The following is a 56277-nucleotide window of genomic DNA, read 5'->3' as shown; positions in this document are numbered from 1 at the left end:
AAATCCTGAGCATTGCTGGGTGTGGCCCCAAAAACAAAAAACAAAAATATTTCCTGTGGATTATAGAGAGCACAGTTGGTAGAGCATCTGCCTTGCACGCCACCAACTTGGGTTTGAACCCCGGAATCCCATATGGTCCTCTGAGCCCCGCCAGGAGTGATTTCTGAGTGCAGAGTTAGGAATAAGCCCTGAGCACATCTGGGCATGATCCAAAAACAAAACAAAAAGTCATGAACTAATCCTGAATTATATTCATTAAATGAGCCACAAAGACATACAAGAAAGCCTAGGAGGGTAGATAATAACAATGTGTAATAACATACAAAGGGAATGATCCATTTCGAGTACTTGTTTTAACAATGGCTCTGTTTAATGATCAGCTTGCAAAATTCTTGAACATTGAACAATCTGTTCTCACAGACCCATGTGTATTGGCTGCAGCACACTCACAATATAAATATTTCCCAACATGGGTTGAAGTTTAAAATGAAAAAGAAAGGTGGAAACTTCTCCAGAGGGGGTCTGGGGAGGTTGTACAGTGGGTGGGGCACTTGCCTGGCACACGGCCCACCCAGGTTCAATCCTCAAGTGATCCCAAAGCACAGAGCCAGCAGTAACCCCTCAGCACCACTGGGTGGCGCCCGACAACTGAAACCAAAAACCAAAACAAACTCCAGAGACTTCAAGTATTTTCCACCTGGGTTTCAGCGGGTCTTCAAGACTCTTCAGCATGAAGTTGCGTAGTCTCAGAACAGAACAGACTTATTTCCTCTCTACAGGTATACCAAATCCTGAAATGTTCACGGGGTACATCCCCCCGTTTTTATTCAGGTATTGTGATCTATGATAAAGTCTCATGCATGCGACGTCCCAACACCATCCCCTCCACCAGAGTGTCTATGGGCCCCTCCGCTAATGCCTCAAGGTCACAAGGGTACATTTTTGGAATTTTTTTCTGGGTTTGGTCTAGAGTTTCTGTTCATCTAGCACTCTAGCCCGAGGACGACCCTGGTTCGATTCCTCCATCCCTCTCAGAGAGTCCAGCAAGCTACCGAGAGTATCCTGCCCGCACGGCAGAGCTGGCAAGCTCCCTGTGGCATATTTAATATGCCAAAAATGGTAACAACAAGTCTCACAATGGAGACTTTTACTGGTGCCCGCTCGAGCAAATCGATGAACAATGGGACAACAGTGCTCCAGTGCCCTACTCATAAGCACTGTGTGGTTTGCTACAGAAAGGAACATTAGTTGGGGACTTGGACACCTCGAGGTGGCAGAAATGGTTTCACAAATCTCTCTTCTGTTTCTAGAAGTATCTGTGGTACTCTTTACAAGCTGCCTTTGCAAATAGCAACTCGCTCCATCCCAGTGTTGTTTTTTATTTTCCATCATGAATAACCACGCTGGTCTAAGTGCCATTGAGTTTTTACTTTTATTATTGATTTTGTTGGTTCTTATTTTTTGGTTTTGGGACCATATCCAGAGGTGCTCGGGGATTCTCTGAGCTCTGAACTTAAGTCGGCCCTGGCAGTGCTCAGGGAAGCGGGCGGGGTTAGGACGGAACCTGGGACTCCCTACGCAAGACTTGGGCTCAAGTCTTCGAAATATGTCTCTAGGGCCTCAGGGGCGATTTTTTAATTTTATTTTTATAAAATTGTTCACAATAATTTATTGCATTAAATATCCAACATCAACCCCAGCATCTTTACACCTTCCCCCCACGATTATTTCAAATTTTCCCAACCACCACACAAGCCTGGCCCCACAACAACCCCTAAGTAATTTATTTTGTATTGATTTGTTATAAATAATACACTAAAAATGATCAATTTTATAGAAGAAACTGTGGGGGGTGGTGGCGGAAGGGATACTGGGGACATTGGTGGTGGAGAATGGGCACTGGGGGAGGGATGGTAGTCGATCATTGTATGACTGAAACATAATAACAAAAGTTTGTAAGCCTGTAACTGTATCTCATGGTGGTTGGTAAAGTAAAAAGAAAAAAAGGCATATAAGCCAATTTTGCCACTTAAGAAAAAATTTTATTTTTTATTTTTATTTATTTATTTTTTTGCTTTTTGGGTCACACCCAGAGATGCACAGAGGTCACTCCTGGCTCTGCACTCAGGAATTACCCCTGGCGGTGCTCAGGGGACTATATGGGATGCTGGGAATCAAACCCGGGTCGGCCACGTGCAAGGCAAAGCCCTACCCTCTGTGCTATCACTCCAGCCCCCCAAGAAAAAATTTTAAAAAGTAAAATTTAAGGAAAAGGAGAAACGGTGAAGATTGTTGTGTCTCACCATGAAGCCATGAAGCCCTGGTATAAGAGATTACTGACATGCTGTTACAGGCTGAGTCTTGTGTGCTAATATATATTTTTTAATCGAGATGGGTTGTCTTCTGCCTTACATCCCATCCAATGTGATGTGCCACGCCTGGCCCATTAGTGGTATAGAGTATGAAACGAGCATAGAGCATTTGCCGCGCGCTACAGGAATTCTAAAATTTTAAATAGGGTGATACAGCTGGGGTTAACTTTTTAACTGGATGGTGATTTGGGGGTCCAGAAGGCATCTCTGAAGCTTGTTGGTCTCTTCCACGACTTGTTTGTGAGTCTCTGGATCATGGCTCAGGAACAATTCTAACCTACCCATGCATAACCATGAATCAGGCTAGTTTTCTGCAGAACGTGGTAGCTATTCTTAGCGTATTTATTTTAGGTAGTTAGAGATGACAAATGCATCAACAGAAATATTTTGTTTGGGGGCTGGAGCGATAGCACAGCATCGCCAGGTGTGACCCAAAAAGCAAAAAAGTATATAAATATATATAAATAAATATATAAATATAAATAAATATATAAATATTTTGTAGTAGAATAAATACACATAACACAATCTATTATTTCATTTCTTTTCCTCTTTTGGGCCACACCCGTCATGCCCAGGGGTTATTCCTGGCTCTGTGCTCAGGAATTACTCCTGGTGGGCCCAGGGAACCATACGAAATGCAGGACATCCAACGTGGTCAGCTGTCTGCAAGGCAAACATTCTATTGCTGTACTCCAGCCCCAACCATGGAAAAAATCTTAACTGAGAAGCTATTCAGTAGATTTCAGAGGTTGTCTTTTTGTTTTATTGTTTATTTGGGGGGACCACGCCTTATGGTGTTCACAGCTTACTCCTGACTGCACTGGAGTCACCCCCAGCGGTGCTGGGGGACCCATTGGGATGCTGGGGATCAAACCCGGGGCCAGCCACGTGCAAGACGGGTGCCCTACCCGCTCTAGTATCTCTCCTGCCCCAGATAGGTTTAAAGGAACCAACAAACCCGAGTTCTAAACCAAATCGTGGCACGTGTCGATTTTTAACTAGGTCCTCTAATGCATTTTCTTCCTATTGGTTGGTGGGGAGGGGGCACACTGTGGTGCTACTCCCAACGCAGTGCTCGTGGGGCAGGGGCTTGGACCCAAGGGCTCTCCTCCCAGGCACTCCAGCCGCACCTTCTATCCCCATGTCATAAATGGTAAAACCAAGGCTCTGTCTGTTCTGACCGCGGTCGGGGCCCCAGCTGCGTCCTGCGCTGAGCGACCTGATCCTCCTGGTCCGTCCGCACTTTCTCGGACCCAGAGCGGAGCCAACGACGCGCGGGCTGCAGAGGCCGCCGGTGACCGGGAGGGGGAGCGCGCGAGCGAGGGTGAGGCTCCCAGGGGGCGGGGCCTCGCCGACGCGCATGCGCCCTCGGGGCGGCGTGAAGGGCACGGACGGTGGCCGGGAGGGCACACGGCGCCGCGGACGGTGGCCGGCGCGGTCGGGCATGGATCGCCTGGGACGCTGCGCGTGGCTGGTGCGCGGGACGCTGGCGCGGGCGGCGGCGCGGCGCTACCTGCCCTGGGCCCTGGTGGCGTGCATGCTGGCCGGCTCGCTCGTCAAGGAGCTGTCCCCGCTGCCCGCGAGCTACCTGAGCAACAAGCGCAACGTCCTCAACGTGTGAGTGCGCCCCGCGTGCCCCCCGCCGCCCGGGGCTGGGGGCTGGGGGCGAGGCCCCGGGGGTGGGAGCAGGTGGGGGTCCCCGGGCCGCCCTCCCGGGAGCGACAGCCGCCGGCTGCCACGCGTGTCGCCGGCGCCCGGGGCTCCCGGGACAGCCCGAGTTGGCTGGCGCGTGCGGGGGTCTGGGGGCGCGCGGGGGCGAGCCCGCCCGGGTCGCCGCAGCCCTCGCGCCCCCCCACCCCACCCGGAGCAGGGACCTGGCCCCTGCCTTGGGCGGCCACCGCCGCCGCCGCCGCCTCCCCGCCTGCTGGAGTGGGACCCCGTGATTGCACCGGCCTTGGTGACAGACGCGGGCACCCCTGAGCTCTCTGCAGAGCCTCGCGACCGCGCCCCCCGCGCCCCGCTTCCCTCCGAGTGGGACCCCCTGGCGCGGACCTCTGCCCGCCCCGCCCCGCCCGGGCGCCGGGGCCCTGCTCTGGCCGCCCAAAGTCCGTGGCAGTGACCCTGGACCGTGGTACCTGCCCCTCCCTCCGCCCGCCGCCCCTCGCCCGCCTGCTTTCCCTTCTCCAGGGTTTTCCAAGTTTGCTGCGCAAAAAGCTGTCGCAGGAAGCGCAGGAGAGGGCCCGCTCGGCTGCCCGTGCCCAGGGTGTGGCCCTGGGCTGGTCCCGGGCACTGCCAAGTCCGCGAACAGTCACAGTTGCTTGTGGAGGGAAGTTAGTTGCGCGCGGAGCCTCCTTCCCGCGGGTGTCTGCAGAGCCCGTGGCCGGTCCCTCCCTGTCCCCAGCCAGCCGCGCTCCAGGCATCTGCGTGGGGATCTGAGACCCCGGGTGTTGGGCAGCCCTGGGGGCTAAGAGGATTCCCCACTGAACGTCTGTCTGTCGTCACCCAGGAAGCATCAGTCCCACTTCCTTCCCACCCACCCCCGGAGCAGGGGCGAAGAGCACTAGCAACAGGGCTGGAGAGAATCCAGGGGAGAGGGCGCTGGCCTGGCAGGCTGCCGGCCCAGAGTCAGTCTCCAGCACCGAAAATGGTACCCCAAGGCCGCCCTCCCCACCTCCCCCAGGAATGACCCCTGAGCTGTAGCCAGGAGTAGACCCCGAGCAGTCAGCTGCACCCCTCACCCCCAAATGAAGAACGAGTGCGAGAGCAGAGCGGCCCCAAATCGCTCCGGTGTGCATTTACTGCCGGGGGCCCGGGTCACCCTGTCAGAGGGCGGGCGCTGAGCGGGCAGCTGGGGGCCCGGAGCCAGGCGGCCTGGCAGGCAGGTCCCTGTTTGCTGGCAGCCATCGCATCGTGCATTGGGTTCCAGGCCTCCGTGTGAATTCATGGAAGAGAGCTCGAGAGTCACTCAGCTCTGGGTGACAGCCCAGACGGGGGGAAGGGGGGAGCCTGGTGGGAAGCGAGTTCCACAGAGGCAGGAAGGAGTCAAACCCGGGGATGCCAGCGTGGTGGCGAGTGTCATGTCAGGGTCCTTTCTGCCCCACTGGGAGGATCCTCTCGGGAGCAGGCGCGGACTCCGGGGCCCGTGGCGGGCCGGCCGTGCCAGGGTGACCTTGGGGAAAGTACAGCGCGTGTGTCTGTGAACTTGGGTTTTGCCTCTCTGCGGGCCCGATGAGCTCGTGCTCCCCAGGTGGTCGAGCACACCCCACGGGAAGGTGAGTGTGCGGGGAAGCCCCCTGGGGGGGCGTCAGTGATGACTCGCCAGAGAAAGACGTGGCCCGGCGGAGGGTCACAGACCCTGGATCTGGGGCTGAGTTTCACGGGCTCGGGGTTTTGAACTCCACTTCTGTTGCGAGGGAGGACTTCCACTTTGGGCATGGCCCTTAGTATGCAGGGCTCAGTTTTCTTAGCTGCCAAATGGGGATAATCGAGCCCATGCAAGGAGCACCTGCCTCCCGCGTGGTCAGGTGCTTTCAGGAGCAGTTTAGTCCTGAGGCGTACACGAAGTGATGATGTGGGGTGACGGGGGTTAGCCCAGAGGAGTTAAGATCTTGCCGCCTCATGGTTTTGTGTGTTGGTTTGGGGGCCACACCTAAGTGATGCCCAGGGCTCTGAGCTCATATCGTTCCTGGCAGGGCCCCGGCCGGGGGGAGGGGAGGCCTCTGGGGTGCTGGGGACCGAACCTGGATCAGCGGTGTGCAAGGCCACTCCCCTGCCTGCCCATGCCGTCGCCCCGGCCCTCTTGTTCGCCTTCCACCCCGTGCCCCCTCTTCACGTCCGCTGTCTTCCTCCGCCAGGTATTTCGTCAAGTTGGCCTGGGCCTGGACCCTCTGCCTGCTGCTGCCCTTCATCGCCCTCACCAACTACTCCCTGACGGGCCGGCCCGGCCTGGTCCTGCGGCGCCTGAGCACGCTTCTTGTGGGCACGGCCTACTGGTACGCCTGCACGGCCCTCTTCTCGGGCGTCGAGCACGTCACGGGCAGCTGCTACCAGTCGCCGGCGCTGGAGCAGGTCCGGAAGGAGCACGGGGACAAGCCGCAGTGCCTGCGCGCGGGCGGCCACTGGCACGGCTTCGACATCTCGGGCCACTCCTTCCTGCTGACCTTCTGCACGCTCATGATCGTGGAGGAGATGGCCGTGCTGCAGGAGGCGCGGCCGGACCAGGGCCCCGCCGTGGCGGCGCTGGTGGTGGCCCTGGGCGGGCTGACGGCCATCTGGGTGGGGATGTTCCTGTGCACGGCCGTGTACTTCCACGACCTGTCCCAGAAGGTGTTTGGCACCCTGTTCGGGCTGCTGGGCTGGTACGGGACCTACCGCTGCTGGTACCTGAGCCCGCTGTCCCCCGGACTGCCTCCCCAGGGCTCCGGCCTCGGCGCCAAGCGGGACTCGTACAGGAAGTGAGAGAGCGGCCGGCATAGGTGGCGGGCCACCCCGCGGCCCACAGGGGGGTTGCTCGCGTTCCCTCGTCTCCTGCTTCAGAGAGGAAGATACCGGGCCGTCCCGGGGCAGGAGGCGGCTGAGGGAGGGTCTGGGGAGCACAGGCGGGCGCTCTGCGCGCCCCACCCGGCCCCTGCGTCCCTGGGGGACCCGAGCAGGAAAGCCGCAGCCTGGCGTGCACCAGGCCCCCAGCCTCATCTCGAATCTAGTTTTCTATTTTCACGGCAGTTCATGCTGTTATTGAATAATGTTCCCCTCTGGCGAGTTCCAGTGGGGTTTCTCTCCTTCCCTCTCCTTCCTTCCTTTCGCCCTTCCTCTCCTTTCATCTCCCCTCTTCCTTCTTTTGTCCTCCTTCCTTCCCTCCTTCCTTCTTTTGTCCTCCTTCCTTCCCTCCTTCCTTCTTTTGTCCTCCTTCCTTCCTTCCTCCCTCCTTCCCTCCCTCCCTCCTTCCTTCCCTCCCTCCTTTCCTTCCTTCCTTCCTTCCTTCCTTCCTTCCTTCCTTCCTTCCTTCCTTCCTTCCTTCCTTCCTCCCTCCCTCCCTCCCTCCCTCCCTCCCTCTCTCCCTGCCTTCCTCCCTCCCTCTCTCTCTTCCTTCCCTCCCTCCCCCTCTCTCTCTTCCTTCCTTCCTTCCTCCCTCCCTCTCTCTCTCTTCCTCTCTTCCCTCCCTTCCTCCCTCCCTTTCTCTTCCTTCCTTCCCTCCTTCCCTCCCTCTCTCTCTTTTCCTTCCCTCCCTGTCTTCCTCCCTCCTTCCTTCCTTTTTTTGTGCAGGGGATCAAGGCCTTATTTGCTCTGCCCGTGCCCTTCCCGGCCGGGCGGCTGTCCACCCAGTCCCCGGAAGGAGGCTGGTCATATTCTTCGTCTCATCATGGAATGTAGTTAATGATCGTGGCCGCCTTCACGCGAGCTGCCCGGCAGTCCGGCTGCCGCTGTGTGGGGGGGACTTTCCTGCAGTGACCGTTGGTACTGTCCGTCCCCGGCACTTGCCGTCACGTATCGTCTGAGAAGCAGTGTGGTCCTGTTTCCCCCTCTGTTCTGTGTGACCGTGTCACCGTTTGTAAGCTCGCGGTTGCCCGAGCTCCCGGAAGTGCCCTTCTCACCCGGCGGCGTGGCCAGGGCGCCGGGCGCCTGAGCTGTTTTTAGAACGCTGCTCTTGTACGCCGGGCTCTTGGCCCTGCTGTATTCAGTTTCACCCCACGGGCAGTCCCCCCCGCCCCGCATCAGGATAAACTGGAGAGCAGACGTGGTCAGGGTGACTCGGCGAGCCTCCCGCCGTGGCCTTGGGCAGCCTGTGGCATCTCCCTGAGGCCCCGCCGGGTGTTCGGCAGCTGGCTGAGCGATGCCGTGGGTCGGCCGGGGTCCCAGGCCTTTGCACTGCAAAGGTGCAATAAGGAGCGATTCCCGTTGCCTCCGATGGCCAGAAGCCAATCTGTTTGCAAAATTTGTCCCTGTGCAATGGTGGCGTGACCGGCCACCCCCACTCGACTCGCCCCATCTGCTGCTGCTCGCCTGAGCCCGCCGCTGGCCATGTCTTCCTTTGGTCTGCGGCCCGGCGGGTGCTGGCAGGGCTCCGTCTCCCGCATCCCTCTCCCGGGCTGTCGCCAGCCTCTCAGACCAGCCGCTTGCCTTGCTTGCAAGGTGGATGGTCCTCAAAGCTCCTCCCCCGGCCCCCCCACCTCCGAGTCTGGCCTCGTCACTGCTCCGACTCTTGAACACTACACCGGCGGCCTGAGCTCCAGGCGGGCGGGCTAGGAGCCTCAGCTCAGGAAGCTTCAGGGTGAATTATATTTCCTATAAAGATGTATTTATACTAGATCAATGTGTCCTGATCAGACATAAGCTGAGATCGGTCGAACCCCAAGGTGGCAGACACATCTGCAGTGAGATTTGGGTGCTGGGGGTGTGTCCATGGTGCTCTGGGAACATTGGCCAAATGTGATGGGCCCCAGGAGAGATGACTATTATTATTATCATTATCATTATCATTATTATTCTTAATTATTTGCCCTCTGGAGTTTACAGTATTAAAAGTAAAGTCTCACCTTATTAAACGATTCTTGGCGTGTCTGGAAGCCGCGCCTGGCAGCGCGTAGGGGCTGCTCCCGGCTGGGTACTGGCGGGTGCAGCGGGCGTCACTGGGGAGCCTCAGTGAGCCAAAGACGTGCACTCGTCCCTCACCCCACCCTGACACCGCCCCGGGTGACCCCTGAGCACAGCAGGAGTAAACCCTGAGCACCGCTGGATGTGGCCCGCGTCCCCAGCGCCCCAGAATGGGGTTGGGAGGACGGCGAGGTGGGCCGGCGGGCTGGGGCCGGGCTCTGCAGAGGGCCTCGGGTTCCGTCCCTGGCGCCGTGTGGTTCCTGAGGAACCCCCTGAACCTCGGATGCCAGCAGGTGCCCCTGGACACTCCCGGGTGCGGACTCCGCCGGCTGGCCCGGGCCCTCCGGATGCTCGTTTCTCATACTCGAGTCTCCACGCAGTTCCCCCGTCAGCTCTGGGCTCAGCCCCGAGAGGGTAGCTGACAGGCCAGAGACCCCTGCTGTCCCGCCACTTGGCTCCCTCCGGGGCGTCCACCTTGTCCTGGGGCCTGCTCTGCCCCCCCCCCCCCCCGCGTGGCCCTGCTGAGATGCCGGGTGTGGGGCCCCACTCCTCACCGCTGCGCTGCCCGGCTCCTTCCACAGCCCTGGAACAGGATTGACCATTAGCACCGAGAGGGACGAGGCCTCCGACATCCCCGCGCATCTCCCAGGGGGGTCCCCCCTCCCCCCTGCCTAGACTGTGGGGTGGGGGCTCGAGAGAAGGCGGGGACCCTTGTTTCCACGCCCCTTGGGCTCCGGCTCCGCAGAAGGGTGTGTGGCCCCCATGCATCTGGGGGGGCCCCCTGTGCTCCCGGCACCCCCCCCCTCAGGTGGCATCTGTGTGGTGCAGTGGGGTCCTCGAGTGCCATGTGCCGCCGCCTGATTATATTTTGATCGAGTCTTGCCGCTCTGAGGGGCAAGAGCAAGTGTGCCAGCAGAACAGGGGGGTAATAAAGGCCCCCAGGCCCAAGCTCCTGTGTCCGTGTGTTTCTTCCTCGGACCCCGCGCCAGACCCCGTCCCACTGACGGTCGGCCTGAGTGTCTCTCGAGCCCATCCTGACAGATGAGGCGTTTCTGGGCTGTGGTTCGTGCGGGCTCGAGTTGGGAATCCTGTCGGTCAGGTTCGCGTCGGGACAGCCGCTGGGCCCCACGCCCGCCGGCCCTCGACCACATCTGCGTCTTGGGGACCAGTTTGGGGGCAGTCGTCTGTGGGAGTTGGGGGGGCTGGAAGGAAGAGAAAGAGCAGCTCTGGGGGCATGCAGAGGAGCCCCCCCACCCCCAGGCCTTCTCGCCCCGAGGGTCTCTGCCCACTCACAGCCTGACCTGCTTGGCACCTCCCAGGGGTGTCGAAATCACCAACTTCCCCGACGCCTTCTGCAGCAACCAACCCTGCCAAGTTGCTGCCAAGAGCCAGAAGGGGACTGGGGCGGGGGGTGGGGAGCACGCCAGGGCCCCTCCCAGGCAGGGCCTGGAGTCCGGGGGCTGCAGACCGGGGAGCCAGGGGCTGCAGGGATGAATTTGTCCCGTCTCTGAGTCTCTGAGCTGGAGGGTTTTTCAGGCAAGACCCAGCCTGCATCTGAGTGCCCGGGGGAAGGTCAGGACTGGTCCCTTCTGGCGGATGTTGACAGTTTGTGGGGGGCTCGAAGGCTGAGGCCGAGGTCGGGAACATCACAGGCTCACATGGGCCCCGTCTCGAGACACGCGCTCCCCCTGCACGCCAGGGGCCAGCCCGAGGGGGCACAGTGGGGAGGGCACTTGCCTGGCGTGCGACTGACTCAGGTTCGATCCCCAGCACCACCTGGGACCCCCCCCCAAGCACAGCCAGGAGTGAGCCCTGGGCCCTCTGGGGTGGGCCCACCACTCCCCCTCGGCCCCTCCCCAAAGACCAGGAGCCAGGCTGAGTTTCTTGCCACGTTGCGAAGGGCACGGGGCCACAGTGAAGCACCTGCGGGCAGCCGGGCTTGGCCCCGACCTCCCTGGTCTTATCCGTGACCTTGACTTAGTCTCAGCCCCTCTGAGGGCACTCGAGGGGTCAGCGCTTCTGCTCTGCGTCTCTCTTCTGTCCCGGGAAGAATTCCTCTCAAATGGGTCGGACTTTTATTTTAGGACTCAAGAGGAAACTCCCACTCAGAGCCAGAGTGACAGCTGCCTTGCTGGCCTTCTGGCTGCACTTCACTCCCCTCCCCCATCCCCTACCACCCCTGTTTTCTCTACCAACAGCTGGATGGATGATCGGCAAGCCTGACAGGGTTCACGTGCTCTTGCCACATCAGGTGGAGGGGCCCAGGGAGCAAACCCGGCCGGACGAAGGGCCGGAGACTCGGAATAAATCTGCACGAGGAAATAGTGTTTGATAGCTATGGAGAGAGCTCTCATTCCCCTGACCATGAAAGAGCCTCCAGTCGTTGGGAAAGACAAGTAAGGAGAGGCTGCTAAAATCTCAGGGCTGAGTGTGATAGACACGTTACTGGTGCCCGCTCGAGTAAATCAAGGAACAACGGGATGACCGTGATACCGTGATACAGCTGTGAAGAAGGTAAGTTCTGATAGGAAAACCCAGTGCTGGAGCTGGAGAGGGTACGGGGAGGGGGGCGGGGTAGGGCTCCAGCCTTGCACTCGGCTGGTGCCTGTTTGATCCCTGGCATCACGTAAGCACCCCCTGAACATCATTAGGGATCACTCCTGAGCACTGAGCCTGGAAGAGCCCCGAGCACCACTGGGAGTGGTTCAACACCGCCCCCCAACCCACCCCCCAAAAGAATAATCCTATATTAGATATACCTCCAGAGATTATCCCAGCAGCTAGAGATAGTACAGCTAGAAGGGCGCTTGCCTGACTCATGACTGATGAGGTTCGATCCTGAGCATCCCATATGGTCCCCCAAGCACCATCAGGAGTAATTCCTGAGCATCACTCCCCCCCAGAAAAAAAATAGAGTCTGGGGATCAATCCTTGACTGACCATGTGTAGGGGCCTGGATGGTAGTACAGCAGGTAGGGTGATAGTACAGCAGGTAGGGTGGTAGTACAGCAGGTAGGGTGGTAGTACTGGCCTTGCATGCAGCCAGTTTGGCTTCAGTCTCAGGCACTACATAGGGTCTCTGCCAAGAGGATCTCTGAGCACAGAGCCAGGAGAAAGCCTTGAACATTACTGGGTGTTCCCCTCCTGTCCCCCCCATAAAAATAAAAAAGGCAGAGAAAGGAAAGAAAGAAGAGAAAGAAAAGAAAGGAAAGAGAGAGGAAGGAAGGAAGGAAGGAAGGAAGGAAGGAAGGAAGGAAGGAAGGAAGGAAGGAAGGAAGGAAGGAAGGAAGGAAGGAAGGAAGGAAGAAAAAATAAATAGTCCCAGAAAGTTTCTAGCAAGTTGTAAATTTGAGCAAAAGCAGCAAAGAACACAGTGACTGCTGCCTGCTTGGTAGTGATGCAGTGCCTAAACTGAAGACGTTTAGGTCACGCCAGGACATGTGCAGTGGTGAGGGCACATGCCTGGCCCCACCTGCTCCCCGGACACTGCTGGCGGCTCCAGCACTGCGGGACCCACGCACGTCACACTGCCTCGACCTCCAGCTCCGTTGGCTAAGAGTTTGGCTAAGAGTAGTGTGTGGGCCCAGACTCCTCCCAACCCCAGGGCAAAAATGTCCAAATCCAAGTCTCAGACTAGGATTCTTTTTTTTTTTTTTGTCTTTTGGGGCAACTCCCAGTGGTGCTCAGGGGTTACTGTGAGATCACGCCTGCACCATATGTGTTGCTGGGGATCGAACTTGGGTTAGCCGAGTGCAAGGCAAGCACCCTACTTTGCTGTACTATCGCTCTGGCCTCATCAGACTAGTTTTTTTTTTTTTTTTTTGTCACTCTAGAAGGGGCCAGAGGCCACTCGGCAATAACTGGCCCCTGTGCGGTGCTGGGACTGAACTGAGGGCCTCACATATGCTACACACATGCTAAGCACATGCTCTGCAGCTCAAGCCGTGTACGGCCATCCCCAAGACTAGGGCTTTAACAGCAGTGATAAAAACAAAGCTCATGGGGATGAATGGGAAGATCTGATTGGCTCACTTAACACATGAACCTGGCAGCGTCCCACCTCACAAAGGCTCTGTGAGGCGTTTCACAAGTGGAGGCGCTTTTGTGCTCCTTTGGGGGCCAGGGCATACGTAGGGGGGCAGACATGGGTGTTGGTGCCTAGCCGTTTCATTGGGACGAGTCCTTGGACGCTGCCCTGCAAGCAGGAAGCAGAACCAGGGCCCCACTTTGAATTCAGTGGGCGAGCCAGAGCGTGTGAGTCTGACTGATCTGGAAAGGGTTAACAGGTCTTCCTCCATCCGCCTTGGTCAAACTCGACCTCTGGCAGTTCAAAGAAGCAGTCCCCCGGGGCCGGGCCTGAGCCCTCAAGCAGTCCCCCAGGGCCGGGCCTGAGCCCTCGTATGTATGATGGGTAGGGTGTTTGCCTTGCACGTGGCCGACCCAGGTTTCATCCCCAGTATCCCCTAGGGTCCCCCAAGCGCCGCCCAGAGTAATTGCTGAGTGCAGAGCCAGGCTTGCGAGAGACGGGGTGGTGGCGGGAAAGAGCAGGCTGGCAGGTGGCAGGCTCTCCCCGCTCGGATCAGCCGTGCTCCCTGCCGGGTCTCAGGAAGGGGACCTCACGGAGAGGACGGGAGCCTGCAGGGAAGGCTGAGACGCAGGGCGCCAGCGCAGTGCAGTGGGCAGGACGCTCGCCTTGAACACGCCCCGGTTCTATCTCCCAGCACCAAATAGGGTCCCCCGAGCCGCCAGGACCGATCCCCAAGCACAAAGCCAGGGGTAGCCCTGAGCCCAGACTGAAGCAAGAAAGAGTGGGTTGCAGTCGGGGGCAGGACCATGATGGCGATGACCCTGGCTGGGGGGGGGGTCTGATCATCCCCCGGGCACTGTCTTCCCTGTAAACCAGACAAAGCCGGGGGAGGCTTTGGGGAAGGCCAACAGAGGAAGGCCATCCTTATCTTTGGGGGTGAGGCAGTGAATGAGAACAGATTATCCTTATCTTTACGGGCTGTGGGCAAGGACAACCGCCCTGTCTAGCAGCGGCCCAGTCTCGGGGATCGGACTTCCTGCCCTCTGGCCTTGGACAGACCCAGTGAAGGCTGAGTGGGACAAGAGTGTAGAAGCTTTGACGCAGCAAGTCTCCCCGAGAGCTGCTCTCAGGGGTGAGGTTGGTCTCCCTGACGAGTGCTCCGTTGGAGGGGCTGGAGCGAAAGCACAGCGGGGAGGGCGCTTGCCTTGCACACAGCCAACCCGGGTTCAATCCTCCGCATCCCATAGGGTCCCCCAAGCAACGCCAGGAGTAATTCCTGAGTGCAGAGCCAGGAGTCGCCCCTGAGCACTGCTGGGTATACCCCCCCCCCAACAAAAATGCTCTGTCAGAGCTTGATGCAGTCATGTATACTTGCCCCTGTGCTTTTGGTGTCGACAATGAATTGTTTTATCATTATTTATTGTCATGATTGTTTTAGTGAAGCAAAACTTTTTTTTTTTTTTTTGCTTTTTGGGTCATACCCAGCGATGCACAGGGGTTACTCCTGGCTCTGCACTCAGGAATTAACTCCTGGCGGTGCTCAGGGGACCATATGGGATGCTGGGAATCGAACCCGGGTCGGCCGTGTGCAAGGCAAATGCCCTACTCACTGTGCTATCGCTCCAGCCCCAGCAAAACTTTTTTTTTTAAGTAAATTTAGATGTGAGGGGGACAAGAGAGGGGGTGGGGATTAGGATTTCACATTTCTGGGGACCATGTTCAGTATTTTACTGGATTTGATTATGTTTTGGGGGGAAGACTGGGGGCCCCAAACCTGGCAGTGTTTGGGGACTACTTGCAGCTCTCTGTGGGGGGATTTCAGCTCCAGTTTATTTTACTTTTTTAGAAACATATAGAAAAAGCTCTTCTGGTTTGGGGGCTATGCCTGGCAGTGCTTCGGGTTTACTTCTGTCTCCACACTCAGGGGTCACTCCTAGAGGGGTTCGGGCCCTGTGGGGTGCTGGCCGTGGAGTCTGGGTCCTCCTTGTGCAAGGGACGTTCCTTCCCCGCTGTGTATCTCTCCAGCCCCTCTGCTCCATTTCTGAGGGAGGGCATGGGAGGACTATAAGCCCCATGACCCTTTGGATCATGTTGGAGCGTGTTGGAGCATGATGCAGGGCTTGGCTTCAGTGCTGAGGTTCTGGGGACCCTCAGCACCCTTCATTCTCCCCTGCACAAACCCCCTTACGGAATCAGGGCTCGTTCTGACAGTGTGAACTGGGCGCGCCCGTTGCTACTATCTGCCACTGTGTGTTTTGCCGAGCCCCTACTTCCTCGTCCACCACATCACTGCATGACCTGGCGGCTTCCCTTGAGGGCCAGGCTCTGATGGCCAGAGCACCGGACACAGTCGCGCACTGACTCTTCTCATCCTTGGCCTCAGGATCTCTCCATGACGTCCCCAGACACAGCCCGGCCCAGGAAGGGACCCTGGGCTCCACCTCGCTCCCAGGGATCCCGGCCGGAGCCACCAGTGCTTCCTTGTGGCGTTCGCGGTCCCCAGCTGAGGGACAGGCCGGTGGCGTTTCCTCTCACACTCTCCTCCAGGTCTAGGGCTGTCTCTGCCTCTTCTCAGTCAGCTTCCCCTGGTCTCAGAGGCTGCGAGTCACTGGCACGATCCCGTTTGCTGGACAGGTCAGCTGGAGACGAGGATTCCCAGGCTCCTGCATGCTGGCGTGAAATTCATACCCAGGGAACTCGGGGGGAAGCCATGGAACACTCAGCGGCCTCTCTAACCTTCCCAGCTCACCACACCTGGGCTCTGCACATCTCTGAAGATCGGGACAAGGCACCGAGGGGAGGGGGAGCAGGAGCAAAGCAGGGAACCCCCTGCCCCTCCATTCCCTGTTCTGACTCAGGTGGGCTGTGTTGCTTTCATCCTCCTGTCCGTGATGGGGGGCACACCCCCGTGGCTCACAGTGGAGGGTGGCTTAACCAACTGGGGGTGGGGAGCATTGTCTATTGTCCATTCATTAGCCCCCTTGGGAAGTCCCCCTTCGTCCGTCCTGTGTTTTGGCTTTGTTTGGGGGATGGACGATTTGGCGGGATGATCAGATTCAAGAAAGTCGAAAGTGAAGGATGATTGACCAGGGCAGGTTTGTCACAGACTTCTGACAAAGGGCACGGAGGAGAGGCTGTTTCTGTTTTCTGCAAATGGTCCCCAGAAAGAGACTCCGCATGGCGACTCCGACTCTGAGGACAGACGGCCTGGCCCCTAGGACCCGTCACTTCCTTTTCGCAGCTGCTCCGTCCCTGCTCGCTCGCCCATAGACAGAACGGCATGGGAACCACACTTGAGGTTAGAAGTGACACAACAACCGGGACTCCCAGCTACTGGCTGAGTTAGCTATCTGGGGGACCCAACCCCCCCCCGCCATTCCTGCATGGCACCACTCCCCAGAGGGATTCATCATCATCATCATCATCATCATCATCATCATCATCATCATCATCATCCCATTGATCGTCAAATTTCTGGAGCGGTCTCAGTAACGTCTCCATTCGTCCTAGCCCTGAGATTTTAGAAGCCTCTCTCTACTCATCCTTCCAACGATGCCGATGCCGCATTAGATGCTCTTTCAGGGTCAGGGGAATGAGACCCAGCCTTGTTACTGGTTTTGGCATATGAATACACCATGGGGAGTTTGCAAGGCTCTCCCATGTGGGCAGGAAACTCTCGGTAGTTTGCCAGGTTCTCCCAGAGGGAGAAGTAGGCTATAAAATGTCAGGAGCTTGGTTTTAAGTCTCTAGATGTTGGCCGTTGGTGGGATTACATGGCACTGGGGGGCAGCACCTGGGTGTGACCACCTAGCTACTGGAAAATGGGAAATCTGGGCGGAGGAGGCCCAGTCCCAATCCAAGCAGGCTTGGAGGTCTCAGCCCCAGGTCCCACAAACCTGGGTTCCTCTGCCGGTACCTTCATGCATGAGGCTTGCCTGAACGTGTGGAGAGGGGCCTTGAGCATGGCTGTGGCTAAGGCTCCAGAGGTCTTCAGCCACCAGGAGCTCTGCTCGGAGCGGGGAGGGAAGCTGGAGCCCACCCCTCTGAGGGACCCCAGAGAAGACAGCCAGGCACGCAGGCAAGAGATTCTCTCCCAGAGGGATTAGTGGGTTACATTTTGAAAATAATAGATTCTTGCCACCCCCCTCCCGTGCCCTGCTGAGGGTGTCCACACATGCCTTGGAGGGTGACACTCACTCCCACATTGGGTCCTGGTGCTTCCCTGGAGTTGGACTCCTTTAGAAATCACTTCCGGTGCCAGGGGTCACAGATCGTTGCTGCCAGGAATCCCTGCTTGGTGCACACTTGCAGCCGTGGGGATCAAACTCATGGCCTCACGCCTGCCACTTGGCAGACACTTCAGCCGTGGAGCCATCTCCTGGCCCCAGGTGTGGGTTCCAGACCCCTTTCATCAGGGAGAGAACAGCAGGCCACCCTCTGGCTCCATCTACGGAGTTTCCGCTTTTACCACCACATCCAGAGACTCCCTGGTTCCCGGGACCTGAATTCCAGCCTGTGGAATTCCCTTGCCCATCACAGTATGATGGCAAAGGAAATGCAGTAGTGTGGCTGCACCGTGGAATTTTCTTACCGTGCCCTCTATAATCTAAGAGCAACGGGGGGCTGGAGAGATAGCACAGCGGGGAGGGCATTTGCCTTCATGCAGCTGACCCAGGTTCGATTCCCGGCATCCCATAGGGTCACTCGAGTACCACCAGGAGTAATTCCTGAGTGCATGAGCCAGGAGTAACCCCTGTGCATTGCCGGGTGTGACCCAAAAAAGAAAAATAAATAAATAAAAAATAAATCGACGGAATTCTTAGGCTGGTCTGTCGAGGGGCTGGGTGGGGGGGGGTCATAGCACAGAGAGGGTACTTGCCTTGCGTGTGGCTGACCCGGGTTTGAATCCCTGGCTCTGCATCTGGACCCTGAGCACTGCCAGGAGCGGCCCCTGAGCTCAGAGCCAGGGGTAAGCCCTAAGCACTGCCAGACTAAATAATAACAGTGGGCTAAAATTTCCTGCCGAGGACTCCAGTGTCCAGCACTGTGGGGGGTCAGCAGCGCCGGGTGCTGTTTCCCCACACCCCGAGAGGAGGGAGGCCCCAGTGTCCAGCGCCAAATGGGAGTGGCTCCCTCCGTGGCACCCAAGGGCCCAACACAAACAGGTGACCTTCCACCCTGGCCCTTTGGACTTGAGTCACTTCAAGATTGTGGCTCCGGGGCTGGAGCGATAGCACAGCGGGTTGGGCATTTGCCTTGCATGCAGCCGACCCGGGTTCAATTCCCAGCATCCCATAGGGTCCCCTGAGCACCGCCAGGAGTGATTCCTGAGTGCAGAGCCAGGAGTAACCCCTGTGCATCGCCAGGTGTGACCCAAAAAGAAAAAAAAAGACTGTGGCTCGTATGGGAAGTTGCTTCCCACGGGGGATGGCCGTCGAACCGGAAGCTGACTCTGCCGCTGACTTGCTGACCTGCAGAGAAACTCGGGCAAGCCTGAGCAGCGTCAGTGACGGGCGTCACGGGTTCTGCGTGCCAGGGGGAGACCCCGGCTTACTGCCAAGGGCGCCCCGGGAGACTGTGGGGACGGGAGGATTCTCGGGGGAGCCCCCAAAGGCCTTCTCTGTCCAACCATAAGAGATTTGTGGGGAAAAATTTGCTGGGCTGAGCAAGCACAGGAGCTCGGTCGCTGGCTGGCCTCCCCTCGCCTCTTTGAACACTCAGCACCACGGATGGTCCCCTGAGCCCCCCTCCCCGCCAGTGCTCACTCACTCCCGAGCACCCCCACCTTCCCCCCCACCCAAGTTTCACTTCATCCCTGGCTGCCTGTTTTTGATTTTCATCTTGAAGAAACATAAAATTCTTTTTTTTTTTTTTTTTTTTTTTTTTGCTTTTTGGGTCACACCCAGTCATGCTCAGGGGTTACTCCTGGCTTTGCACTCAGGAATTACTCCTGGCGGTGCTTGGGGGACCATATGGGATGCCGGGGATCGAACCCGGGTCAGCCGAGTGCAAGGCAAACGCCTTACCTGTTGTGCTATCACTCCGGCCCAGAAACATAAAATTCTTAAGCTTTTCTTTGGAGGGGCTCGGGTTGGGGGGTCTGGGGACTGAGGGTGGACAGGCCAGCCTGCGCATGGAGCATGCACTTAGCCCATGAGCATCTCTCCATCCCTCCTGTTTTGTTTTTTTTGGGGGGTAGGTGTCACACCCAGCAATGCTCAGGGGTGACTCCTGGCTCTGCACTCAGGAATTACTCCTGGCAGTGCTCGAAGAACCACATGGGATGCCAGGAATCGGACCTGGGTCGGCCTTATGAGAGGAAAAACGCCCTCCCAGCTGTACTGTCTCTCCAGCCCAGCCCTCCTTTTTGTAAAATCAATGAAGACAGCGTCTTCCTATCCATAAATTAGGCTCCTGGCTCACTGAACCTCGGCCGCGTTAGCCTGGGGAGGTGTGGGGATGTGCCCTGGGTCCCGGGACGGTTGCCTTATAAGCTCCCCCGCGCGTAGACGCTGGCGGCCGCGCTCTGAGCTGTCCACACCCAGAGAGGCCGGGGCTCGGCGGGAGCCCCTGAGGGGCAGCCCTGGGCCAGCCCTGGCTCTGGAGAGAGATGTCGGCTCCACGGACTGCGCGCTGAGAAATGAAAAGCAGTGGCTCCTCCCGGATGCTTTATTGGGGGGCTTCCGGAGGGGCCTAGCAGGAGCTGCAGTGACACCCCGACCCTCTCCCCGCATGCGAAAGGCACAGGGACGTGAGACATAACCGGGGTTGGGGGGGCTGCATGGATGCAGACGCCCCCGGCCCGGCCCCTCGGCATGGCCTGGTGAGGCCCAGGGGGAGCCCCGGGGTGGGGGGAAGGGAAGGGGAGGGGGGTTAAAGGGAGGGGGGCCTCAGCAGAGGTTGGGGGTGGGGCCTGAGGGTTTGCCACCTGCAGCCCCACCCACGCAGGGGTGGAGACTGACTTGTGAGAAAGTGGCTTTCCTGCAAGTCCAGAGAAACGGGGGGGGGGGGGGTGGGTGGGCACGGCCTGGGGAGTGGGGGGCCCTGGGCAGACCAGGAGGGAACGGGTGGGGGGTGGGGGGCGGGGCTTATGGCGTCATCCCAGACATGGCCCGCTGCCACGGCTCGGGCCAGTGCCGAGTCGGCCCCTGTCCGGGAGGAGGAGAAGGTCCCCCCTTTCGGCTCTTCGGGGGCCTCCCGGGGGTGGGGGTGTCTCTGGGTCTCCAGCCCCACGCGGAGAGTCGAGTCTCGATGTTGGCTTTGTCCTGTGGAATAGTTCCCTGGGCGAGAGGGAAGGGGGGGAGGCGTGGGGTCAGGCGCTGGCGGCCCCCAGCACCTCCCGGTCCCTGGGGGGCCCGGGACTCACCTGGGATCCTAACCAGGCCCCGCACCGGAGACTCGTCACCTGGAATCGCAAGCAAAGGCCTCGGGGGGCCCCCCGGGTGTCTGCGCGCAGGCGCCGGCAACGCGGCTGCTAAACTAAGGGGCGTCTCCCACCTACGACAGGGCACTCCGGGCGGGGGGCAGGGCGGGGGGCTCGTGGGGAGGACACACAGCACAGAGACACCGGCAGTCAGGCCCCCAGGGCCGCCTCTAGATGTATTTTTTCTTGAGGTACCAGTAGGCAAAGTAGCCCATTCCGCCCAGGGAGCCCATGAGGAAGGACGCCCCCAGGAAGGAGGGCGGTTTCCGCTTGACCAGCCGGAAGGCGTTGGGGATGACGGCCGACAGCAGGGTGGTGTGGATGTCCCCCAGGACTTTCCGGAAGGCGAAGCGCTTCTGCACGCGCTCGAAGAAGGACTGCAGGTTGGGCCGGCTGCCGTCTTCCCAGTATTTCTTGGACAGTCCCAGGAACTTGAGGCGGTGCAGGGTGGCGCCCAGCAGCACGTCGGCCAGCGTGAAGGCACAGCCGCACAGCCACAGCTCGCACTTCTGCCCTGCGGGGGACAGCAGCGGACAGGGCAGCGGTCAGCCTCGCTCCCCGCCTCCCCGGGCGACTCGCTCCCGGGAGCCGCCAGTGCTCTCTCGACTGAGAGGTAGAGGAGCGGAGGCACGCCAGGACGGGGCTCAGAAAGAAGCCGGAAGAAGCGAGGCCTAAGTTTTGGTTGTTCCAGAATTCCCGGAACTGAGCACAGATTCCTGGAATGGAGTCCTGATTCCTCGAAGTGAGATGGCCACGGTGAGGCCAACTAAAGTTACCAATCAGGTGCAGGTAGAGAAAGCCCCCCCCCACGTGACCCTTATGTAACTCCAACTTATACCAATCAGCCAAGGACAAGTAGTGGAAAGTCCCTCAGACTGCAGCCAAGAAGATGGTCTTCGGAAATTCCCTGATATGTAATGTTATGGTATTAAAGCCCCTCACTCTTGAGACTTGGGGCCACTCCTTCCGAGAAGGCTGCCACTGTGTCCGTGAGCTGGACCAGGGCCCTAGCTCGAGCTAGCCAATAAAGACCCTTTGCTTATTGCATCGCAACCTGTCTTCGTGTGATTCCTCTGGGGAGATCTCGGCCCCGTTTAACAATACTGACTCTATGACTACTGATATTTTTTGGGGGAGAGTGGCTTTTTGGGTCACACCCAACTGCTCAGGGGCTACTCCTGGCTCTGCACTAAGGAATTACTTCTGGCAGTGCTCAGGAGACCATATGGGATGCCAGGGGTCGAGCCCAGGGCAGCTGCATGCAAGGCAAGTGCCCTCCCCGCTGGACTATTCCTCGGGTCCCAACTACAGATTTTTTTTTTGTCTTTTATTTCTTTGGAGGCCACAGTGGGCCATGTTTGGGGGCTGCTTCTGGCTCAGTGCTTGGGAGTCCCTCTGGCCTGGCTAAGATGACCATACAATGTGGGGGATCAAATGTGGGCCTCCTGCATATAAAACACATGCTTCAGTCATTGGACTTTTCTTCCTAGCCCTACATACATTTTTAAAATCAGCTGCCTTTTGAAGTGCAAGCCTGTATGCTTATTTTATTTTTAAACATTAGAAGGTGTGTTTCGTTAGAATATAGAGATTTGGGGGCCACGATATAACTCAAAGGACTGCACTGCAAGTGCCTCCAGGAGCACTCTGCAAGCACTGAGCTAGGAGTAGCACCTTTGCGTGTACAGCCCCCAAATTAATACAGGAGTATACATATATATACATATATACATATGTACACATCTATATTCACACTCATATATGCACATATACATGCTGGTATGGCCCCCAAACTAATATAGGTGTATATATGTACACATCTATACACTCATGTGCACACATACACATATATACGTATATATGGGTGCATATTCATATAACATTATGAGACACGCTGGGCCAGAGAAGTAGCTCAATAGATTAGGCACACGCTTTGCATGCAGAAGGCCCAGGTTGGATCCCTGGCACTGCACAGGCCTCTGAGAATCACTGGTGCTCCTCTGAGCGCCACTGGGTGTGGCCCCAAAATGAATCAGACCAACAAAAGAAATACTACACGTATTTTTATGCTAACAAATGGAAATCTCAAATATTTCCAAAACCAAGAAGAAAACTCAGCTAAGATTAGGACAGAAAGAGAAGTTATCCCAGAACTACGTCTCGCAAAGGTCCCAGGCCAAGGGGCTTTAAGGATGGAATATCATTTAGCTACTTCAGGTTCTGTTTCGGGGGTGAGGATGTGGCTCAACTCAAATATGTGAGGCCCGGGTTCAACCTTGGCGAGGCCAAAAAGAGATATTTTTCCTGAAGACTAGTTAGAATCAAAGGGACATTCTTTCTGCCTGACAGATTCTGGAGCTTTTCTCTTCAACTCTTCGCTTTTTTTTTTTTCCTTTGACTTTGAATTAATTTTTGTTTTGGAGCCACACCCATTGGTGCTCAGGCTCACTCCTGACTCTGTGCTCAGGAGTCACTCCTGGCGGGCTCAGGAGACCATTTGTAGTGCTGGGGATCGAACCCGGGTCAGTGCATGCAAGGCATGCGCCCTCCCTGCTATACTATGGCTCCAGCCCTGGGTGGATTATTTTTCATCTGTAGCACTGTAATCCTGTTGTTCATTGATTTGCTCGAGTGGGCACCAGTAACGTCTCCGTTGTGAGACTTGTTGTTACTGTTTTTGGCATATCCAATACACCACGGGTAGCTTGCCAGGCTCTGCCCTGCGGGCGGGATACTCTCGGTAGCTTGCCGGGCTTTCCGAGAGGAGTGGAGGAATCAAACCCGGGTCAGCCATATGCAAGGCAAACACCCTACCCGCTGCGCTATTCCTCCAGCCCATATTTTCATCATCAAATAGAAATCTTTTAAGGAAGAGCCGTAAGTCTCTGAGCCCCGCCTCTATCTCTTCACCCCCATTCCGAGCTCCCCGTGGGGCAGCTGGCCTTGACTTAGGGACCGTGTTTCCTGTCAAACAGCTTCTGAGGTTTCTCTCATGAGGTTTGGCCCCCGCTGGCCTGTGTCTCTGCTCTGACCTTCTCTTCTCTCACGGGGAGGGGACCCCGTTGTCCACTCTGTGTTCGTTCATCCACGGGTTCACAGTCACAAGGCCCAAGAGCTTGGGAAACACATTTGTCCCCTTGTCCGGACTCAAAGTTCTGGAGCTCTTTGTTTTAAATCACCTGAGCGCCCAAAGCTCCAGGCTGTGGTGAGCAAAGGACAGACTGATAATGCCCAGCTACTGGCCTGCCTTCCGGCCTTGTCAGTTGTTGACTTATCTCCAGCCCCTGGACTTCCCAAGAACTGCCCGTCTGTGCACTCTATACCCCCTGCTCCCAGAGTGACACTCTTTCAGTCTCTGGCCTTTACAGCTGCTGTACCCCACGCTCGGAACACCCCCCCTCTCTGCACTTCCTCTCTCTGCTCACCCGGAAGCTTGCCCCTCTGTACCTGGCAACTCTTTTTTTTTTTTTTTTTTGCTTTTTGGGTCACACCCGGCGATGCACAGGGGTTACTCCTGGCTCTGCACTCAGGAATTACCCCTGGCGGTGCTCAGGGGACCATATGGAATGCTAGGAATCGAATCCGGGTCGGCCTCATGCAAGGCAAACGCCCTCCCCGCTGTGCTATCGCTCCAGCCTGTGTACCTCTCAACTCTTGTTGCTCAAGTCTGATATCCCCCCACCAGCCAAGTCCAAATCTGCCTTTGCTGTGTGTCTCTCTGTGTCTTATCATCCATGCATTGATTTATCTGACAAATACATGTTTATCTGATAGATTATTCAGGGGATGAAGAGAGAACAGAGAAAAGAACCAAGGGTGGGCATCTCACGCTAGATGCAGGCCCTCAGGGCCAGAGCCCTAGTTCCGTGGGTCAGGCATTTGCCTTGCACGCGGCTGACCCAGGTTGGATCCCCGGCACCACCTTTGGTCTCCTGAGCCTGCCAGGAGTGACTCCTGAACACAGAACCAGGAGTAAACCCTGCGCACAGCCAAGATGTGGCCGAAAAACAAACAAAAAAATAGTTCCAGGACCCCAAGTAGAAAGCCACAGAGGGGACCAGAGAGATCTCGGAGGCGTGATTCCTGAGCACCGAGCCAGGAGTAGCCCTGAGCATCACTGGGTATGTCCCAGACACAAAAGATAAAGTAACTAAGGAGGGTGATAAGGGCATGGGGGTGGGATGGGAGATGAGTTGGGAGGGTGTGGGGTCCCAGAAATCAGAGAAGGAAATTTTCCCGGAAGAGGGAAAGACTCAGCTATGCTCACATACTGGAGAGACCCGGGAAAGAGCACTGAGAAATGGGGGGTGCACGGGGGGAGGGCTGGTGACTTTCACCAGCGCTTGGTGGGGCGGATGCTGATGAGGTTGCCGGTTGGGAAGAACTCAAGAGAGGGAGAGAGGCGAGGACCAGAGGCCGCGAGCAAAGATGGCTCCTCCTTAGTTCTGCTGGAAGTGAGGCAGGGACAGGCCAGAGGGGGCCAAGAAGGTTAGGTGGGCAAACCCCAAGCTGCTGACGAGAATGATCTAGAAGAGAGAAGGCCGTGATTCCACAGGCGGGCTGGGGGGGGGGGTGAGCCCCTAAGGGGACACTGAGTGGAGACCTCTGCCCTCCAGGGAAGGGGTTACCCCTGGCTAGGTCAAGGGCGTGCGTGCCGCTGGGATTTACCAAATATTTGTGAGCTAAATGTAAGAGACAGAGCAAGGGAGCCCTATGAAGGGATCGATGGTGAGAAACACCCCAGATGTGATTTAGGGGCTGGAGCGATAGGACAGGGGGAGGACGCTTGCCTTGCACGCGGTCAACCAGGGTTCGATCCTCGGCATCCCATATGATTTCTCGAGCAACGCCAGGAGTGACTCCTGCGTACAGAGCTCGGAGTAACCCCTGAGCACCGTCAGGTGTGACACTCCCCTCATCCGAGAAATAAACAACAGAGGTGATTTTTGTCTGGGGACACACCCAACGGTGCTCAGGGGTTACTCCTGGCTCTGCACTCAGGAATGAGTCCCAGTGATGGTTAAGGAAACATATGGGATGCCGGGAATCAAACTCAGGTCGGCCGTGTGCAAGGCAAGCGCCCTACCCGCTACACCATGGCCCCGGCCCCAACAGATGTGATTAACGAGGAAGCATCTTAGCCTTGGAATAACCGGGGGTCCGTGGGGGCACTGATGCTCGGAGACGAACACAGCTTTGCATGTTGCAGTTTACTGTCGGAGGGGAGGTGACAGCGAGCGTGGGGGAAGGGGCTTGGGTGAGGAGAAGGAAGGACACAGTGACTGGTATTCTGGAGAGGAGGCCTGGGGGAGGCCCAGTCAGGGTCAGTGCCGGCAGGAAGACAGACAACCCCTGGCCCAGTGACTCCCATGAGCTCTGCTGACCGCTGACCCTGGGCCTGCCAGTGAGGTCCCGCTGCCAGCTGGCCACAGTGGCGTCCCCTGGGGCACAGACGTGAGCCAGCCCGGTGGAGCCCTGCCCAGACATCCCACACACCACGTGCTGGGACAGGAGGCTCTTCCCCGAAGCTTGTGGGTTAAGCAGCAAAAGTTAGATTCGAGCCTCATCTCGGAGGCCTCCCGGGACTTCCCGCTGCAGGCCTGTAGGTAGTCTGAGTTCTAAATATAGGCAACATCCTAAATAGAGGCCAAGGTCTAGATTCTAAACAGAGGCCCATGATGTCACCTCTTTGTCACCAGCTCTAACGTCATTCATTCTCCTCACCTATCACACAGGAGCCAAGATGGGGTGATCCCCTACTAACCACCCACCACCCCCTTCCGCCTCTTACCCCCCTACCCAGCCCCCTCCCGGCCTCCACCACTGCTGCCTTTCAGGGCCTCTAGGCCAGCTCCTTCCGGTTCCTCAGACCTGGTCTTTAGCGCCACCTCCCGGTCTGGAGAGATAGTGCAGGAGGTGAGGTGCTTGCTCCCATCAACTGCCACCTGGATTATTCTAATCCCAGCACCACCTGGATCTAATCCCAGCTGCCACCTGGATTATTCTAATCCCAGTACCGCTGAGGAGCTGGTGAGTACAGAGCCGGGAATAGCCCCAGAGCACCATGGGGTGTGATTCCCAAAGCCCCAAATAAATTGATCTTATCTCCTTTGAGGCGTCTGATTCCATTCTCACCACTGGAGAATGGTGAGGCTGGGTCTGTCAGCCTGAGGGCCCACCCGAGAGGCCCCTCTGCCCTCAGGGCCCTGAGCACCCACTCAGGTTGCTTCTTCCTGAGGTCTGTGTTTTCCTTACTCACTGGGCCAGACCAGGTTGTTTTCCAGAATGGACTGGGGACAGCTGCCTTCTGGGGTTCCTGCTGGGCCCTGCTGAGGCCCGGGGTGTCTGGGGCACCCTATGCTGGAGGCCTTGGCTGAGATGTTGGGGTTCCTGCCCTCACTAGGAGCTGGTGTCCTTGGGCAAGTCATTATTAGTTTGCTGAGCTCCCCGGCCCCATCTTTTTTTCCGTTTTGGGGCCACACCCAGCGGTGTTTAGGGATTATTCCTGGCTCCGTGCTCCTGGAGGGCTGGAGGGACCATATGGGGATCCAGGGATTGAAACCAGGACAGTCACATGCCAGGCAAGAGCCTTACCCCCAGCCCTATCACCCTGCTCCCCCTTCCTGTCTTGAGATTGTGCCATCAGCTGTCATACATACTGAACTCTCCCAAGTGCCTCTGACTTTTACAAGAATCCAGCAAAATGGGACTAAGGTGTGATGCTGTTGTATCACCACCACACTGTATGGTTGAGGAAACTGGGGCTCTAATGGAGAAAACAAGAATGGGGAGGTAGCTTGGGGATGGGGGGGTAGATGCTTTGTTCTCGGGCACCACCTGGTCCCTGATTGTTGCCAGGGTTTACCCCTGGGCACTGAGCCAGATGTGTCCCTGAGCACTGCCAGTGTGTATCTCCCTCCCCTCAAATAAAAAAAAAAATAAGAAAACAGCTTGTGCAAGTCACACAGGACAGGTAGCAAAGCCAGACCACTAACAAGACTTCCTAACTCTAACTCCGTCTTTTCAGACACCATGCTCTGCAAGCCTCCCACATACATACATGAGCACATGTATGTGCGTGTGTGCGCTCATGCATGTGCACACGCATCGATGCACGTGTGCGTGTGTGTGCGTGTGCATGCATGTGTGCGCGTGTATGTGCGTATGCATGCGTGTGCCTGTCTGTGCGCGTGGGTGTGTGCGTGTGAAGCTGTGACTGTAACAGCACTTGCAGAGGCTGCATAAATTTGCATAGTTGAGAAGACAAGGCTAACAAGTCACCTAAAACAGAGCAAGATGGCAAGATCCAGAACACAGCCTGAAGGAGGAGGCGGTGGGGATGGTGCATGAGGAACCGGATCCAAAGGGCCGGAAGCGCATGCTCAGGCTTGGGGCAGAGGTGCGGGACAGCTCCGAAGCTGCACGCTCAGGGTCCCGGAGAGAGCCGCGTGGGAACAGAGAGCCCAGGAGTCGGGTGGGCCTGGCCGACTCCGGCTGCAGCAGGCAGCAGCTGCATCGCTGTTGTCCAAGTGCAGGGGAGAGGTGAGCTGGGCAGTGGGCAGGTCCCCACTGGCATCCTCGCCACCCTGCATTAAACAGCAGGGAATAAGCGAGGGGCTCCTGCTGGGGGAGCTATTGCACGAGGAGCCCTGTTAGAGCCGCATTTCACGTGGCCCGGAGAGGTGACAAGGGGGCGCCGCACAGCCTAGCAGTGACAACTGGACCCAAAGGCTCGCTGTGGTCTTGGGCGGGGAGGGGATAAGAGAGGTCAGGACGGGCAGGGCTAGGGCGGGCTGGAGGGGCTGCTGCACACCCCCGGAGCCGGGAGCTGGCACCCACCCTCGTTCTCCAGCTTCCTCTTCTCCAGCTCGGCCTCAATCTGGTCCAGCACCATGGCCAGCTCCCCGAGGATCTTCTTCAGGTAGCTCACGTCATCGTGCTCCAGGATCTTGGCCTGGGGGCAGAAGAGCTGAGTTGGTCTCCCGGGAGCTGAGACTGCAGAGAATGGCCTGAGTGGGTTCCCAACAAGGGAAGTCACCTCTAAGGCTCCCTAAGGCTATGGGCGTGGCTTCCCCCACCTTAACGCTGTGGACGTGGTTTCCTTCGGCCTAATGTGGGCGTGGCTTTCCTTCCCTAAATTTGTGGGCGTGGCTTCCCTCCCCTAAGGCTATGGGCGTGGCTTCCCACCCCTAAGGTGGTGGGCGTGGCTTCCCTCTTCCTCATGCTACTGGTGTGGCTTCTAGCTCCCCTAGGCTGTGGGCGTGGCTTTCCTCCCCTTAAGCTGTAGGCGTGGCTTCCCTCCCCCTTTCACCTCAGTGCTATGGACTTGCCTTCCTGCCTGCTTCCCTTCCAGAGCGGGACAGAGCTGCTCCTACCGGGTGCTTCTACAGGCTGATTGAGGGTTCTAGAGCCCCCTTTTCCGGGGTGCTGCTCTCAGCCAATGAAGAGCTCCCTAGAAATACTTGGGAGGAGCCAGAGCGATTGCGCAGCAGGTTGGGTGCCTGCCGTGCACGCAGCCAACCCGAGTTCGGCACCACGTGTATGATCCTCTGAACCCTGCCAAGAGCAATCCCCGAGTGCAGAACCAGGAGTGAACCCTGGGCACTGCTGGGTGTGACCCTCAAACCTTCCCCCAAAAGATAAAAAAATATTTGGGAGCCATCTCTCACCCACACCCCCCCATGCCTCCTGCAAGGCAATCTGGCATGTGACTGACCGGCACAGGGGATGAGAGGCTGCCCCGTCTCCAGTGGATCGGCCTTGTGTGCCCCTTATGCTCCAAAGCTCCCACAGGGCTCAGAAGAACGTGCCCTTCCCTTCTTCCCATCACCCCCTCTGCCCCACTGGCTTCTCCTCCTGCCCCTCTGCCTTTTTACTCACCCCTCCCTCTAAGACACAGGACTCCTCGTCAGGGCAGGCGTGTGTGTGCCCAGCCCAGCAGCCTGCGGGGACAAGCCCGCAGTTTTCCCACCCTGAGCTGGCTCCCGGCTGCCTTCCCCAGGCCTCACCATGAGCTTCTTCTGTTTGGAGAGGTAGGGCTCCGAAAACTGGGGTTCTTCTTCATGGTCCAGCTTCATGAGGTCTGTGGTGGCGTTGGCTAAGTGCCCTGCAGAGAGAACAGCCCCCAGTCTGGTCCTTTGGAGAACCAGGGTTCCCCCAGACCCTGCACATCTAGGAGAGGGCCCACCCCCAACATCTGTCCCAGGGGTCATTCTTCCCGGACCCCGGGACAGTGGACGGATCAGTGAGATCATCCAGCAGTGGGTTGGAACACGCATGACCCAGAGACACAGGCTTGACCAGGAAGGACAATGGGCAGGACGCTGTACTGCCCCCAAAGTCACTGGCCTCGGTGCAAAGCATCTAGAATGCTCCTGTCCCTGGAGTGTTCTGGACATGGGTGCAACCCTAACCCAAGTCCCGTACTCCAGCAAGTGTCTCTCCCACCGTTGCCTGCAGCAGGGAGCCAATATCCCACACGGTGAAGCTGGTTTACTGAAAGACAAACCCAAAAACCTACAGCCAGAGACTCTGGGTGTCTTGAAGCCTACACTTTGGTGAGACTAGCGTCCCTGGCGATTTAGGATCTCCACGACCTGGGACTTTTGTTTGGTGGGAGGGAGGGAGCAAATATTTGGGTCACACCGGGCAGTGCTCAGGGGCTGTTCCTGGCTCTGCTCAGGACGGATCCCAGGGGGCGCTCAGGGACCATAGGTGGTGCTGAAATCAAACCAGGGGCAGCGGCATGCAAGACAAGTGTCTGAACTCCTGTACTATCTCTCCAGCCCTACACCTGGGCTTTTAATGACGCCCCAAAGGCCTGAGTGATGGGAAGGAGGTCAAGGGTGGAATTCAAGTCAGCGCCTGAGAATGGGTCTCCAGAGGAGAGAGGTGTCCGTGACCTAGCCTGCACAGGAGCCAGGCCACCAGCTGGGGTTTCACACGAGGAGGTGGACACACACAGAGGGGGCAGGGGCAGTTCTCTGGCCCCATGTTCTCTCCCTACACCAACTCTATCTCCCACTGGGACTCCCCCAGACAGGAATATTTCAGCCCCTTCAAATCTCCATGTTGTCTGAATGTGCCAGACCATTCCAAACCTTCAGATCTTCCCTCACGCTTACTCCTCCTTCCTCCGAGAATCACCGTCTCTGGCCTCCCGACCGGCCCCTTCCAGACGGAGCTCAAGGTCACCTCCCCTGCGAATGCTTCCCTCTCGAGATCTCACATCTGACGCCCTTGTCCTCGGGTGCACTCTATAGATATCTGCCCATGGGCCAACCAGAGCTGGCACAGCCCTGCCCCGTTCGCTGTGAAGTCTGCGTGCAGAGCGTTTCCTGCCTGTGTGCGGTGCACAGCCTGTACTGATGCACATGGCGTTTTGATGCAAGATGACTTGTCTCTGGGTGGGTGTCTTCCCCCAGCATCTGAACCTCCAGAGAACAGCGGCTGGGCCAGATTCATCTCTGTTCCCTTCCGATCCAGCACAGGCCTGGTGCGGAACACAGGCTGGGTGAGGATGTCAGGAGTGAATGAAGGTGTGAGATGCCGCCTCCTCCTCCCCCACCCTGCTCCATACAATGACCAGACCCCTAGGAAATGCACCGTCAGCTCGTGCAGGCTTGAGGGCTGTGTCTCACGGATGTTTCATACCCTTGAAGGTCAAGGCCAGCTTCTTCTCTCTGCCAGTGGCCTGGAGTCGCCCGTGAGATTCTCTAAAGACTCTGGTAGGCCAGGCCAGGCGGTGGGAAATAATTAGGGTCTAATAATTGAGATTAATTAGGGTCTCTGCCTACCCAAAGGTACCACCCTTCTTCTGGAACTGGACAGGAGCCCTGAGCTCCCCTCTGCCTCTCCAAGGAGAAAGACCCCCGCCCTTGTGCCCGACAGAGGGAGGGAAAGTGCCTTCCCCAGCCCTTCCACCTCCACTGCTCACCCAGAGGCAACCAGGACCACTTCTGGGTCCAACCACTCATCTCCAGTGACCTGTTTCTCCTGTGTTGTCCACGGGACTCTGACCCACTCCTGCCAGATCCACTCTCCGGGCTCCACCGGGGTGACCTCCAGGCCGCTAACTTTCCTTGGCTCCCCTTTGCCCTTGTCTCCTCTGCTCGGCCCTGAAGGCTATTGGGTTTCAGGAGTCCCTGCACCCCGCAGTCTCCCTGTCCTAACTCTGGCACTAGGTTAATTTTTTTTTTTTTGCCCTTTTGGGTCACACCCACCAATGCACATGGATTACACCTGGCTTTGCACTCAGGAATTACTCCTGGTCTTGCTCAGAGACCATACGGGATGCTGGGAATTGAACCTGGGTTGGCCGCGTGCAAGGCAAATACCCTACCCACTGTACTATCACTGCAGCCCCCAGGTTAAACATTTTTAATTGGGGCCAGAGCATGTGTACCAGGGTTAAGCGTGCTTGTCCCAGTTCGATCCCGGGCATCACTAGGACTTGCACAGAGCTAGGAGTAAACCCGGAGCACCACTGGGTGTGTCTCAACTCCATCCCCAATATTTTTCACCAACTGTTTTTTTTGGGTTTTACTTTTAAAATTCAGGGGGCGGGAACTGGAGCAATAGCACAGCAGGGAGGGCTTTTGCCTTGCACATGGCAGAACCAGGTTCAATCCCTGGCACCCTATATGGTCCCCCGAGCACTGCTAGGAGTGATTCCTGAGTGCAGAGCTAGAAGTAACCCCCAAGTATCACCAGGTGTGGAGCCAGAAAGACCAAAAATAATAATAATAATAATATAAATAAATTCTGGGCTGGGGTCCCCGGCTCTGTATAGGAAGGGAGCCCGAGTGTTGGGGTACGAGACAGGAAGGGGGCGGGGGTTAGGGGGAAGAGAGAACACGTGGGAGAGGGGGACGCAGGGTGAGAAAGCGAGAAAGGAATGGAGTGAGAAGGAGAAAGACGCCAAGGGACGGAGGGACAGGCTCGGCGGGAGGGCCCCTGGCAGACGCGGGGACCCTGGGGCCCCCCTGCACTCACTGCGGATCTCGGCCGTGGCGTACTTGGGGATCATGGAGTCGGTGGTGAGCTCGGGGTGCAGGATGCAGCCGTGCGTGTAGGCGTCCATGGGCAGCGCGTCCAGCAGCTCCCGGTACTGCAGTACCCGCGCGTGCTGTGGGCTGCCCGCCTCGGGCATCAGGGCCACCACGTGCTCTGCGGGGCGCAGCGGGGCGGGGCTGGGGCGCAGGACCTCCAGCCACCCAGCGCCCGCCCCACCCCCAACTTAGAGAGGCCGGCCTCAGCCACTGCCCTCTCCCCCTCCCCCCACACCCTGGAACTATGTGACTTCACGGCTCGGGGCCCTGGCCTCCCTGGAACTATGTGACGTCACGGCTCGGGGGCCGGCCTCCCCATGCCTGAGCCGGACATCAAGTCCAGGGGCCCCGGGGATCCTGCCGCCTGCCCCCTCCTCAATAGAGCTGTGCTCCTGGGAATGGAGTGGGAGGCCTCTTTGCAGCCCCCGGCTCATTCCCACCAACGGGAAGCGGGTTCTGGGTATCTGAAGCTGAACCCTCCTTGGTTCTGCTTAAGCAGTGGTTGGGGACCCAGTGGCCACTCCCCCCCTAGTCAGCCCACCCAACCCGCGTCAGCCAGGCATGCAGCCCTGCTGGGGCCCAGGTGGGGCTGCTTGGGGTCGCCCCCGGGTGCTCAGGGGGCCAAGTGGGGCCAGGGATCTAACTCGGGTTCTGGCATGTGCAAGGGATGCCCCAGGCAAGCCTTCTGGAACTTTCGTTGTTGACCCCAAATTCACATTCTTTTAATTAAAAAAAATTTTTTTAATTAACCAATGTCCCCTGCTTTTGACAGAGACTTGCCCATGTCCGAGGCTATACCCAGGCCTGCAGAGCTCCTGGGAAGATGGCAGTGGCCCCGGTAAATGTTTCTTTACTGTTTAACTGATTTAGAAAGAGGGGAGGGGGGAAAAGCGAGATGTGTGTGCAAAAGAGAACACGGGCTTCTCCAGAGAGGGAAGCAGAGGCCAGCGAGCGAGTTCAGGGGGAGAGCGGGTTTGGAGAGCGAGCATCCCCCGTAAATATTTCCAAGGGGGGCTGGAGAGATAATACAGTGCGTAGGGCGTTTGCCTTGCACACGGCTGACCTGGGTTCGATCCCCGGCATCCTATATGATCCCTCGAGCACCGCCAGGAGTAATTCCTGAATGCAGAGTCAGGAGGAACCCCTGAACATTGCCTAAAAAGCATATATATATGTGTGTATATATACACATATACATATATATATATGGACTGGAGTGATAGCACAGTGGGTAGGCCGTTTGCCTTGCACGCGGCCAACCCAGGTTTGATTCCTCTGTCCCTCTCCGTCCCTCTCAGAGAGCCCAGCAAGGTACTGAGAGTATCCTGCCCACAGGACAGAGCCTGGCAGTAGCTTGCCGTGGCGTATTCGATATGCCAAAAACAGTAACAACAAGTCTCACAACGGAGACGTTATTGGTTCCCGCTTGAGCAAATCGATGAATGGGACGATGAACGGGACGAAATATATATATATATTTCTAAGGGGGACACCAGAGTGGGGGTGTCTGGAATTCCCCAGGCATGTGCAGCCTGCCTGAGGTTTGCCTTGGGGGTGCGCAGGCCCCGCCCCGAGGGCGTGTCCTCTGCGGGGGCCGCCCCGGCGCAGCCTTACCCCCAGTGAACGTGCGCTCCACGTAGTCGATGATCTGGTCGTAGTCGCTGATGATGTTGTCCCGGTGGATGATGACGGGCACCTCCTCACCCAGGTTGAGCCGCATGAACCACGGCTCCTTGTGCTCGCTCTGCGGGAGGCTCACGTCCCGCTCCTCGCACGCCAGCCCCTTCTCAGCGATCACCAGCCGCACCTGGGGTGGGCAGAGCGGGCAGCAGTGACCACGCGGACGCTGTCTGGGCGCCGGGGCAGAGTGGGCAGCAGTGACCACGCGGACGCTGTCTGGGCGCCGGGGCAGAGTGGGCAGCAGTGACCACGCGGACGCTGTCTGGGCGCCGGGGCAGAGTGGGCAGCAGTGACCACGCGGACGCTGTCTGGGCGCCGGGGCAGAGCGGGCAGCAGTGACCACGCAGGCACTGTCTGGGCGCTGGGGCAGAGTGGGCAGCGGTGACCACGTGGACACTGTCCGGGCGCCAGTGCAGAGTGGGGAGCCAGTGACCACGTGGACACTGTCTGGGTGCGGGGCAGAGCGGGGAGCCAGTGACCAAGTGGACACCGCCCAGATGCCGAGGAAGAGTGGGCAGTCAGTGACCGTGTGGACAGCACCCGGTGTGCAGAGCAGGGCAAGGGGCGGGGGGGGGGTTGCCGCAAACACACCCCCACTTGCTGGGGGCTGGGGGCAGTGGGGGGCCACTGCGGGACATCCCCGGGGGAGGGTCCTGCCCCTCTGTTGCACGTGCAAAGAATCCTTACAGTTTACGCGTCTGGTCCCTTGATGGCAAACAGAACCCAGCGCTGCCTGGGTACTCACGCCAGGCCGTGCACGGTCACGGCTGGACACTCAGCCTGGCACCGAGCAACCAGAAGCTGAATTTCTCAAATCTCTCAGCCAGTGAGGGGGAGAATAACCAGTCAGCACCAGGGGCATCCTCCCCGGCCCCCCAGCACCTTCCCCTTTAGCTGGACACTCACAGGAACTTTCAGGTGGATGACCAGCTCTCGGTTTTTCCTTCATGATGAAACAAAAGCCCAGAAAGGGCAAGTAGTTTGCCCAGAAGCACACAGCACTTTAGTCACAATCGTTCTCAAGCAAACAAGTGAGTTGGTGGAAGCTAACGGCCTCGAGACCATGACCCAGCCCAACGCTTCTGACCTGGGAGCAATCAGAAACCCTCCAACGTCCCCCGCTTTTGACAGAGACTTGCCCAAGGGCCTGGGCAATGCCCTTCCTCCCGCTCGGGAGTCCACTGAGGGGGCCAGGGTGTCCCCAAGACTCACTCTCCCGCATGTCAATGCCCCCCACTCACCACCCTCCCTCCTGTCTCCAGGAGTCATGTACCCCAGAGTGGGCCCAACTCTCATATTTACTTGTGAGTGACTTGGTGTAACCACTAGGCTTACAGGCACCCGCCTCAGTTTCCTCACTTCTCTGCGGGGGGCCTGACAAGCAGTTCCGTGAGGGTCAAACATACAGGTCCCGTGGCATGTGAAGGCAGTATCAAGAAGTCACGTGTGTCAGCTCTTTGCCTTGGAGCAGGCTTTGGAGGACTGTCTAGTGCTGGACTCGAAGGCTGTCTCTGCTATATTATTTGCTCTGTGACCTTGGGAAAATCACTTGGCCTCTCTGATGCCTAGTTTCTGTGAAATGACAGTGCTTCCTTGGAGGCTGATGCAAGGTGAGATGGGTAATGTAAATAAGTGCCCCCACAGGAAGCCATTCCATGAATAACAATTCTCTAACATCACTGTGATCACACCTGCACACCCTCTCCCCTGCCCCTCGCGCCCCTGGCGGATGTTTCAGAGCACTTATTTTCCACTGCTGGTCCGCAGGAATCTTGTAAGTCACAGCAGCTCAACACCCGGCACACGTGGTTCAGCAGTGTGTTATTACCAGCATCACCGTGAAGGCTCTTTATCATGATTTTGTTTTGTTTCAGGGCCACCCCCAGCGGTGCTCAGAGCTTACTTCTAGCTCTGCACTCAGAGGTCACTCCCGGCACTGCTTGGAGGATCGTGTGGGTGCTGGGGATCGAACTGGGTCAGCCACATACGAGGCAAGCGTCTAACCGCATTGAACCATCTCTCCTGCCCCTATAGTACTTTATCACATCTGCCTCAGAGGTCTCCGGATTACATTTCCTCTAGACACAGGTGTGCAGGAGTGCAGGTTGAAAACTGTATCCCATGCCCCACCCACAGCACTGTTAGGAATGCGCCTTCTCTTTGGGGGGGTTAGGGGGGGCAGATGGGATTAATCTCCAAACCCCCAAATCTCACTTACAGACCCGTCTGCCCTGTTTGCCAAAGGCAGGCACTGCAGTGGGCTGGGGCCACCGCAAAGCTGTGTGGCCTTAAAGCATCCCCCCACTGCCCAGTGGCAGGTGGGTGGCCACAACATCATGACCACACAGGGCACCGGGTGGGCTTGGCAGCCCCGACAACAGGAAGCAACCATATGCCACCTCCAGCAGGGCAGAGGCTGTGGTCGAGGGCCAGTCCCAGGGGTGTGTGTGTGTGTGTGTGTATGTGTGTGTGTGTGTGTGTGTGCGCGCGTGTGAGAGGGACCACTGTGTGTGTGTAAGCATGAGAGGGACCACTGTGTGTGTGTGCATGTGTGTGTATGAGCATGAGAGAGACTGCTCTGTGTGTGTGTGTGAGCATGAGAGGGACCGCCGTGTGTGTGTATGTGTATGAGCATGAGAGAGACCGCCGTGTGTGTGTGTGTGTGTGTATGTGTGTGCGCATGTGTCTGAGCATGAGAGGGATCATTTTGTGTGTGTGTGTGTGTGTGTGTGTGCATGTGTGTGTCTGAGCATGAGAAGGATCATCGTGTGTATGTGCGTGCGTGCATGTGTGTGTGTGTGTCCTGGAAGGAGTGACTGAGCGTTCATGCACACATGCATGCGGTGAGTGTGCCTGCATGTCTCTGTAGGATGCCGCTCGGAGGAGCCCCAGAGGCATCTCGGGAAGGACCCACGCCATCCCGTGTCTATCCCTCCCCACTGTCCACTGGACTGCCCCGCCAAGCTGAGCCCTCAGAAAGGGCAGAAAGAAACCAACCAGGCCTCTGCCCTCGGCAGGTGGGTATTTGATCTTGCACCCTGGCAGGGCACTTGCCCCTGGGACCACTCCCTGGCTCTGGGCCTCGAGCTCTAGTGAAGGTGCCAGGTGGGGCTGCGGCCCAGGGGGAAGCGACTGTCCTGAGAGGCCAAATGGCTGTGCTTCCACTGCCCCTGGGTCCCGCTGGCCGGTGGCCGAGGAGGCTTCCTCCTTCAGCCAGGCTTGCGGGGGGGGGGGGGGGCGGGGGAAGGGCTTGCAGCCACCAAGGCCATCTGCCATCTCTGCCCTCCAGGGCCCGGGTGAGCCCAGGGTGGTCACCACGTGGTGTGCAGAGACATCGGCCACCCTGGGCGGGCCGTCTGCCCCGCGGGGGCTGAGATGCACCCTGGGCTTGTGGCTGCCATAGCTATGCACCGTCCCTCCTCACTGTGGCCCTGGTTTATGGGGAACTTTGTGAGGGGCTGGGTGGGCGTCTGCCCAGCCACCCAGCCATTCAGTTGCTGTGTGATTTTGAAAGAGACGGAGTCTCTGGATCTTTGTTTCTCCTAAATAGCTTTTAATATTGGGGGGGGGGCGGGCTGGAGGTGCCCATCCGGCAATGCTCAGGGCTTACTCCTGGCTCTGCTCAGGGTGGTGCCTGAGGGACCAGATGTGGTGCCAGGGATCAAACTGGGGTCAACTACATGCAAAGCAAACACCTTAACCTCCGAAATGCTTTTGCTTTCAGATGAATAAATGTTATTCCTTGGAGCAGTTGTAGATGTGCAGAATCAAATGTCTTTACTATTTTGGGAGACGGTGCCCCTGCCCCCAAGCAGTGCTCAGTGGACCAGGGGCTTCTCCCTGCCATACTCAGCTAATGGGCTCAATGTGCTCAGTGCTCCTGGCCCGGAGGTGGCAGAGACCTTCGGGTCACACCCAGCCCTGCTCAGTATCTCACAGCACAGGCTCAAACTCGGAGTCTGGTGCGTGCAAAACACACACCCTTCACCCCTGAATTATCTCTCTGGCCCAGGAAAACATTTCGTTTGTTTGTCTGGGGGCCACCTGGAAATGCTCAGGGGCTGCTCCTGGCTCTGCACTCAGGGTTCACTGCTGGTGAGGCTCAGGAAGCCATGGGGGATGCCGGGGATCGAGCCTACGTTAGCCTCGTGCAAGGCAAGCATGTTACCCGCTGTGCTAGCTCTCTGGCCCCAAGAAATATGCATTTTTTTATTAGGCAATACCTTGTGGCCTTAAAGTGTTTCATTTTCCTCCCTCTGGTGTTGCTGATCGAACCCAGGGTCTGAGACCTGTCACCTCATGTCACACTTGTGACCAACCACTGAGCCACATGCCCAGCCAAATGTGTCCCTTCGAAAGGTCACTCTGGACTGGACTAGCTGCGGGAGGCCCAGGTTCCACTGTCAGGCACCGTGTGATTTGCCCTGAGCACTAAGCCAGGAGTAGCCCCTGAGTACTGCTGGGTGTGCCCCCAAATCAAAATGAGTAGATCAATGAAAAGGTATCCGTTTACCCAGTGCCTTGCTTCTCGGGTGCTGACTCCAGGGCTAGGTGTAGTTTTATGTGGCATGGCTGCATACCCCAACTGGAAGGTCACAAGGACCCCACAGCAGGACAGGCACAGGGAGGCAGCCACGTGCTCTGACCTGTCCAAAAACAGTGAGTTGATGGGAACAAAGAAAATCTCTGAGAGCGAGAAGGAGGCTGGGGAGGCCAGAGAGCTGGGTAGCAATATGAATTTTTTTCTATTTGCTTTTTTAGGTCACACCCGGCGATACTCAGGGGTTACTCCTGGCTCTTTACTCAGGGATCATTCCTGGTGGCACTCGAGGGACCATATGGGGAGTTGAGAATTGAACCCAGGTTGGCCGCATGCAAGGCAAAAGCCTTCCCTGCTGTACTATAGCTTTGACCCCACAATTAGTTTTTTTTCTGTTTATTTTATTATTTATTTATTTTGCTTTTTGGGTCACACCTGGCAATGCTCAGGGGTTACTCCTGGCTCTGCACTCAGGAATTACTCCTGGTGGTGCTCGGGCGACCCTATGGGATGCTGGGAATCGAACCAATTGTGCTATTGCTCCAGCCCCTCTGTTTATTTTTTTTTCTTTTTGAGTCACACCCGGCAATGCACAGGGGTCACTCCTGGCTCTGCACTCAGGAATCACCCCTGGTGGTGCTCAGGGGACCAAATGGGATGCTGGGAATCGAACCCGGGTTGGTCGTGTGCAAAGCAAACGCCTTCCCCACTGTGCTATCGCTCCAGCCCCTCTGCTTATTTTTTGAGAGCCACATCCAGTGGTGCTCAGGGGTCACTCCCAGCTCTGTACTCAGGAATTACTCCTGGCGGTATTTGGGGGACCACATGGGGTGCCAGGGATCGAACCAGGGTCTGCAGTGTGCAAGGCAAATGCCCTCCCCGAAGTACTATCACTCCCATCCCTGAGTGGCCATTTGGAACGGGCCTCTCGGAGGAGGGGAACCTCCGGGCAAAGGTGCAGATGGGGCTCGGGCAGGGATGGAGGGGAGAGCTCCAGGCACAGGGAACCCCGGGCGCAGGCAGCCAGGAGCCCAGTGGGGCTGGAGTCAGGGCACGAGGACCCTAGAGGGGTGGGGCAAAGGGGGATCATGCACAGGACCGGCCACCCTAAGTCAGGGCCAGTCCTTGACCCGGGCTGGGAACTTGATGTCTGTTCGCAGGAGCCTCACGCTGCCCCGGAGCCTCCCTTCAGCCCGGAGCGGGGCCGACAGGGCACGCTGGAGGCAGCAGAGCCTGGCAGACCGGCACCACGAGGAGTCGGTTATTTTCATCACTCCAGCACTGTGTGCAGGCACTCATCACGACTTCCCGGCAGCCCGGCCTCGCCACCGCGTTACATAATGGGTTAATCCAGAGCCACACTCGGGATTACATAACGGGCCCAGCTTCCCGCCCCGCCCCGCAGGTCGCTCTGCTCAGAGCTGATTGGGCTCCTGTCACCAGAGCCACCCTCTGGCTTGGGTTGTCTTCTTGGTAAAAGCATGGCCTGGGGAAAAGTCTCAGGCTTCCCCGATGCATTAGGGGTTCGTGACCAGAAGCCCCCAGCAGGCGGCGGGGCCTGACGCCAGTGGGAGGACTCTGCCTCTCCCTCCTCCCAGATCCCTGGGGAACCACGGCAGGTGTCCAGAGTGGGAGAGAGCCGAGGTGTGCAGCCTTTCCTGTGGGCCACACCAAGCCGGTCAGGGTGGCAGGGACAGGGCAGGGGTGGGAGCAATGCCCAGGAGTCGGATTCTGGAGGAAGGGGGAGAGGTCATCTGGCGTCACTCGTACCCCCCCTATTATATATGAGGAGGGACCTCTGGGTGCCCTGGGCAGTCCTGGGTGTCTGATTTGGCCCCTGGGAGCATCCACTTCTGGGTCTTTTATTTGGGGGCCGAAAGTTGGGCCAGAGACACTTTCCTCCCTCAGACACCCCACACAGGAGGGCTGGGGGCCTGGGATGAAGCCCCTTGAAGAGGCTTGCTGCAGAGTGCCAGTCAGGCCCCCCGACTCCTGCGCACAGGGCACTGTCCAAGACCTTGGTCCCCTGACCCCTTCAGGAATAGGTACTTGACTCATTTTCTTTTTCTTTTTGGGTCACACCCGGCAATGCACAGGGGTTACTCCTGGCTCTGTACTCAGGAATTACTCCTGGCAATGCTCAGGGGACCATATTGGGTGCTGGGAGTTGAACCCGGGTCAGCCACGTGCAAGGCAACCGCCCTACCCGCTGTGCTATCGCTCCAGCCCGGTACTTGACTCATTTTGCAAAAAAAAAAAAAAGGAAGCCAGAGAGGGTAAGGAACCTGTTCGGGGTTGCAGTTGAAGAAGAAATCTTGGGTTTTGTTTGTTGCACATCTGGCAGTGCTCAGGGCTTACTCCTGACTCTGTGCTCATGAATGACTCCTCGCAGGCTTGGGGGGGCTACATAGGGTGCTGGGGATTGAACTGGGCTGTATTCGAGGCAAGTGCCCTCCCTGCTGCACTATTGCTTCAGCTCCTCCATCTTGGTTTATAAAGTCAGCAGGGGTGAGGCTAGGATGTCCCAGGCTCAGAGCACACAGGGATGGAGAAATGCTTCCAGTTTGGGGGTGGGGAGGAGGAGGCAGGTTAAATCCTATAATGAGTTCAATTTCCTACTTAGGAAACCAAGGACCAGAGAGGGTGAGGATTTATGTGTGATCACACAGCACCCAGACGTGGGGGTCTTGGCTCCGTGTGCTCTATGCCCCTTCCTTTTGTGAGGAGGTAGGTTTTATACCACACCAATTGTCCCCTGGGCCAACTCCTGGCTCCGTGCTCAGGGATCGCTCCTGGCGATACTTGGGTATCCTCTGTGGTGTTGGGATCCAAGCAGGGCTGGCATGTGCAAGCGAGCCTGCCCACCCCGGTACTGTCTCTGTCCCACCATCCTTTCAGCATCACCCCCACCCCCAAGGGAGGAGGAGGGTGAGGTTATCTACTACATCAGCAGCGCCCTAACCTCTACCCCGTGTACTCAGGGCGCCCTCTGAACCCCGTGACCCAAAGGTCACCTGTGGCGGCACCTGGACATGCCCCCTGAGGCTGTTTTCAGGGCCCTGTGCCAGAGACCATTCAGAGTCCACAAGGTGCCCCCCTTCCATGCCACAGGGGGCTCCTGCATATCTCGGATCCTGCGTGGCCCTGCGCCGATGCCCACACACGCACAGGCCCTGCGCGGCCACATGGCCGCTCCCCTCCCACCTGCCCTTGTACTGAGAGTCCAGCCTGAGCCACTGTCCCTGCCAGGTGCTGCTCCGGGCCAGTGTCTGGACACATGCGCTGAACTCACCCCAGACCATAGTGCTACTCTTCCTCCCAGCCACAGCCGAGGGGGCGGTCTGCCTGGCAGCGGAGAGTGAGGCCTGGGCAGTTTGGCCTCAGGGTCTGAGTTCCGTCCCCCCATCACCGTCCTGCTGCCCTCTGGCTATGGAAGGTCCCCCAATATTCTGGAAGAGCCACCACAACTCCCTGGGGACAACCTGTTCTGTGTGTGTGTGTGTGTGTGTATGTGTGTGTGTGTGTGTTTGGGCCATACCCAGTGATACTCAGGGCTGACTCCTGTGTGTGTGTGTGTGTGTGTGTGTGTTTGGGCCATACCCAGTGATGCTCAGGGCTGACTCCTGTGTGTGTGTGTGTGTGTGTGTGTGTGTGTGTGTGTTTGGGCTATACCCAGTGATGCTCAGGGCTGACTCCTGTGTGTATCTGTGTGTGTGTGTTTGGGCCATACCCAGTGATGCTCAGGGCTGACTCCTGTGTGTGTGTGTGGGGGGGGGGCCATACCCGGTGATGCTCAGGGCTGACTCCTGACTCTGCACTCAGGGATCACTCCTGTGGGTGCTGGGGGTCGAACCCGGGTCAACCTGTTCAGTCCCAGAACAATCTATTTTCTGCACCATCAGTTCACACACCATTGAGAACAGATGTTCCCCAGATGTTCTACATGGCAAGTGCCCTATGGGCCCAGAGAGGGAAGGAGGCCAGCTTGCTGAGCTGCTGCTCTGTTCACACATGTCACACTCACACCCTCTCAGTCTCCCAGGAGTTCTGCAGGGTCAGAGGCAAAAGTCTCCCTCTGTTGGGTGAGGATGTTGGGGCACAGGGAGGTAAAGTGACTTGTCCAAGGTCACCCAGCCAGAAAGCACTCCAGAGCAGATTGAGACTCGGATCACCAGACCGCAAAGCCCAGCCCTCTGTGCCAGGCTACATCCGTTCTAAGCCCCCCTGAGAGCCCCTTCGAGTTCCCTGGGCAGACGGAGGCCCTGGTCAGAGAGGCAGAAGGACACGCTGCCCGCCTGGGTTGGATGCTTGCTTACAAGTGGAATCATAGCAAGTGGCCCCACCACTGAGTAAGGGGTCCAGAGACCCAGCCTGCGGGAATTATTCCTCTGCCCTCCATCCGGCCAGCTGCTGGGGCCAGCTCCCGGGTAGCGGGCGGGAGGAGGCTCTGGAACCCAGAGGTCAGTGTGATGCACTCGCAACCCCTCCCCGCAGTGAGCACGCACCCGGCAGGTACGGACGCGCTCCAGCGTGACCTTGGCTGGCCCGAGCCCTCCTTACCCAGCACCTTGGTGCGACCAGAACCTGGCTATTAACAGAACTGGCCCCGTGCCAGGCACCACCACGGGCACTAGGTGGGCACACCTCACTTCGCCCCCGGTGAGGACCCTGGAGGAACGTGGCACCAGAGCGGCACCCCAGAGGGCGGGGGAACAGAGACTTGGGAAGGGCCGAGGGGCGCGGGAACGCGGGTGTCCGGGGTGGGACACGACACGGGCGGCGGGGGCATCGCCGGCGTCCTGCAGGGATTCTAACGTGAGCCCGAGCGTCAGCGCTGCCACGCCAGAGCCCGAAGGACTGCCAGCTCTCAGCAACCCTGGAAAGCGGTGTGGGGTTTGAAAGGCATGATTATCCACCAGGAATAATGTCATTTTCCAGAGGGTGAAAGAGGGCCAGGACCAAGCCCAGACCCAAGTCTTTGAATTCCAAGGCCCTTTCCTTTGTGCAAAATCGTTCTCTCCGTGTGGAAAGTAAGTGCAAGGAACAAAGGAACCTTCCAGGCTGACGTCCCGGGTCTGTGACCTGGCTGCCCCTGAGGCCCCGGCGAGGACTCTGGCCGTGGTGCTGAATCGTGGTCCTCAGACCGGAGGGGGCCCAGGGCGGATTGGCGCCCCCAGAGGCGCCCCAAGCTCCCGGGAGCCGCGCTGGGCCCTCACCCCCAGGAAGCGGGAACCCGGTAACTCCGCACCAGGCAGGATTCCCAGGTGTCCCCGCCCCCCGCCGCCCACCCCTGCGTCCCTGAGATGCCCGGGGCCCTTCTGGACCTTTTAAAGCAAAACCGCTCGGAGCCGGGCCGCGCTCCTTTCTCAGCTCCAGACACGGGGGAGGGGACAGGGCCAGCGCCCGCGCCGGCAACCCCCAGCCGGGCCGGCGGGGCAGAAGCACTGCGGGGCGCGGAGGGGCCCCCCCGGGGCCTGGGACAGCGGCGAGGAGGGAGGCCCCGCTGGGGGCGCTCGGCGGGGGGTGCAGGCCGGAGCCCCGACCAGGCCCACTCCCCTCCCCTCGCCTTTGTCTCTTCGCGCGCCCCGGGAGAGAGGTCGTGGGGGGTGGGGGGAGGCTGCAAGAACTGGGGGCGATGCACGGATGCCGCGGGGGGCCCGCGATGGAATCCGTCGGCGCGCGGCGCGGACCCCCTCCCGCCCCCACCGCGGCCTGCGGGGTCCGCCCGGCCCCGGGCCCCCCTCTACCTTCTGGGAGCTGAAGGACTGCGTCCAGTGGTAGAGGACCAGGCTCTCCTTGGGCCAATGGGCGGGGCTGGCCGCCTCGGGCGCGTCGGGGGCCTCGGCCGGCTTGGCCGCATCGCTCTCCAGCGCCGAGATGGGCCACCAGCTGCAGTTGGTGGGGGTCAGGTTGTTGGGGGTGGCCATGGCGGCCCCGCGCTGCCAGCGAGCCGAGCGGGAGGCTGGGGCGGCGGCGGCGGCGGCTCTCGCGCCCCGCATCACATGGGCCGGCCGAGCCAGCCCTCCGCGCGCGCTCCCCGCCCGCCCGGCCGAGGCATTACTCAGCGCGCGGGGGGAGGGGCGGGGATCCCGGGAGCGCCCGCCCCCCGCGCCCCCCGGGGCCCGCCCGCCGCCGCCGGGCACCCCGCGCCCGGGACCCGTGGCAGAAACGCCTCCGGGGATGCCCGCGGCCCCGGAACGCGCTCCGCGGTGCCTGCAAAGAGCTGGGCTCGGCCGAGGCTGGTGTGGGGGTAACTTTGCTCCTGCAGGACCTCTGAGCGCAGGAGGGAGCAGAGCCCGATTAACCGGACACACACACACACACACACACACACACACACACACATGCACATGCACACACACATGCATGCACACACAAGCACATATACACATAAGCATGCATACACAGGCACTTGGTGAGCCCAGGGTGCTGTGGGGAGGGCTGCAAACACACACACAAACACACACAAACATACACACACCCCGTATACACACACCGGCACTTGGAGAGTTCAGGGCGCTGTGCAGAGGGCTGCACACACACAAACACGCACACAGACACACACACAGGCACTTAGCAAGCCCAGGGCTTTATGCGGAGGGCTGCACGCGCGCGCGCGCGCGCGCGCACACACACACACACACACACACACACACCCAAGAGCACTTAGTGAGCCCAAGGTGCTGTCCCACGGGTGTTCACCCCCCAACTCACCTCTCCCTCAAAGTCTTCTCAGCAGCCTCACTGCACACAGGAGGGAATTGAGGAACAGAGGGGGCTTGGTGACCCCCTCTTGCCCAAGGTCACCTTGCTGGGAAGAGGGGAGCCGAGATTGGAAGGGAGGGCTGACTTTATCCGGAGGCTATGGGCTCGCCCTGCGGTGCGGCCCTGGAGGTAGGAGGGCATATGAACTGCACTGAGTTTATCCCTCGGGCACCTCTCCGCCAGGTTTGCCCAGCATCACGTCCCCCAGGTTCAGAGATGCAAAGTCCTAAGTCCAGCTCTGGACTTCAGGAGATGGGTGCACATCCAGGGGCGCCCCAGGAATGCCGTGAGGCCTTTGCAGTCACCAGGGAACTAGACAGGGCGTTCCTTAGTAGAGAGACCCACGCTTCGCTTCCCATGCCTGGTGTGCCCTGTTTCATATGCCACTGAGCACCAGGAAGGGAAGTTTCCGGGGCCCACCCCAGAGCTCCCAGGAGCACCGGACCCCACCCACTCCACCACTGCTGTCCTCCCCCCTCCCTGGCCGGAGCTCAGCAGCCACAGCCTTCCAGGAAGCTGGGGCTAATACTTTGCATTAAGTCCCAGTTGTCATATTAGCCTCCCTGGTTCAGCAAGTTATTTCTGTCTTCCTTTCTGAGAGGGTCCTGCTGTTGGCGCTTTGCTTTTGCAAATAAGAGGACTTTGTCTTTCCAGTCTGTGAATTCAGGGGCTAGCAGACCTTAGAAGTGGAAGGAGGAAGCCAGCTGTGTCTGTGTCTTTGACCTGAATGCATCCAGCAAGCCAGACTCCTGGCACCAAGCTCAAGTGTGATTCCATCCCCTCAGCACATAGTAAAGGTGCCCCCCCAACACACACACACACACACACACACACACACACACACACACATCGTGTTCTGAGTATTGGAATGGCGCTGTAAGACAGACACTCAACTCTTCTTTGCATTCGTGCTTTGCAATCCCTCTCGGAGTTTCCTATCAGCACTAACCATACTTTGTAGCAGTCTATACTGTATGAATGCCACAGTATCTACATGATTGATAGATACACTGTTTCTAATATTTTTATAAAAATGGATGTCCTTATTCTTGTATCTCGCTTGAGTAGTCTAGTCTGTGTGAGAAATAGTCTGGAAGTCGAATAGCTAGTTCAGAGAATCTGTCTTTGCCAAAGTTTTCTGCAAAGATGCTGTACATCTTTATACACTTCACTGATCAATTGAGGACATTGTCCTTTTTCTTTCTTTCTTTTTTTTTTTTTGCTTTTTGGGTCACACCCGGTGATGCACAGGGGCTACTCCTGGCTCTGCACTCAGGAATTACTCCTGGCGGAGCTCAGGGGACCATATGGGATGCTGGGAATTGAACCTGGGTCGGCCTTGTGCAAGGCAAATGCCTTACCCGCTGTGCTATTGCTCCAGCTCCAGGACATTGTCCTTTTTCATACTAAGGCCAACACAGCATATTTGTTAACTTTTATTTTCCCCTTTGAATCTATGGGTCTCGAAGGGGAAATAAATGTTAGCACTTCAAAGGGGAAATAAAATGTTAGCACCTCTGAGTTTTTATTAGCTTTTCTTTTTTGATTCTATTAAAATATTTTAAACATAAAACAGCAATGAAAATACCTCCGTGCACACCCACACACCCATCACTTAGATATAATCACTGTTAAAGATGTGCCATATTTTCTTTAATTTGGGTGGCAGAGTTTAAAGTATTTTGAAAGAAATTAGAGAGATCATCCTTCAACTCACTACTGCAGGAGGAGATACTTTAGATCTAACACGGGGCACTTCTGATAAAGTGACAAGTTGCCTTCACGTCTGAAAAATGAACAAGACCCTGTTATTGCGTTTCCATTCAAGTGTCTCCGCTTGTACTGGAAATGACTTCAGGACCAGTTTCAGTGAGGATCCAGCCAGGACCCAGGCACTGGATTCTGTGGCTGCATCTTTTAAGTTTCTTTAAATCTAGAATGTTCCCCCCTCTGCCACCTCGTTTCTCCTACATCACTGACTAATGAAGAAACCCTTCAACTGGGCCGCTTGTCTATCCTACTCAGGAACTGAATTGTTCATTGTCACATCTATTTTTTGTTCTGTTTTGTTTTGGGGTCACACCCAGCGATGCACAGGGGTTACTCCTGGCTCATGCACTCAGGAATTACTCCTGGTGGTGCTCGGGGGACCCTATGGGATGCTGGGAATTGAACCTGGGTCAGCCATGTGCAAGGCAAAAGTCCTACCTGCTGTGCTATCGCTTTAGCCCCTCATTGTCACGTCTTTTAACCTTCGATTCTCCCCTCTGCATTTCCTATCATTTGCTGCCTGGCTTCAGACAATAGATCCAATTAGACATTTGATTTTTTTTTTCTTTTAGTCATGCCGGAGATTGCACGCAGGGCTTCACACCTACCCGGCAAACACTCCACCATGGAGCCATATCCTCAGGCCCAATTTTATTTTGTAATTAGTTAATTTTTAAATATAAGTGTTTTGTAGTTTAGGCAACATGGGGACAACTGTGCTAATGTCTCTGGTATTGACGTCTGGAGTATTCTTCAAGAGGAAGAATTTCAGGGGGAGGACTGAGTGAATGAATGATGGGTGGCCTGTGCTTCCTTGGGGCTCAGGACAGGGGTCCCGTGACACTTTCTTGTCCCCTTTGCTGATACCGAGTTCCAGAGCTTCGGGTGTGAGCTCATTTCCGCATGGAATGTCAGTTTCTCCTCTGTCCACTAGAACCTGCTGATGTCCAGCTCAGCCACTCAGAGCCGTGAGAGAATCAAATTCCAGGGCTTGTGAAGTGGTTTTCTGACCTTGTCCTCTTCGCATCGATCAGCCGGCCTTCCTGGGCTGCATTTCATCAATGATGAGGGAAGTGGACTCGCCTTTCAAATATTTAAGGGCCATTTTAATTTCTTTCCCAGTGAACTACACATTTTTGTGGGGACCTGGGCAATGTCCACACAGTGCGGCAAGTGCGGTGATGGGGGTGCAGGGACTGGGAGAGAGCCAGGACGCGTCACTGGGCTTCCCTGCCTGGGTGCTGGACATGCCTGGGAAGAAGGCTCTGTGTGTGTGTGTGTGTGTGTGTGTGTGTGTGTGTGTGTGTGTGTTTCCCCAAGGCAAACCCTGAGGTGAACATTCAATCTGCAAAATGGAGGAAATCCTGGAAAGCAAGTGGAGAAATTCTACCGGCCAGGGAAGGCAAGCTCTCAAGCAAGTTGGCGCTGAGGGCACCTGGAGCTCAATTCTGCAGGGAAATTTGAGGTTGGTGTGCTGCAGCTGACAGGGGCAGTTCCAGCAACCACCAAAAGCCCTCAGGTGACAGGGGGGTGCTGCCAGGTAGGGATTTGTCAGAGTCAGACACGGGGGATACAGCTAGGGTATGGCCAGAAACTGCTCAGGGACCTCTAAGCAGAGATTTATTTATTTATTTATTTATTTATTTATTTATTTATTTATTTATTTATTTATTTTTGCTTTTTGGGTCACACCCGGCGATGCACAGGGGTTACTCCTGGCTCTGCACTCAGGAATTACTCCTGGCAGTGCTCAGGGGACCATATGGGATGCTGGGATTCGAACCAAACGCCCTACCTACTATGCTATTGCTCCAGCCCCTAAGCAGAGATTTTAAGATGAGGAGGAATGAGCTAGAATAAGAGAAGGTAGGGTCAGGAATGAAAACCGCAGGCAGGGGTAAGAGCAGGTGCAAAGGCCCAGGGGTCAGAGATGAAGCTGAGGGTTGATGCCAGGACTGTGCTGCCAGGAGTTAGCACATCCCGTTCAGGTTCCCAGGGAATTAGCACATCTCCAGGGAGTTAGCGTATTCTGCCCAGGGTCCCAGGGAATTAACATATTCTCTTCAGGGTCCAAGGGAATTAGCATATTCTGCTCAGGGCCCCAGGGACTCAGAAGGGACTTTTAGGCAGGCCATTAATATCCAATTTGGGGGACCAGAGCCCAAACAGACTGAAAATGCCTGCACTTACATGCTAGCCCCCTCCAATGAGGGAACTTTCCCCCTTCCTCTTCCCTGAGGGTGAGGGAGGACCAAGTCATGAAGAGGCTCAAATGTGAACTCAGGCACAGTGACACGGGAGCTTCAGAGAACGATTTGCTTGGACCCACTGTTGGTGGGTTAGTACGCAAGTGCCTTTGCAACCAAATCATGGTGGCGCGGCTTCTCCAGGTGCAGAGTCTGGTGTCAGTGGAGGAGATATCGCCATTAAGCTGATAATGCAGACGAGGAAGACAACACTCAGGATGATGGTTGGTCATCAGAACAAACCCAAGAGCCAACCAGCCGCCAGGCGCCGGGGAGATGGCTCAAAGAACGCATACTTTACGTGGAGGAACTTCCAGTTTAATTCCCAACCCTGGGGGTGGGTGAGGCCAGCACCTGATCGAACAGAGCCCGGGCAGCCTCAAATCTCCACACTCCTCAGTTGCCACCATGCTCATGGACCCCATTGCTGGGGACAGGCCTCATCCAAAAACTGATCTATTGAAAAACTCAGGTTTGTGAGTTTTGAAAAATTCAGCTTTGTGACTGAATTCTCCAGGCTCTCATAGGCAAGGATGAGAGTACCTCCCATGGCCCTGTCTGGAACCCTTAGCAGTCACACCCATGAACTCCCCCGGCACCAAATAAGCTCATCAACAGGCCATGGTCCAGAGACTCGTAAATAAGTCTCGAAAGTGATCAACAAGTTTCAGAGATATTTCCGGACTCTGCACCAGGCTGAGTTGTTCGGGGCACCCAAAGTCGCCATCCAATTAAAAAGTTAACTCCAGCTGTTATCACCCCACTCAAAACTTTTGAATTTGTGGCCACACAACATCTCAAACTACACCACTGATAAATCCAGGAGTAGCACACCACAATGGATGGGATGTAAAGTAGAAGGCAACCAATCTCAATTAAGAAAATATAAACACACAAGGTTTAACTATGAACAACATAATAGTAATCTCTTATACAAGGACTTACTGGCCCCATGGTGAGATACAACGATCTTCATACACTTTCTTCTAAGGAAAGATTTTTTTAATCATTTTTAGCAAATTATTTATAATAAGCATATAAGATAAATTAATCAGGGCGAACTATCGGGGCAGGCTTGAGGGGTAGTTGGGAAAATTGGAAATAATTGTGGGAAGGTGCAGCGGTGGTGGGACTGGTGTTGGAATATTGAATGTAATAAATAAAAAAATTCCTAGCCTTTCATGGTTGGTTCTCTGGAAACTGTTGAGAATGACTTCTGAGCACTGACCCAGGAGTATCACTCGAGTATTGGCAGATATGGTCCTAAAATCAAATAAAGCAAGAAAACAAGGTACTGGGGCTGGAGTAATAGTACAGCGGGTAGGGCGTTTGCCTTGCACACGGCTGGCCCGGGTTCGATTCCCAGCATCCCATATGGTTCTCTGAGCACCGCCAAGGGTAATTCCTGAGTGCAGAGCCAGGAGTAACCCCTGTGCATTGCCGGGTGTGACCCAAAAAGCAAAAAAAAAAAAAAACCCAAACAAACAAGATACATAAATAACAGAAACATAGACAATAAAAGTGGTTATGTAGCTTGTAGGGGTGGAGATATTTGGATTTTCTGGTTTTCCTTTAGACTTTTAGGGACTAAAATGACACCCCCCCTCCGCATGCACTCTATCTATCTATCTATCTATCTATCTATCTATCTATCTATCTATCTATCTATGTTTTGGGGCCAAACCTGGCAATGCTCAAGGTTCCTCCTGGCTCTGCACTCAGAAATTACTCCTGGCAGTGCTCAGGGGACCATATGGGATGCCAGGGATCGAACGTGGGTCAGCCGCATGCAAGGCAAATGCCCTACCCGCTGCTGTGCTATCCCTCTGGCCTGGTTCACATGTTCTTTAGTGGAATGTCTTTTACAGAAGTCTCAAAAGGAGGGGCCAGAGCAACAGGATGGTGGGTAGGGCATTTCGCTGGCATACAGCTAACCTAGATTCGATTCCCAGTACCCATATGGTCCCTTGAGCACTGCCAGGAGTAACCCCTGATCACCACTAGGTGTTGTCCAAACACACACACACACACACACACACACACACACACACACACACATACACACACACCACAGAGTTCCAAGAGGAGAAGACACACTCTCGACAGATAGGGAAACTGAGGCCCAGACGACCTCAAACCATCATCTAGGAAGCAGAGAGCTGAAGTGGGGGTGCAGGTTTCCCTGAGCCTCGAGGAGACTTACACCCTTTTCTCCTCATGACACAGGCTCTGGACAGGAAATTGAGGAGCAGCCCTGTGGGGGGAATGCGGGGTGGGTGGGTGGAGGCAGGGGTTAGAGCAATGCCTCTGGGTCCTGCTCAGATTTTACCTGCAAGTTCTGGGCAGGAGGTAGCAGGGTCAACTGCTCCGTGCTCCCAGTCCCACCCAGCTCTTAAAGTCACAGAACCATTTCCACGGAGAGTCAGGGCAGTGTCCATCTTCAAAGGTCTGGGCCTGCTGCCCCTGTCCCGGCTATCTGTTCTGGGTACTTTGCTGGAAGGGTGAGATAGGGACACACAGTCTGATGAGTCAGCAAGGGGCTCTCAGACGTGACAGACCCCCGGAATTCGATCTGAGCACCAGGCCGTGGGGGTGCGGTGGGTGTTTCCCTTTAAGAAGCTCTGAATGCCCTGCCCTCAGCAGGCTGAGACAGGCTTGTTTGTCCGGGTCCAGGGTCACTCGTCCCTCCGAGGAGGAAACAAACGATAAGGAGGTTGGAGTTCACGGGGAGTAAAGTTTCAAGCCAACAGGGAGGAACGGAGTAGGAGGCCGGGAGCTTCCTATTTCCAGAAGAGAACAAGCAGACGTTGAAGGGCCTGTGTTCAACTCGGGGCCTTGGGACTGGGAGTGAGCTGGCAGGGAGGCTGGAAGCAGGGATGAGAAGAGCACCGGGAGGGGCCAGGGAGGGGAGGCAGTAGGGGGGCTATTCAAACCCTGGCACCACAGAGTCCCCCAAACATGTCCAGGTGTAGCCCCCGAAGCCCTTGGGCACTGCCATAGTGGGTCTGATGGGCACCAGCAGACAGCGTGCTCAGGCCTCCATCAACCACCCCCACAATGGGCTGTGAGTTGCTGGGAGGAGCGCTGAGTGGTCTAAGCCAGGCTTGGGAGGCCAAAGAAAGATTATCACCTGAGTGGGATCGGGCAGAAAAACCCAAGTATGCAGGCCCTGTGACTAAGATCTCCAAGCCCGCTCGGATCGGGACTGGGCCTCCCCCCCCCCAGCTCCCCAGTTTTCCAGTAGCTTGGCAGCCACACCCATACCCACTGCCCCCGGTGCCATGTAATCTCATCAACGGCCAAGATCCAGAGACTATAAACCAAAGCTCCCGAAAGAGAGCGACACAGAATCTTCTGGATCGCACAGCTGCAAATACCTAGCCCACTTACGTACCAAAAGTAGCACACATTTGTTTGGTTTTAACATACTTGCTTGTATTCTCTTGTATACAGGCTTAACTGGCTCCAGAATGAAATACAACAGCATACAACAACCTTCACACACTTTCCTCTTATTGTAGTGCGAAGGTGCTCAGGGGTGAGATTGGTGTTCGAATATTATCTGCAATGAACTATTGTGAACTACTTTATGAAGATAAAATATATAAAAGTTGCAAAACAAAAAAGATTATTTGGGGTTTTGCTGCTTCGGGTTTCCTTGGCCCACGAAGGTGGGGTGCTTAAATGCAAGCTACTCTTTCTGTGCAAAGTCACTTCCATGCCGCCTTTGAAGGTTGGTGGGGTGGACACGGGTGCTGGTGAGCCCCAGGACCTGTCCTGGCTCTGTTGCTGGACAGCTCTGGCCAGAACTCTGTACCTACTCGCTGGCTTAATTGTGATTGGCTGGCAATGAGTATTGATCCCCTGTGTGCCTCTCACGGGTAATTTCTTATACCACTAGGATCATTTGGCACACTTGTGTGTGTACATACTTTGTGCTTTTATTTTGTCATTACATGTTAATTCTTTGTCCTTTAGTTGATATTTACCTGACATTCTCTGTAACAGAAAAGCCACCGAAATATCCTAAATGGCCCACAAAGGAGTGTTTTGTGAAACCACACTTAGCTAAACAATGGAATAGATGTTGCCAAAGAATATTAAGAAACAATTTCAGCATATTAGTGAAAACAGCAGGTTGCAAAATAGACTATAGAGATTCCATTTAAAATTGGCTTTATACAGATACATTAGTAAGGACCTAAAACAGCGGTTCATATCTTTGGAGAGTGTCAGGAACTTCTCAGAGAATGAGGTGGGAATCCAATTCCACTGCCAATTTTTTTGGGCACCAAAAACCACCTGCCAATTCATGGAAAGAAACTTCTTGTTAGTGTTTGGGCCACTATAGGGAGTGCTCTAGGATGCTACCAGCTCAATATTTGGGGCTCGCACCCTGAGGAGCTGTGGGATCAAACCAAGGCCTCCTGCATGCCAGGAATGTCACCAGCCCTTCGAGTCGTCTCCCTGGCCTGCTGTGAACTCCTGTGGGCCGGGTTTAGTGTCCCCACTCCCCTGTTCTAAGCAGTTATTACTCTTGAGTGAGAAAAAGCATTAGGCACTGGATTGCTTTAAACTCAATTTACCCATGTCTAATCCATTTGGGCCAGCTTCATCCAATTGGCAGAGGTTTTTATTTGAGAAGATTGTAAATTGAAAAGCAGAGTGAAGGCGTCCCCAGTGCCGTTTGCGAGGAGGAAGCAAGTGCCTGCGAAGGGGAATGAGGGACCTGACCAAGGTGTCTCTCCCTTCCTGGCTCACTGGGCATCAGCGGTGCAGGTGTGTGTGTGTGTGTGTGTGTGTGTGTGTGTGTGTGTGTGTGTGTGTGTGTGTGTGTATCACTTTGGACATACTGACATACTGATGTGGCTGGATTCCACGCCGCCCCCCAAAGTTCATGCTGCCTAACAACCCCCAGGGGAGGGCACAGAACCGCTGGAGCTGCCCAGTCCCTGGCCCAGGCCAGTAGCCATCAGCCCCAGTGGACACTGGTCTTTGGCCAATCCCACCCCAGGCAGCTGGCAAGGCAGAAGCAAGTCATTTCTGCCGTGGGAGTCAGTTGTGTGGGCACATCTAGGCCAGACCCCAAACCCTCCGGGGGACTCTACCTCTGGGCTTGTCAGGCCCTCAGGGACGAGTGGGCACTTCTTTGTTGTTGTTGTTGTTGTTGTTGCTATTTGGGTCACACCTGGCAATGCACAGGGGTTACTCCTGGCTCATGCACTCAGGAATTACCCTTGGCGGTGCTCAGGGGACCATATGGGATGCTGGGATTCGAACCCGGGTTGGCCGCATGCAAGGCAAACTCCCTTTCCGCTGTGTTATCGCTCCAGCCCCACGAGTGGGCACTTCTCCAAGGAGTCCATAGCCTGCTGGCCAGAGCTCCAGTCCTATTCATTATTAAGGGCCCTGCGGAGGGCCTGGAATGGCCCCAGCTGCCTTCGAGCCTCTGTCCGCCGTGCCGGCCTCAGCTGGGCTCCCGGCCCCGAGCTCCAGGTCTGACAGCAGGCGACACATGGGGAGAATGAATCTCGGGTTCAGAGCCCATTGATGAGCAACAGTTCCTCCTGGGTCTGGGCACGGGGTCCCGGCAAGTGGCGGGGGCAGCTCCAGAGCACAGTCAGGGGGCTGGTCTTGGTTGTCCCCTGGGAGAAGGAACTTGGAAGAGCAGGGGAGGAATTCCGGAGGGCAGATGGGACAGGATGCGGCTTCCCCCCACACTGAGGTTTTATTTATTTATTTTTCTTTTGGGGTCACACCCAACAATGCTCAGGGGCTCCTTCTGGCTCTGCACTCAGGAATTACTCCTGTGGTGCTCGGGGGACCACATGGGATGCCGGGGATGGAACCCGGTCGGCCACGTGCAAGGCAGATGCCTTCTCTGCTATACGATGTCTTCGGCCCCTCTCAGGATCTCTTTGTCCTCCTCCCCGGGGAGAAGCAAGCAGCACGTGGCCGTGTCCAGCTGGAACCCGGACTGCAAGCATTTCAGCTTCTGAAACTCATGACTTACAAGGAGCCATGTTTATCATAACAAATTCAAACAGCACAGAAGACAGGAAAAAAAGAACTTCACTTTTCTATTTTCTTTTTCTTTTTGTGCTACACCTGGGTGTGCTCAGGGGTCACTCCCGGCTCTGCACTCGGGGTTCATTCCTGGTGGTGATCAGGAGACCATAGAGGGTGCCAGGGATTGAACCCGGACCAGATTGAAGCCGGACCGGATTGAACCCGAACCAGGAGCGCCTTACCTGCTGTACTATTGCTCAGGTCCCATCTCTGTTCTTCTAAAGAGAAACAAAGTAAATTAAGGTTATCCATTTCATTTATTCTATTTTTAATCCCCTTTTTGGTTTTGGGGCCACCCCTGGCCATGCCCAGGGGTTATCCCTGGCTCTGTGTTCGGGAATCACTAGTGGTGCTCAGGGGACTATACGGGGTGCTGGAGATGGAAGCTGGGTCTGTCCCATGCAAGACAAGGGCCCTCCCAGCTGTGCCATCTCTCCAGCTTCAAGAATATTAATTTTAAACTAGCGGACTGGCAAAGCTAAGCAGAGATGACAGTCACAGGCCGGGGGGTGTGGGCAGGCCAGGGTTTCCAAACTCAGTGCCATTGACACAGTCTGTTTTTTGAAGGATCTTTGGCAGCATGCCCAGCCTCCAGCAGTGGATGCCAGTAGCATCCTCAGCACCACCTCCCAGGCTGTGACAACCCCAAATGTGCCCAGGGGCAGGAAGATGCAGCAACCCCCCACACCCCCAGTGGAGTTGACTGTAGGTCAAAGGGCACCTGAACATATGTATTGATGA

The 56277-nt window shown here is 56.7% G+C and overlaps 2 protein-coding genes across 3 annotated transcripts; one reads left to right on the top strand and one right to left on the bottom strand.

Annotated features, from left to right (window-relative positions):
• Nucleotides 1-3760: 3760 nt before the first annotated feature.
• FITM2 (fat storage inducing transmembrane protein 2) lies at nt 3761-8920 on the top strand. Its single transcript, XM_055138533.1, has 2 exons — nt 3761-3992; nt 6230-8920. The coding sequence occupies exons 1-2, from the start codon at nt 3820-3822 to the stop codon at nt 6831-6833; spliced, it is 777 nt and encodes a 258-aa protein (XP_054994508.1). The 5' UTR covers nt 3761-3819; the 3' UTR covers nt 6834-8920.
• Nucleotides 8921-20565: 11645 nt separating this feature from the next.
• On the bottom strand, nt 20566-44811 carry GDAP1L1 (ganglioside induced differentiation associated protein 1 like 1). Of its 2 annotated transcripts, XM_004612482.3 has the most exons (6): nt 44434-44787; nt 34081-34273; nt 32411-32584; nt 29425-29522; nt 28256-28370; nt 20566-20930 (listed from the first exon to the last, which is right to left on the bottom strand). In XM_004612482.3, the coding sequence occupies exons 1-6, from the start codon at nt 44683-44685 to the stop codon at nt 20587-20589; spliced, it is 1176 nt and encodes a 391-aa protein (XP_004612539.1). In that variant the 5' UTR covers nt 44686-44787; the 3' UTR covers nt 20566-20586. The 2 variants fall into 2 exon arrangements, with proteins under 2 accessions (XP_004612539.1, XP_004612542.1); XM_004612485.2 differs by lacking the exon at nt 32411-32584 and having other exon boundaries at nt 44434-44811.
• Between the last annotated feature and the right edge of the window lie 11466 nt (nt 44812-56277).

The sequence above is a fragment of the Sorex araneus genome, chromosome 5, assembly GCF_027595985.1.
Source record: "Sorex araneus isolate mSorAra2 chromosome 5, mSorAra2.pri, whole genome shotgun sequence".
NCBI lineage: Eukaryota > Metazoa > Chordata > Mammalia > Eulipotyphla > Soricidae > Sorex > Sorex araneus.
Note: the sequence above shows the minus strand (reverse complement) of the source record. Positions and strands in the feature narration are given on the sequence as shown.

What these genes read in the sequence shown, in the direction of transcription:
- FITM2 (XM_055138533.1), top strand. Translation starts at nt 3,820, where the DNA reads ATGGATCGCCTGGGACGCTGCGCGTGGCTGGTGCGCGGGACGCTGGCG. An exon ending in AAGCGCAACGTCCTCAACGT is followed by an intron (nt 3,993 to 6,229) that starts GTGAGTGCGCCC and finishes TTCCTCCGCCAG; the next exon opens with GTATTTCGTCAAGTTGGCCT.
- GDAP1L1 (XM_004612482.3), bottom strand. Translation starts at nt 44,685, where the DNA reads ATGCGGGGCGCGAGAGCCGCCGCCGCCGCCGCCCCAGCCTCCCGCTCG. An exon ending in GGAGCGCACGTTCACTGGGG is followed by an intron (nt 32,585 to 34,080) that starts GTAAGGCTGCGC and finishes TGCGCCCCGCAG; the next exon opens with AGCACGTGGTGGCCCTGATG. An exon ending in GAGGAAGCTGGAGAACGAGG is followed by an intron (nt 20,931 to 28,255) that starts GTGGGTGCCAGC and finishes TGTCCCCCGCAG; the next exon opens with GGCAGAAGTGCGAGCTGTGG.